General features: G+C 38.3%; 3 protein-coding genes across 7 annotated transcripts in view; 1 reads left to right on the top strand and 2 right to left on the bottom strand.

Annotated features, from left to right (window-relative positions):
* The window catches only part of LOC117435250 (protein MAL2-like), a 7,649-nt gene extending 5,437 nt beyond the window's left edge, over positions 1 to 2,212 (bottom strand). The window contains exons 1-4 of one of the 4 annotated variants that reach the window (XM_059012720.1): positions 1,841 to 2,212; positions 1,315 to 1,364; positions 917 to 1,087; positions 1 to 46 (exon numbers count right to left, since the gene is read on the bottom strand). The exon at positions 1 to 46 is cut by the window's left edge and continues 158 nt beyond it. In XM_059012720.1, the coding sequence (XP_058868703.1) occupies positions 1 to 46; positions 917 to 1,087; positions 1,315 to 1,364; positions 1,841 to 1,895 (322 nt within the window). In that variant the 5' untranslated portion in view covers positions 1,896 to 2,212. The other 3 variants (XM_059012718.1, XM_059012717.1, XM_059012719.1) reach the window with 3 other exon arrangements.
* Positions 2,213 to 10,307: 8,095 nt separating this feature from the next.
* On the bottom strand, positions 10,308 to 40,299 carry LOC117394908 (collectin-10-like). Of its 2 annotated transcripts, none has more exons than XM_033993626.2 (6): positions 40,159 to 40,299; positions 35,597 to 35,668; positions 27,196 to 27,267; positions 20,342 to 20,395; positions 20,087 to 20,182; positions 10,308 to 11,400 (listed from the first exon to the last, which is right to left on the bottom strand). In XM_033993626.2, exons 1-6 carry the CDS (start codon positions 40,283 to 40,285, stop codon positions 10,991 to 10,993), a joined length of 831 nt encoding a protein of 276 aa, XP_033849517.1. In that variant the 5' UTR covers positions 40,286 to 40,299; the 3' UTR covers positions 10,308 to 10,990. The 2 variants fall into 2 exon arrangements, with proteins under 2 accessions (XP_033849517.1, XP_033849518.1); XM_033993627.2 differs by having other exon boundaries at positions 40,168 to 40,299.
* Positions 40,300 to 50,177: 9,878 nt separating this feature from the next.
* On the top strand, positions 50,178 to 53,321 carry LOC131731080 (uncharacterized). Its single transcript, XM_059020766.1, has 2 exons — positions 50,178 to 51,428; positions 51,870 to 53,321. The coding sequence occupies exons 1-2, from the start codon at positions 50,178 to 50,180 to the stop codon at positions 53,319 to 53,321; spliced, it is 2,703 nt and encodes a 900-aa protein (XP_058876749.1).
* Positions 53,322 to 62,029: the final 8,708 nt, after the last annotated feature.

Genomic DNA, 62,029 nt, shown 5'->3' with positions numbered 1-62,029 from the left:
AGGCGCCAAAGTAGAACAACAAGGCAATGAAATGGTAACTAAAGTCCTAAAAAAAAATGTTTTAAAAAATTAAATTAAAAAGTAAATAGCTTACATTGGTTACCCTTTTCTTGCATTTTGTTTTATATCTGTAATATTGTTCAGAGTTCTATTAATCTATTCATGTTCTGAACTACAGTACTGTATTTTGATTGAATCTTTTACAAGAAAGGAAGCCACATAACTTCTAAAGTAATGTGCACAGATAATTATAAAGAAATTCTACAATGACATACATAATGTACAGAAACACTTGGCTGCTTCTTTTATTAGTTTAAATTTGATAAAACAAAAATGACCTGGGACACAAAAAATGATGTTTATAAATAGCAAATTAGACTAAATGACCATATAAGTTGTTTAGTTAATAATGGCTCCAAAATGACTCAAGCACCTTTTTGTATTAGTTAACACCATTCAGGGGCTGTGTCCAGGGTGCCACCAAACACAAGGCCTCTTTCAGGCAACTTTTCTTTTCTGGTTGCTTGTGAATCAACTAATTGTAGTAACATTTTCAAGAAAAAAAAAAAAAAAACATATAGAAAGTTCAATTTACAAAATCAGAACAGTGTAGATACAAGAATAATAAATAAAAAAGGTCATTATTTTCATACGTTTTTATTTCCGTCATGCTTTTCTGTATTTGCCACCCTTTTAAGATGCTTCCCATTTTTATTTGTCATACTTTTTTCTGTATTGGCCACCTCTAACACTGACTTGCACTTTTGGCCCACCGTAGTTTTGTGAATGTACAGCATAGGGTGAGGGCCCTACATACATACACACGTACCTTTAAAAACGAATGCAGCCGTTGACATGAGTGACAATTATTAAAACAAAGTCAAGATCAAACAACAAAACAGGTTGAACTACTTACCAGTAAATTCCAATCCGTGTTTATTCTATCAGCAAAGCCACACAGAAAACAAACTAGGTACACAGTTGAAAAGATAAACATAGTAACCGATACAAACATCACCCAACCCTGCATGAGGGGCACTGGGACATTTGAAGCGGCTACCAAAATCCATACTAGACCGCCAAAAAGCTGCAAAAGATAGACAAAAAAATGTGTTATTTTTTGTTGTTAGAGAAAATGTATAACATTTATTAAAGACACGATTCGATCTTTTTAACAGTAGCTACAGAGTAACAGAGTGACTTTGTAGCTTTTTAAGTGAACTAGGACCTAGGCTACATAGAGGTTAACCATGTCCATCACGGAGTACCTTTCTGATAATATATTATTATTATTATGAAGAAATCTCCACTTACTATCTCCAAGAATACGAACGCTCCGGAATACGTTCTCAAAACGTCGAATCCTGTAGGCAAAGATATCTTGGGGACTGAGAAGGCCAAAACAGGATGTGGCGGTGCAGACATTGTAGTGTGTCCCTGTCTTTTCAGTCGTGAGATGAAAATGTCAAGCAAATTTCTTGTGAATCACGTGAACCTAATGCCAGGGCAGGTGCACAACCACTCCCCTTTTCAAACGATTTGCGTTGGTTGCAGTTACAGGCAGACGGTTCAACTCAAGAACAATGTACTGTTAGTGACGTTATCAATTTGAGTTCAAGGTACAGTAATACAGTATTTTATATACGTGATTCATACATTTAAAAACAAAATATAGTAATATTCCGTTCAGTCGCTTTATTAGCACAAATCAGAAGATTTGCTTTCTGTTAACTTACAGGCATAAAGGAATCCGTGCAAGGAACAAATAATCACACTACCTCCAGTAGATAGCTGGACTTCACGCTGATGAGGGAGGCTAGTTGAAAAACTGGTTTCTTACCATGTGATAACTGATGAAATGTTTTTGGTTTCTTTTTAATCACTCGATCATTCATCCTTGACAATGACAGGCTTGAGTGACAATGACTGAAGCATTTAAACACCTAATCAGTGAGATGGTTTATTGACGCTGGATAAGGAGTGATTTCAGCTGTTGAATTGCAAGCTTGAATAAAAGAAATAAAGAAAATCACAGAAAAACATCAACATGGCAATTTCAAACCTGGCGAGACGGTATAACTAGACACTCTGTCAACGACAGGCCACGAACTGGGAGAGGTGTGGCTTTTAGGGCTCGGAGACAACTGAACAGGCAGATGACTTTCCAAGAAACCGGGTGCAAAGCATGCATCGCAGATGTACTTCTTGTATTGCTTCCAACGGTGGCCACACACGCTACTGACTTTCACAGTTGAATGTAAGAGTAGGCTACTAATGTAGCCTGACTACGTCAGTCCAGTGCGATAAGGCACCAAACAAATTAGAAAAGATCCTTTAGGTTCTTTTTATTCAGATAACAGATCTAAAAATGTAGGAACAAGGTCACCAAGAAAATCACACACATACACTTTAACAAGCGTTTGTTCAGTGTAAACTTCCAATAGCAACACATGGTTTAAAACGGTACTGGTATAATAAGACAATAATTCCATTCACCTATTAACAGGTAGCAAGATTTCAAGCAGTTAAACGAGGTTCACATTAATGACGTCATGTATTAAAGTGCAAATGCAACAACGCTGCTATCCAGCAATAAAGTGGAGATACATATTCAAAGACACGATAAAACGGTCACAATTAAAACAATACCACAGTACAAAAGTACAAATACACACACCACACACACACAATGTCCGTGCAGGGGAGGGAACACAGAGAGAGAGAGAGAGAGAGAGAGAGAGAGAGAGAGAGAGAGAGAGAGAGAGAGAGAGAGAGAGAGAGAGAGAGAGAGAGAGAGAGAGAGAGAGAGAGAGAGAGAGAGAGAGAGAGAGAGAGAGAGAGAGAGAAGAGAGAGAGAGAGAGAGAGAGAGAGAGAGAGAGAGAAACCAGCATCGCAAAATAGCCGCTGTGCACTTCTTAAACTCCAATCGACTACCAAATAGGCTAAAAACACTCGGGCCGTTCGCACTCATTATTCAACACCGGCATGCCATACCACCTGGAAATTGGTTACTTATGGATGGGGTAAGAATATATGAGGAGAATATTATTTTAACAATCAGAACCGATTAATAACGCGCTGTCATTAACCCGTTCAGGACCAGAACCCTCTTTTTATCACCAAAAAGCTCCCGGAACACTGGGTTCCGAAGGTGCAAAGACGACGGAAATTATACACATAATACAATTAAGTGGGAGCAACATAACACTATTGTAAAAATCCACCGAACCGACCTTTAACTGCCCATTCTGTGCAATAAACAGCTATATAGACAAAACCGGCCGGAACACGGCGTTCCGAAGCTGCACAGAGTATGAAAATAATACACACAATACAACTAAGTGAGAACAACATAACACTATTGAAAAAACACACCGGACCGACCTTTAACTGCCCATTCCCGTGCATTAAACAGCTTTATAGACAAACCGGGAGGAACACGGGGTTCCGAAGGAGCACAGAGCATGAAAATGATACACACAATACAACTTTCCCTCCTAACCCCCCCTCCTCCTCCTCCCTCCTCCTCCTCTATCTCCCCTGATGACTTTGCCTCCTTCTCTTCTCTTCTAAAATCTCAGATATCCGCAAACTCTTTAACACCTCTCCCTCCCCCGCACCCCCTCCTGCTCCAACCCCTACACCCACTACATCCCCTACTAACTCGTCCTCCTTCTCCACCTTCTTGCCCCTCTCAGACTCTGACCTCTCCTCCCTGCTCCAGGGTCACAAACCCACCACGTGTGCCTTGGACCCCCTCCCCACTCACCTCTTTCAAGCTGCTGCTCCTGCTCTACTCCCCTTCATCTCCTCCCTCCTCAACACCTCTCTACTTTCTGGTATCTTTCCCTCTGCCTTCAAAAAAGCCTCTATCACTCCACTCCTCAAAAAACCTACCCTTGACCCCACCTCCCTCCAGAGCTACCGTCTTGTCTCCCTCCTACCCTTCCTCTCCAAAACCCTCGAGCGGACTGTACACCGCCAGCTCTCTGCTTTCCTGTCCAACCACTCTCTGCTTGACCCTCTCCAATCTGGCTTCCGCTCTGCTCACTCCACTGAAACCGCCCTCCTGTCTGTCACCAACTCACTTAAGTGTGCCCGAGCTGCCTCTCTCTCCTCTGTCCTAATTCTCCTCGACCTCTCTGCTGCCTTTGACACTGTTGATCACTCTATTCTACTATCATCTCTTGCTGACCTGGGGATCTCTGGCACTGCTCTGGCCTGGTTCTCCTCCTACCTCTCCAACCGCACTTACCAGGCAACCTGGCGTGGAGCAACCTCCACACCTCACCCTCTCTTAACTGGAGTCCCCCAAGGGTCAGTCTTGGGTCCTCTCCTGTTCTCTCTCTACACCCGCTCCCTGGGCCCCCTCATCGCATCCTATGGTTTCTCATACCATTTCTATGCTGATGATGCTCAGATTTTCCTCTCCTTCCCCATCTCTGACTCCACCATCTCCTCCCGTATCTCTACCTGTCTGTCTGCTATTTCCTCCTGGATGCACTCGCATCAACCTCTCTAAATCTGACCTCCTTTTCTTTCCCTCCACCTCCCCCTCCTCTGATCTCTCTATCTCTGTTCCTCTGGAATCTACCACACTCTCTCCCTCTTCCTCCGCTAAGAACCTTGGAGTCACCCTGGACCCCTGCCTCTCTTATTCCCAGCACATCTCCACTCTGGCACGCACTTGCCGATTCTTCCTGAGCAACATCCGAAGAATCCGACCCTTCCTCACCAACTATGCTACCCAGCTCCTGGTCCAGGCCCTGGTACTCTCCTGCCTAGACTACTGCAACTCCCTCCTGGCTGGCCTCCCTGCGTCCGCCACCCGTCCGCTCCAGCTCATCCAGAACTCTGCTGCCCGCCTGGTGTTCTCTCTGCCTCGCTTTGCCCACGCTACTCCACTACTCCGCTCGCTCCACTGGCTCCCGATCACCGCTCGCATCCAGTTCAAGACTCTTGTACTAGCCTACAGATGCCTTGACCAGACTGCACCCAGCTACCTCCAGACCCTCATCTCTCCCTACACCCCCACTCGACCTCTCCGCTCCGCCTGCAATAGAAGACTGGCTCTACCTCCTCTACGCTCCCCTGCCTCCAGAGCCCGCTCCTTCTCCACCCTCGCCCTGCAGTGGTGGAATGACCTTCCTACAGATGTCAGAACTGCCCAATCCCTGACCACATTCCGGCGCCTCCTTAAGACTCACCTCTTCAAACAGCACCTGTAGAACTCCTCTGTTTGTATCCTGGGACACTATCACCCTTCATTTAAATGTGCTTTATTTTGCTCTTATCTACCCCCTATTTTACTGCATTTAATCCTGTACTTCAGATTACTGTAATCTGCCAAGTGTTTAACCTGATGTACTTTGTATTTAATCATATCCTGATGTAACTATCACTATTTAATCATATCCTGATGTAACTATCACTATTATCTGCTGTATTATTGAATTGTGGTTTGTCACACTTGAACAAAAGTTATTGTATTTCTTGCTCTTATTGTATTACTTGTATTGTAACACTTGAAATGTATTTGCTTACGATTGTAAGTCGCCCTGGATAAGGGCGTCTGCTAAGAAATAAATAATAATAATAATAATAATAATAACTAAGTGAGAACAACATAACACTATTGAAAAAACCCACCAAACCCATCTTTCATTTCCCATTGCGTGCAATAAACAGCTTGATTAATAAAGCTGCCCAGAAGCTGCACAGGAGACGAAAAAAAGAAACACATAATACAGTGAGTAACATACTTACAAAAACTGTCCGAAGTGTTAACCGACCTTTAATTGCTCATTCCCTGCATGAAATGGGTTAATATAAATTGATCTACTGCAAATTCAAGAATGGGTATTCAGTCGAGGGGATGTTCGTTAATTTTTACTGTCTATACAAACTACACTTTTCAGCCTTGATAGAAACACCTGCAAAGAGCCACTGATTAGTACTTTAGTACTACTGGATCGGAACACTACATTTGCCTGCAAATTCAGTAATGACAGAGAATATCATGTTATTGACCAGATCTTGTTTTTAGTGATTAAGCACTAGAAGCAAATTTCAGCTATGTGTTACACTCTCAAGAAAGCAAAATTGAGCAAAAACGGTTCTATGTCTTAGATGCGGAACCGTTTATGTGGTGCTGTTTGAAACCACGTGTAAGATTCTGTATTTGTACTTTATAATAATCAGTTTAATAGTCCATGCAGTATGCTGAGAACTCTGTACTCATTTCTTCTGTAAACTGCTGAATGTGCTTAGCATTGACAGCCATTCAAGCTTGTGTTGGTAAGTTTGTGGTACACTGGATGTTGTAGACTGAATGATGAGAATATAGGTGTTGGAGAACATCAGCTTGCTCCTGGGTTCCCATGCGCTTCTTCTTGGTCCATGCATCACTAATAGAGAGAGAATTCGTCCATATTACTAGATGTACATATTTTAAGAGTCATAATATAAGAAAAATGTGTGTGCACTTTTAAGACGTTGACTGTGTAACCACACAGAAATTGTTGATTGTTCACTTTAACAAGCTAGTGTTGTTGATGAGACTGAGTGAGATGCAAAAGCGGCAGTAGTAAATGTGTGATATTAAGATTGCAATGTAAAACGAGTGAGATGTAGGTTGGATTGTTAAACTGTATCTCATTTTTAACGAGGTATCTGTTGGGCATGATGAGATTGGGGTTTCATTAGCCTTTAATGTAAGATACAACCGCTGTCCGTACAAATGAGGCGGAGCATGTCAGATTTGTTTTTATAACACATCTCAAGCCAGTGTTTATTAAATTAATAATAAAAAGGTAATGGGAACTCGGAGCAAATAGAAGACTAAAGTTATTTGTAAACCACGGTGGCCACTACAAAGCCCAATAATAAACCCCCCAGATAACCCCACAATCACACTCCACACCCATGCTCACAATATCCAGCCATTCAGTAATTGCTCCCTCCCTCGCCGAACAATCAACAATAGCCCCCAACACACCCCTGCCCAAAAGACCTCCTCCTCCCTCCTCCTGTTACATTAGTAAATGTGCTCCCTCTGTGCACAGAATATGCTACAGTGTAATTATTAGACGGATTGTCATGCACTCGGCTAAGAATGACATAAGAAAACAGCGAGCGCCGAGAGTTAAAAATGTGAATTACCTAAGGTATTCGATGAAGCTTGGGTAAGGTGGCCCAGTTGTTAAAGACAAAGGCTTCATCTCAGGTGGTTCCTGGTTCAAATCCCAACTCACACTGTGTGTGACCCAGAGCAAATCATTTAATCTCCTTGTGCTCCGTCCTTGAGACGTAAAACCGAGGTCCTATGAAACCCAGTGTTCCGGGAGCTTTTGGGTGATAAAAAGAGGGTTCTGGGCCGGAACGGGTTAATGACAGCGGTTTACTAATTGGGTCTGGTTTCTAAAATAGTCTCCTCACGTGTGTTTAACTTTCTATGCTGTTTTTTTAAAGCAATTGAATTAATTAAAGTACCGTTCAAGGCCGTTCCGTCTGGTTCTGGCTTTTACCCTGTCCCAGTTATTTATTCCCGGTTCCTTATTCGCGGTGTAGTTGACAAAGCAGCGTGTCCTTTTTCTGTGTGTGTTTAACTCACTTACACATCTTGCTCAATTAATATATTACTATTTAAAAAATAATCGCTCCTTCTTTAAAAAAAAACACAAAAAAAATTGCAATTTTTATTTAACTTGCGTACTAGTTAATACCGAGCTGCGTACTAACCACGGGTACCCTGCTTTCAGTTTGTTGCAATTGACCCTTAGAGGCCTGTCTTTTTTTCCTCCAGGCACTTGGCTGTAACGAGACAATGAGATTACTAGAGGGATCAGGGCACACACAGTGACCTGCATCAGAGGTGAAGAAACACCATTGAACATTCTAAACCTGGTGGGAAAAATAAATAAATAAATAAATAAATTAAATAAATAATAAAATTAAAAGATTATTGGACAGCAATAAGCCTAAACTAGCACTAGAGGGAACCAAAGACAAGGGAAAGTGTGTACAATACCCTGATATCCAGAGTAACTGAAAAATAAATACGTTTCACTAACCATTCTAACATTAAAACATAGAATTTATTGAATGATATTATGAAATATAGTGCTTTAAAATTAACAGATGCACAGAAGTAAGCATTATAATACAATAGCGGTATTACAAATGTTTTAGACATGTTTTCCACATTTTTTGACAGAATTTGAATCATACCAGCTGTAAAGAGTTGTCAACAGATTATATATGAAAGATATGTTAATTCCAACAATTACATACAAAGAATAAGGTTAAATTCTAAACGTTGATGGATAAATTCCGGTCCAACTCATTTGCTTTTTTAAGTAGCAGGGTTCCAAAAAAATATAGCATTACACATCCCCACGTGTTGCTACAACTGTTTAAATAACCTGTGATTTTTCTTTTCATTGTTAAAATTCTGGCACCTTTTCATTCTATGAACATTTTGTACTTGATAGGGAACTGCCCTATTGCTTGTGATTACTTGGAAAAGTGGGCCTGGAATTATTTCTGAATCTGAATAGGAAAATATTCCCACAGATAATATAGGGTCTATTTTGATTATTCAAACAGCAGGGGATTTAAATTGTATTTACAGTTTTTGTGGATTTGTGGAACTACTTTACTCCAAGAAAGAAAAAAAGGCAAACCAGCACAGCCTGGGAACTGAACTGAACAATGATCTTAATCTGAGTACTAACATTCTTAGAATGAAGGAAGACAACACAACATTACAATGTTAAGTAAACAAAAAAAAATATTTTGCAGTGTAATTATTGGCCACCCCTGAAACTAGGAAAATGATTCAATGCTAATTAGTTTAATATAAATAATGGGCTTTTACCTGTATAGTTAAGTCATCTAAACTGACTTTTTAATTGGTAAAATTGTATGTAAAACTTACCTTTTTCAATATTGGTCAAATGCTTTTTAGAATGTGGTTTGTAACTTAGGAACTTGTGGTTTGTAACAGGAACTTTGCATTTTACATAATTATGCTAAAGTTGTAATATACAGAATTATGAACTTTGAAACTTTATTCTAAATAATCTTTGGTGCCTTATTCTATTAAATTACCACATATCCTATATGTATTTATTATTAATATTCCTTCCTATTGAAGTAGGCTGTTTTCAAGGGCTAGAATACTGGTATATGCTACCCTAAATGAATGACTATAGGTGACTGTGACGGAAATATGAGTTCTGGTTGTAAATCTCCCTCCCGACCTGTGAGGGCGCTAAGTAGCGAAAGGAAAAGGCTTTGGACGGGTTGGCCTGACAGTTCATTTCCTGGGTCGGAAAGTCAGTCAGCCTGGAAAAAGGCAAGGCTCCTTTGCAGGAACGTATTGACCCGGAAGGTAAACGAGGGAGCAGCTGCAGGCAATAGAGTCAGCTGTAATCGTTTACGAAGGGTTCATGCATGATTGCATAAAGGGGGCCGGAGAATTGTAAATCTCATCCTTCGCTTGGGTTCAGAGATGCACAGAACTGGATGGACCGGGAGAGTTCCCAAAAAGAAACAAAAAGTATTTGTGAGTGTTTTGTTGTTTGTAGCACTGTTAGTATCTTTTGTTTGTAAATTCACTAGACGGCTAACACGTCTCCGGAGCCTTGGGCCAGCACTAGCCGAAACAACAACACCACAGTCACTGTTATTTGTTATCACCCACCTTGAGCACTACTGCACGCACCCGGACCGGTGATTTGTGTCAGTAGTATTGTGGGAGCGGATAACGTGTTATTATTTGTTTTGTTTACAAATCATTGTTGTTATTTTCCTGCCGAGCTTTACACCAGGAGTGTATTGCCGGAGGATTATTGTTTGGTCGCCAGACCAGGATTTGTGTAATAATAAAAATAACATATCCAAATTGGATTACAGTTTTCACTTGTGATTATTTCTGCACTGCATCACCTCTGCATCTGTTCTTAATCAGCAGCCACTTTGCCACAGTGACCCACAATATGAAAAGCTTAGCAACATCACTGGAAATACTGCAGATATTTGGAATGCAAGAACATGTGAAATTAAGAGAATAACAAGAAGATTTAGTGCCAAAACCCCTGACTTCACATTTTCTTTAGACTTTGATACTGTCTTTATGGTTCACTTATTTACAATGTGTTATTTTTCCTTTCCTGGTTTGAGGTGTGTGTGTGTGTGTGTGTGTGTGTGTGTGTGTGTGTGTGTGTATGGCACATTGCGTTGTACAGTCTTCTCCAATATAGCGCCTGTTAAATCCATTTAATGTCATCATGTTTTCCCATACTTTAACTGATAAATATTTTATTGAATCTGAGTATACACATACATATAGCTTACATTATGCAAAAATAGCACAGCACATGTTAATGGGACAAAATTACCAAATGTAATTGGCTCCTTTTATTTCTGGGTTGTAAATTAACACGTTTGTTGCCAGTATCAAAGGATTTTATAGCTAATAATAACTAATCTAATCATGTACAGGAGACACAGTCTTGCTGGTATCTCATACTCTTTAGAAGTAATCAGTATAAATCAAATAAAGTATAACCCTTCAAAGTTTATTGTGAGATAACATGGTAAATGCAGAGCAAAGTGTAGTAAAGTATGCTATCACAACGTCACAGGCAAGAGACAAAAAGTAAATTAAGATAAATATGGTACAGCAAGCCCTGTAAAATGTATGAGTAACAGTGGTAAAGCATGGTTAATGGCAAGCTTTTTGGGGAGCTATTTGTTATATTAGGGATTCTGCATGGTACTTTAACCAACACATTTCTGGTACGTTGTGCTTTTTATTCTGTTCAGTTGCCCTTGCACTACAGATTACATTAGTAACTGTATATTAGCAACTCTACAGTAAGGTTGCTATTTTGTGATGAATACGGAATGTATCTATTTTGTGGCTTTCTGGCATTTATTTACAGCCCGGGCTAAATACAGATGAACTCTCAATACAGGAAAGTCTCACAGGATTGTGAGAGTATTCCTCTTTTTTTTTAAGAACTCACACACAAAATATATGGTGAGGTCACATTCCACATCATTCCAACCTCCAGTGCTGACCATTTCTACACAGTCCTCATTAATGACCCCATTGTTTGGCTCCCCTGGCCTCCAGCTGCTGTAGTTTTGCAGCGGGGTGTTGTCTGTGTACATGAACTGGCCCTCCTTATCAGTGTCATGTAACCCAATGAATACACGGGTGAGCCCAGCCTGTGTGATGTAGTCAGCAATCATAGAGTTGGTTTCCATATCCTTGGGTAGGGCCAGTGTTCCTCCTCTGACCTTACAGTGCGTCAGGGCTTCATTATACTTCTTCCCTTCCTTGACAATTAGGTAGAACTTCTCATCAGTTTCCTTGATACCTGCAATAACTTTAAAAAATAAAGAGGGTTGTTATAGTAACACCATTTCTGTATGTTGTTTTGTTGTTCATCTATCAGACAGCTGTGAGGGCAAGGCTCCCTGCAAAAAGGCCCCCCATTTTAATACTTTTAAAAGTATTTCCTTTTCCGAAGGCATAGAATATTGTTATTTTTTACCATTTCACAAGTAAAATAATTATTATTAACATACCTATATGACTATATTAATAAACGCATGTGCTCTAGAACACCAGGTACAAGGAATTTTATCTGTTTATCACTGTAATACTGGAAAATAAATTAATTAACTAAAAACTAAAAACCTGCATTCCATATGAACAGTTTGATTAAAAATATATATATAAAAAATCGGCTATCATGTCAGGAAGCATTTCCCAAATTCCATTGACATTAACTAGCAATCACCCATATGTTCATAATTAAAAGTAAGAGTATTTACTTATGTTTATGTCACCCTCTTAGTTCCCAGACAGTAGGTCATCATAAGACTGGAAGTGTGTGTCACAGTGGAAATGAGGAACCTAATTAAAGAATTAGGTTAGGAACTTTCTGTTTTCCATATAAACTAATTCCTTAAAATCGTTGTGAAGAAGAAAGATCCTCAGGTTACGTTTGAAGATATTGTGGTTTTTCGTTTGCATTTTATACTTGGAATATACATTGGAACCAATTTGGAATACGCAGGTATAATAAATAGAAGAAAGGTTTCTGCTCCAACTTGGTACATAGTCACTTAGGGGCTGATGTAAGGATAGGCACAGTGCAAACAATTGTGGCTGCAAAATTCTAATTGCCTTGCGGCCTGGCAATTATTTTGCACTGCAGCCTATGTAAGCTTAAGAGCAATGCAAATTACTCAACACACACAAATAATGATCCGCAATCATGATAATGAGGGTCACAATGAGCAGCGCCTGTGCATCGGGCTATTTAGCGGTCGCACTTTCAGCCCAGAGGTGAGGATTACAGAGAGCAGTAGGCACTGTATGAGATTTGTGGAGCACGAAAATACAAACCAAACAAAAGAACTGTCAGAGTCAGGGCAGCAAAGTCCTCTTGGCACACAGAAAACAAATACAAGTTTCCTGAGGAATAGTTCTTACGGCTGAGGTCACTAAGCGTGAAATTGAGTTATCTGGAAAAGCCTCAGCCAACATCAGTTACGGCGATCAAAAGATGAAAGTAAAGAGAACCTCTCTGGCCTCATTCAAAATTACATGAAGCAATAAAATCAACATTTAATCCCAGACCGCCCTGAGCATGGCTTGAGGGAGGTGAGGGGTATGGATGGGGTTAAAAACCTGACCCTCATCATCCTGACCCTCATCATCCAGAATGGCTCCAATGGGGGCAAGAGCATGAAGAATAGTATTGACCCAGCAAACCACAAAAGGATAAGGTCAGAGACCACATAGAAACTGACTGCGGTTAACAAATGGAATAAAACCACCAGCACACAGGTCTAACTCAGTAGGACAGGACAGAAAGAAACCCTATACGATTTCAATATTTGATGCAGAGAAATCTATGGCAATCAAATTGCCAGCCAAGGTAAATAATAAGGAAAATGGCAATGAATGCAGGAGAAATATGTAGTTGCTGAATGAATGATGGAGCTGTTGTGTGCAGGGTTTTTAATTATGAATATAACTATTAGTTTTGGGTGATGTTTTGATTTAGTACCAGTAACTCTGCAGGGTGATCTTCAAATAAATCATACAGTGTTATCTGTCATGCCATGTTAGTTAAAAATAGCTGTGGTCAATAGAAAATTAGGACATAAGCCTCCTTCAGGGTAGTCTGAGAGTTAAGACCATACTTAAGACCAAAAATTCCATTTAGACTTGTTTGCGAATAAGACTTAAGTCCAAATTGATGACTTATGACCAGTCTTAGACTTAAGTCAACTTTGTGAATATGACCCCTGGAGTTTTTGGTCAGTTGTTTGGTCATATTGCTTTAATATGTTTGGTAATCAACAATATAGTGTATAACCGTATGGAACAAACAGTTTTTCTTTGTTTTTTTTTGTTTTTTTAATTTAGTCGTTGCCAATTAGTTTTTATTATTTTCTCCCCAATTTGAAATGCCCAATTATTTTTAGGCGCAACTTTCACTTTATTACCTCATTACAGCTGTGGCAATACCTTATATTTACTCTCAAGTTCAGTCCTGTAAAGATAGTCACAGTAGTTTTCCTCCATCCTTTAATCTAACTTGGCTGGAATGACAACTTTGACTGACAATCACACTTATCTCTATTGCAGTTGTTTATCAAATATTTCCCTAACTTAGATATACCTTGTGACTGGTTGCAAATGTAACTGCTAACAAAATAGAAACAAAAAATATGTTTGTACTACAATGACTAAAAATACATATTTCTGTCATTTCATTATACCTATTTTCATAGTTCCCTCTCTGGAACTGTGTAGCCCTTGTGGATAACTGAAAGCACTTTTTTTTAATTATGCAAAAAAACAAGAGGAAATGATGTCCCGACCTGGTTTAATTTCCTGTGTTGGCAAATGGGTTCACGACACTTTGTCCCCGACAATTCAACCCCCAAACTCTTAATTTCTAGTTTAAATTTTGATGAGAGATTGCAAGGGTAAAGCTCATGCAATCCCAGATTTCCTTTTAGTTGGTTCTGTAATCCCACTAACATAATCTCTGCTTTATCTAAATTCAACATTAGAAAATTCTGTGACATCCAATGCTTAATGTCTCTAAGGCAAGTAGCTAATAACACCCAGGTAGAAGAAATTACTGGCTTTAGGGACAAATATAGCTGGGTATCATCAGCATAGCAATGGAAGTTCACTCTGTGTCGAGAATCGAGCCCTATGGAACACCACAGACAACTTCCAATAATTGTAATTTTACCTCCCCAATAGAGACAAACTGAAACCTATCAGAAAGATAAGATTTGAACCAGGATAGGACACAATCAGACAGTCCTGCTGTGCTTTCAAGATGATTCAGTAGGATGGAATGGTCTACAGTATCAAAGGCAGCACTTAGATCAAGAAGAATTAATACTGATGGAAAGCCTGAGTCAGAGCTTATCAGCAGATCGTTCACAACTCTAACAAGGGCTGTCTCGGTGCTATGTGCAGTACGAAAACCAGACCGAAACTTCTCGAATATACCATTAAGAGTTGGAAATTTCTGTAAATGAATTGCAACAACTAGAACCTTATCAAAGAATGGTAGGTTGGAGATTGGCCTATAGCTATTGAGGACTTTAGGGTCTAAATTGTGTTAAGCATAGGCTTACCACAGCTACCTTAAGTGTTGCGGGAACTATACTGGAGGAAAGCGAAACATTTATAATTTTTCAAATGTGGTTATTAATAATACCAATAACATCTTTTAATAATTTTGTAGGAATAGGATCAAAAGAGCATGTAGTAGCATGTTGAACTAGCTCTGTCAGTTCCTGAAGGGTAATCAAAGAAAAAGCCCCCATAGTAGCCTTAATAGGTGTAGTTGGTAAAATTCTGTCATCTAGTATTCTATTTTTAAGGAAATGTAAGAAGTCATTGCAGCTGTGAGAAGAGCCAATGTCAAGGGTATGACTATTAGGAGAAGGATTAATTAATTTATCTAGGGTAGCATAAAGAAATCTAGGATTATTTGTATTTGTTTAAATTAAATTAGAATAATATGATGATCTAGCCAACGTCAGAGCCTTCCTATATTAACCAGGTGGCTCTTCCATGCGATGTAAAGAACATGCAATTTAGATTCTTGCTATCTCCGTTCTATTTTACGACCCTCATATTTCATCTTACGAGTTGTATCATTGAACCACGTGAGCTTTTTTTAAAAGACACTCTCCGAGTGACTGGCGCTACAGTATCTAAGATACCAGTCAAGGTGGTGTTGTAGGTATTAACCAGCTCATCTATTGATGAGGACTCAGAGAGTGGTAATGAGCTCAAGACATCTGAAAGCTTAATAGCAGTTGAATAATTAATTACCCGGGATTGAAATGTACGGTCCACAGTCTTTGTAGATACTGGCAGATTCACCTCAAAAAGAATGGCAAGATGATCAGAAATAGTAAGATCTAGGGTTATGAAGTTCTTAACAGCTAAACCACGAGAAATTACCAGATCTAAAGTTTGGCCACGTTTATGCGTAGGACCTTTGACAGTAGCCTCAAAAAAAGGAGTTAGAATCAGAATCAATGTCAACATGAAGGTTAAAATCACCCAATAAAAGAATCCTATCATAGCTGTTAATATAGAAAGCGGATCCCCAAATTCTGTCAGAAATAGCAGGTTTGACTTAAGTGATTGATAAATAATTACAACATGAACAGGTAATTGACTGTTTAATGTCAAGGTTAAAACTTCAAAAGATGAATAACCTTCAACAATTTCTTGTTTGATTCTAAGTTCACTATGGAAAACAATAGCAAGTCCACCTCCCCGCCCAGTAGAGTGAGCTTTCTGGAAAAAAGAATCCTGGAGAAGCCAGAAGATTGTCCAAGCCATGTTTCAGTTAGAGAGAATATCAATGTTGTAATCCTGAATAAAATCACTAATTAACAGATCCTTATTAGAACTGACATTAAAATAAATTAAATAGGCATAAATTGGTCCAATCAAGAGCATGTGATTGAGCAGGGGTAATAGGAATTTGACGAAGGTTACTGTAGCACACACCTCTATGTTTACTCAGCGGGTAGCAGGAATGGCAGGATACTTTAACCTGAATTTCAAATGCCCCTTTAGATTCCCTCCTCTCCCCGTTTAAATGCCTTGCTAGATGGTGTTCAATGTTATCAGCTAGCCTGCTTGCCCCTGACCTAATGTTGTTGATGAGACTGTTTTTTAGTGGTTCACCTGGAGCAGTGGAGGAGGGGAGGGGGGGGGGGGGGTCTTTATGAATGTTACAATTCAGTTATTGATAATAGACTGCGAGAGCAACTCATGTCATGTTTTTTTGTTTTGTGAAGATAACCAGAGTGAGATGCAGAAGCGACAGTTGTGGATGTGTGAGATTGAGATTGAAATGTAAAACGGAGTGAGGTCGGATTGTTAAACTGTATCATATACTGGCAGGGTGGCGTGTACCCGCATTTTGTAGTAGGCTAACTACATTTCAGATTGTTCTGCCACTGTTGCATTTTTAACATGGCATCTGTTGGGCATGATGAGATTGGGGTTTCATTAGCCTGTAGAATAAAGTAACAATACAACCCTGTGGGCACAATATCATAAGTAGTCTACAGTGTAATTATTGGACACTACAAAATACAGTGAAAATAGAGATCATTGCAATTTTAATCAAATTAAATGAAAAGATACAATGACATAGAACAACGTATCTTTACCAAAAATGCAGTATTTGCTAAAGTATAAGTTATATAATTTCCAATCGATACTTTTTACAAATGCTGAGAGCTACTTGTGATTTCATCTACTGACATTCACTGAACAAAACATTGGAATAGTAATACAGGTATAAACACGTCTTAAAACAGTGTTTTTATATTTTCTTATTGTTTTGTTGCAATATAGACACGTTAAGAAAACCAAAAAACTTTAAAAATGAAACACACACAATGTATTTTTGTTTACGACTGTAAGTCGCCCTGGATAAGGGTGTCTGCTAAGAAATAAATAATAATAATAATAATAATAATAAGTCAGAACGTTTCAGACTGACAGCTGTTACAGTGAATGGTGCAGTTTTCCATCTACCCCAGAAACAGTCTACGCCAGTGGCAGCTCGTCATAAGAGGCTACGGAGGCTAAGCCTATGTGTAATTTTGTAAAAGTAAAAAAAGCTTACTTACGTCATGCTTTCCAAGGTCTTCTGTATTGCTATTGGCTAACATGTAGCCTCAAAATGGGTGGGATTATGTGTGTATTCCACCTGAAATCACCCTGTCTGTCAAGTTTTACTGTATTTGTATTGGCTACACGATGCAAACTTGCGGCTAGCCTCTACCAATCATAATTAGATTTAATCTTGACGTGTCTGTTGCCAGGCAGGGTATGGGTCACTCCTTTAATTTTCGATTTCCGTATACAGTAGGTAGTATATTTTTTATAATGTAGATTTTTTAAAATTCATATGCCATTTTCCTCGCTTTCAATTGAGGAAAAAATAAGACTAAAAAATAACAATAAAGTTCGCCCAAAGCCTAAATTGGACCTTTTTCAACAGGGAGGATCAAAACAAAATTGCCTTTTTAATTGCTCATGGTACAAAAGAACGAAATGGTATACAGATTTGTTTTTCAAACCGGCTCTTCATCTTCCATGTGGATTTCTGTGGGATACAGTGATTTAAAAAATCTTCCACGGGCTGTAAAAATATTTTTTCTACAAGTTACTCAGGATTCATCAATCAAGTAAGTTGTTATAAAGGGTTCCCGAGTGGCGCATCCAGTAAAAGCACTCTCTAGAGTCCAGGATGCGCTCTATAGCCTGGACGTCGCCGGTTCGAGTCCAGGCTATTCCACAGCCGACCATGGAAGGGAGCTCCCAGGGGGTGGCGCTCAATTGGCCGAGCGTCGTCAGGGGGGAGGGAGGGTTAGGTCGGCCAAGGTGTCCTCGGCTCACCGCGCACCAGCGACCCCTGTAGTCTGGCCGGGCGCCTGCGGGCTTGCCTGTAAGCTGCCCAGAGCTGCGTTGTCCTCCGACGCTGTAGCTCTGAGGCGGCTGCATGGTGAGTCTGCAGAGTGTAAAAGAAGTGGGTGGCTAACGGCACACGCTTCGGAGGACAGCGTGTATTCATCTTCGCCCCTCCCGAGTCAGCGCAGGGGTGGTAGCGGTGAGCTGAGCCTAAAAATAATTGGGCATTTCAAATTGGGGAGAAAATAATAAAAACTAATTGGCAACGACTAAATTAAAAAAAAAAAAAAAAAAAAAAGTACGTTGTTATATTCACTTGCTTGCCTTATATTATATATGCGTATATTATATTATTATACCGTATATTATATAACATTTCTTATTAAATTACAAAGTACCTTTTGAAACATGCAACGTTGTATTGCATATAATAAAAAGTACACACACATATAGGGCTGTGTGGCAATGTGCCCCGCCCTTGTGTGTATTTTTGTGTTTTATGTTGTATGTTGCGTGTGTTAATATTGGTGTATTGTAGTTGGTACACAGGATATAATGTGGGTAATGAGCACGAGTGTTTAAAATGTATCATTATATTTAGGCATGGGGATTGCACTTCACATGCATTTAAAGTATTTAATATGTGAGCACGGGATTGCACAGAATTAGTTCATGTGCTGGGATTCAAGTGAATAATTAATTAGTAATTGAATCCCGGGCCAACAGTATATATAGATGCACAAAGCACTCACACAGGGTTGTGTGTTCGGTGAGTGGAGAACGGGTGTGGAGAGGAGGGAATTTAAAAACTAAGGAAAGAGGGAATATAAGTTTATTTTTTACTCACCGTGTTTGTCTGTTCGTCCACTGTTTAAGTGTTAGTCCATTTTGTTTGTCTATTTATTTTGGCCTCAAGTGCCGTGTCCTGTGTTTTGTTCAATCGTTTATTTTTGTTTGTTTAATAAACATACTGAGCGCCGCAGCGACTCAGTTTCAACCCCAGTACTGCCTGTCTGTGTGATTCTTTCTGGCCTGACGTCATCCCTGCAGCTAGCCTGTCACAGGCTGTCACTCGATTAAAATTTTGGATCGGTTAATTTTTGGGCATTAGTTGATTCATCGGTAGATTCATCCCCGCACGTTTTTAATAAAGGTAATGATCTTATAGTGGCTGTCCTGCATAGTAATACATAGAACAATCAATAGAATCTAAAACAACATAAGCCCAATGGGAACTTAGCCATTTTAAAAGTGTTTTTTATTTTTTATTATTATTATTTATTTCTTAGCAGACGCCCTTATCCAGTTAATTGTAACACATTTTCACAGAACAACATCAATCCACGAAAGAGTTTAATATCAAATATAATGCACAAGAACTGAGAATGGATTTTTTATTTGTCTTTGATGCAAACATACCAAAAAAAAAAAAAACAACAAAAAAAAACCTGCCCGATTAAATTGTAAAAAAAATTAATCTGCGATCAACTATTTAGTTGATTAATCGGTCCAATTAATCTGTTAAATCGGAGCAGCCGGTTGAACTGCAGTGTACAAAAATGAAGGTTGATAAGAAGAAAAAAATAAAATAAAAATAAAATTGATGTACGCAAAGAGTTTAAATGCTTAAAAAACCATCTACACAGCTGAAGAAGAGCTTTTGCTAGAAATGTCCTGCAATAAATGTTATATATATATATATATATATATATATATATATATATATATATATATATATATATATATAAAAGCAGGTTTTGTTGTTTGGCCTCCCCACTTTTTAAAGTTAGGAGCCGCTACTGGTCTGTGCCATTCTTATTTTGATGATCTAATAATTGAATCCGCTCTGGTTAACTTCACAAAACAAGAAAACTATTTAAAAAAAATAAAAATAAATAATAAAAAAAATGTTGCTCTTGCTGTCTATTAATAACTTTAGTGTAACATTCATATAGTTACAGTACATGTGAATTGTGTAAAAATAAAGCTTTCAGTTTGATGTTTCACTGGCTTGCACTCTGAATGAAAGATATTTAAATCATACAATTTTGTGCTAGTGAAGCACAGAATAAACTTACCATTTTTTACAAACTTCACTGAGCTCTTTAGTCTGCCAATGTTGACATCCAGTTGTCCTACAACTTTACGGTATCTTCCACAGTCACAGGTAGAGCCTGGCATTTAATCAAAAGATATAATCACATATTTAGTATATTGAGCTATTATTAGATAATCAACTAAACAATGCTTTATCCCGTCTGGAGAAAGGGAATTCAGGTGAGAAAATAAGGTGAAAAAAAAGCATTTTTTATATTTCAACAAAAAATCAGTACCAGGTTTTCCTTTGAATCCAGACGGTCCAGTTAATCCATTATTTCCCTTTTCACCTGAAAACAAATATATATTTTAGTTATTTTAATTATAATTATTGGTTTAGAGATGTGCCAAGTAACAAGTATAAACTAAAATCTGTAATATATACTTTTTTTTTTTCGAATATGACTTTTCTGAGTACTGATAGTAATATGCCTGTTCAAAACGTATAACTTGTCTCAATGTTGGTGTTTTACAAATAGCAAACCTATTCATTGTATTAATAGTAATACAAAGTAACACTTGTAAACAGTCAGAAAACACCAACACATTGTAAATAAATGATCTGAATGAATTAAATACACTTATACCAGCTCCAGACTTGTGTAATCAATGTTTTTAGGGTTAATCTTGCACTGTCATACATTGTCAGAATAAACCTACTTACACATTCTCCTTCTGTATAGAATCCAATGGAAAGAACAGGCAAACAATTCATATAATTGGTTACATGTAGTGGAATCAGCAGGCCCTGTTTCTGACTTCAGGGTGAGAACCACTGGCTTAGATTATTGTGCTAGGGGCACTGGTTGACTGGCACTGGTAGTATTACCCATACACACACACACACACACACACACACACACATATATATATATATATATATATATATATATATATATATATATATATATATATCTAGGAAATTAAACCTTGAACTAATTGACCTCTGTTTTGCAAATGTTTAAAACCAGAGCCAAAATTCTGTTTGATTTGCATTACTTTTTCTATTTCGTTCATAGGATAATACTACCAACATATTACCAACATATGTTACTTTTAAGAAGTCAAAGATATACTGCAGGGATCAATATCTACCTGCTAATCTAAATATATTACATATATCAACTAGTAATGCTGATATTGCCACTTTTGCCACAGAAATACACTTGCAAACTTATCTTTGTATCATATTCTCTGGTCTATGTTTTAATGTACTTTATGAAACTAAAGAGATCATCATTGTTTACTGATTTAATACCTGGCTTTCTATGAATGGTACTGCCTTGGAATGGTTTACATTTTATCTTACAAACAGACAACTGTTTGTGGCCCTTGATAAATGTGCTTCTTATACCAGAGAAATAACACCTGGGCTCCATCAGGACTGCTGCTCTGTCCTCTGCTGTGTATATGGGTAAAATCTACAGAGATGATGGAATCAGTTCTTATGCTGATGATACACATATTTATTTGGCCATGAAATCTTCTGGTCCTTCTTCAGTTACTCAGCTGTCAGCCTGTACTTAATGTTGATCATAGTCCTGGGGTCTCGACATGAATTAGGTAATGCATCCAGTCTAATCTATCATGTTGGATGGTATATCTGCTGTATTGAACTTAGCTCAAAGGTCTGCACTTTGGGAGTCATTCTAGACCCAGAGCTTACTTTTACTGGTTATATTCATAGTATTATTTGAACGTTGTTCTTTTATCTAAGAAATATAGCCAAACAGATCATGCATGACCCTGACCCTGTTCATACTTTTGTCGTGACCAGGATTGATTACTGCAATGCTCTTTTCACTGGCCTGTCTAGTGGGGTATGATTAGGCTGCAGCTTGTTCAGAACTCTGCATCTCATATGTTTACAAAAACTAGGGCTGGAAAGCACATTACTCCTTTGAAATTACTTAATTGGCTTCCGGGGCAATACAGGATTGATTTTAGGGTTTTATGACTGACATTAGGCCTTACTTGCTCTTGATCCTGCTTATATTGCAAATATGCTTGTTCCATATGTCCCTTGGAATGTCTTGGATTACTGGTGGAGCATAGAGTTCTATCCAGACTCTCTACCCAGGGAGTATGTGCCTTCTCAAACTATGGGCCAAATATTAAAACACCTTGCGTGTGTTGCAAGGGGAGTTGTACAGATTTTTTTCCGCAAGTCGCGAAAAAAGTTGTGCTTTTGAGTGAGATTCAAAATAGATGCTACGGAAGGTGTCATGAATAATCTCGCAAGTTCACCACCACAAGCTAAATTCAAAAGTTAATTTGCTCGCAAATCACTATGTTGCATGGAAATCACTTAAGACTGGTTACACTCCTCTTAATTATTTCACAGGAAGTATTTCAGGACAATCTGTTTTTGATTTTATTCTCTATTAATTAAATTCTATTCATTGAAAAAAGGAAAGAGAGAACCAGACCGTTATTATTGTTTTTATATTTTTTTTGAATAGGGGAAGTTAGCAGGCTATGTTCCTGTGTGGGGGTAGGGGTACAGGTAGACATGAACGCGTTTAAGTTCAACACCAACCCTAAATAAAATGTTGTTCCTGTTTGTGAGGGAGGAGACCCTCAGCTGCACTCTCCAACACTGTTATTAAGCAGTAGTATAATCAGAGGCAGTGGTATTTAAAAATAACAGAAGCCAGTTTTCACTTTAGTGAAGTAGGCTACAATATTTGTTTTCATTAAAAACTTACTGGAATTAGTGTTCAGCTTTCTTATTGAAGCTTGTTGTGTACTACTCATTCAATCAAACCAAGCTGTGTAAGAATTTGCTTGTATCGTTCAAGACGTTTTTCAAATCAAGTAAGCTTATTTCATTTGTGTATAAAAAAACGACAATAGAGTCGCAGTCCTTCTTTCACAGCCAGTGTCATCTTTATGGCACGCAAATGGTAAAGTAATTAAATGTCCCTGGCAGTGGACTGTCTCCGTTTAGCGGACGCAAGAACTTGCAGAATGGATAAAACTGTGCTGAGAATTGTAAGAAAACACATTTGAGAGCAAAACATTTAATGACATTTTTAACTTTCATAGTTGAAGAGGTGCTGGGGCTATGCCTCATCAAGCCCAAATAACGTGTCTTCATTTTGCAAAAAGTTGCGATGGTTATGTACCTCGAGAGAGTTGCGGTTGATTTCCTGTGTTAATTCATGTTAATTTATTCATTTCCGCAGCGCTGCGATAATTGCAGTTTCTCAGCAACTCTTTCAGATATCACTCACTTGTGATTTTACGCAAAACATTCGCAAAGCAAGCAGAGTTACGAGAAAGATGAGAACATTCGCAAGACCTTTGAATATTTGCCCCTATGTGCCTAAGCTCTGGAACTCAATTCCAAAAAGTATAAGTGACTCTATTCAATCCTTCAAAACTAACTTGAAGATGAATTTATATCATTCGGTCTTTGCAACTGCCTAGCCCTTTACAGACTGAAAATTATATCCTTTTTAGGTCCGACTGAAATGACTTGACTTTGACTTGGGCTTGTATCAGGGCCGATATCCACGAAAGTATGCAGTATTAAAACTTTTCTAAACAGCTGAGGGTCTAAAGATTATTAAGAAAATAATGTTTTCACTCTATATTATACCCTATGTTACCTAGTTTGAATGTAAAAAAAAAAGTTTTAAAATGCACTCAAATTAATTTCTTTAAAAATGTCCTCAGAAGTGTAATTTAGTGTCCTCTGACCTAAAAATGGTACAATTACCAGCGGTAACCACAAGGTGCGCAAGCTCTACTTCAGATTCTTTACTGGAATGAGTGTGAAGACGTTGGTCAACCGAGAAACCATAAACAGCTTCTGTAAAAAACAAAAAAGTTTTATTTCGAGTCGGTAACCATTCTTGGTTAAGTAAAGCAATTTAGTATGCTCTCTGGCAAGGCTAAAATTATGAGAAATAAAGTAGGAGGCCCTAAAATGTGTGCCCAAAGTGACTTTTAGTACAGCCAATCAATTTTTTCCTCTCGGACTTCATAAGCATACACAAACTCCAGTATGTAAATCACAGTATTTCAGGCCATCACACAAGAAGGCTAATAGAAAATCTACATATTTGTCATGTTTGATTTATTTATGCTTTTTTTTTTTTTTTGTTTAATTATATATTATGATTGACTCAGGAAGGGACAAAATTACAGACATTATTAACATTAGGTATCTAAATTACGTTTACAATTAGGTATGCTTAAAATTCAAGCACAGCACACAGCCCTGCTAAAGAATCAAGAAGTCCAGTGGACATATTTATGGACTGGTGAAATACAATTCAAAGTTGCTGCAGTATGTCAACCGTTGTGTTATTTCAAATATTTTCACAAAACAAACATTAAGCTTTAAAGCTACAGTGTGCAGTGCAAAAGCACATCATGAAAAACCACGTTAGTAGGCGAAAAACTCTAGAATAAAAGTCGCTACATTTAAAAAATATATAAAAACATGACATTTTCAGTCCCCTAAAATAAATACTCTGTATTGGAGTGTCCAGTGTGAAAGCACAACAAAAATAATACATTGACGGAGTATCAAAAGTAGCACCACAGCATTAAAATGTTCAATACAAAATAAAATGCCTGAGTTACAAGCTCTTGCAGTGTCTTAAAAAAAAAAAAAAATGGATTGTAGCGTAACAGGAAAGCGCAATCAATCAATCAGACTGCGGAGTCTGTATCATCTGATCTGAAACTGCCGAACTCCACGTCTTCGTCATCTGAACCTTCCATCATTGATGATGCAGGCAATTGTCTAAGGCCCTGTCCACACTACATAACCGTACTCGAAACCGCTCTAATTAATCCAGCTCAAAGCATCCACACTGAAGTAGACTGGAGTAGACAGGCTTAATGCATCCACACACCATTAGAATAGTTCAGTTACAATTCCCAGCAGCGCAACGAACCGTGGAAATTAATGCGACAGTATCCCACCATGCACTGTATTTTATTTTAAAATAACGTGTTATGCCCCATATTAAAAGAGGTCCATATTGCATAAATGAAATATAACAAGTATTGTGGGAAAAGTAAATCCGAACACACACACAAGTAGGGCTTGAAGTTTTCAGGTTTTATTTTTAATCAGGTGAAGTCCCTTTAAACAAATTGAGCTGATTCTGTTTTTGTTATTTTCCCCACTAGTTTAACAGAGATGTCCTGACAGATTTTTTGAAGCATAAAAATGAATACCTAGTGCGGAGTGTACACTGATAGCAAGTCCTTCAGACGCCTGCTCTGAGTATTTCGCCAAACATACCACAAAGCATTTTGGGATATTGGAGGATACACAAAAAAATGTAGTTTTGTATTACAGCGTCCACACTTCTGATAAACCGCACTACCTGATGCGATCTAATTAGAACCGGACTCGAGACTACCTCCTGAGGTGGTCTCGAGTACGGTTCTCGAGTACGGTATTAAATGCTGCGTAGTGTGGACGCAAACCGTATTTAGCACTTTTAAGCCGGCTTAAATGCAACTAATACGGTTTAAAGGCATAGTGTGGACAGGGCCTAAGTCATTATAATATAAGCACAGAGCAACTGCTTGTTCTAGGCAGTTTGTTCTATTTGCGTGAGCCGCGATATTTCCTCTCAGGCATTATTTGTGCATGGTTATTAAAAAACAGAAATTAATGGTAAAAAAAAAAAAATACTAATTTCAGCAAAAAATAGGGGGTGGGGGGTGATCATTCAAACCAGGACGTTGACTCCAGTAATAATTTTGCTTCATAAAGTCGAATGAAACCTGCTGACGTTAACATATTTAATTACATACCGCTTTGTAGTTTTCCATATACTTAAGTTATGAATTAATATTATTATGTATTAATAAACACATAATCAGAATTATTAAACAAATAATCCATACGTTAACTTGCTGAGCACACTGCTACAGTTTTGTACTCATAAAAAATAAAATATGAATACAGTAGGAAAACCGAGACGATTTAACAGCAGTTTTACCGTTTCCAACTGGGACAAAAAATTAAAGGTTGAGAACTGGGCCAATCCCAGCTGTCTCTGGTCATCTGGTAAACCTTTGTGTGATACTGTGAATTTTAACACAAGTTTCACACGAAAGTTAATGATAAAAACAAGCACTGGTTTGTGTAATATTGATGGTCACTGTAATGGTTAATTATATAAGAGCACGCATTCTACATCCACACTGCACACGGACGAAAAAGCTGTTTGATTGGTAGCATTGAGTGGCTGAAACAGACTTTCCCCACAAAATATAAAAACAAGAAATATCCGACAAGACAGAAAATCCTCCCGCAGTCAATAGATTTCTAGCATCTGACCTGAGATGTAAGGGGGCCAAAACACGAATATACAAAATTGAGGGGGCCCTTAAAAGAAGTAAGGGGGCCTTCCCTGGCCTCCCCCCACCCCCATAATTCGAGCACTGCTCTCTGGTAATGCATGCGATTTAAAGCCATGGTATACAATGAAGAAAACCATTGATACCCAAGTGCTGCACAGCATTAAAAAAGTAACTTTATTGGCTTGGGGCTTCAGTGAAATGTGTTTTGATTCTTGTGTCATCACTGAAGTTTCTCATATGAATATTTCACTGCAGTTAATATTTTGTTAATTTCCAAATCTCCCAAAAGAAACTAAAACTTTGCTAAAAAAAAAAAAAAAAAAAAGAAAAATAAATATCGATCTTATAGACATGACTGCGTTTTGGTTGATTGTCTGACAAATACAAATTTTGCTAATTTGAAGAAAAAAAAACCCCAACCCACTTGTTACTGTGTTGTATGCAGTTACATCATCGGTTTAATTCAATCGTCTGCAAAGGTCTAGGCCTGTATCTCCTAATTGTATTAGTGTATTTTTAAACTCAATATTTACGACACTCTGAGGTGTGTGTCACACGAAAAGCACTTTAGAAGTTTGTTGTTGTTGTACTCTCTTTAATGTGTTATAGTGTGGCCCATGCGGCAGCAGAAAATACAATACAGGCTACATACATGATTCATTTCATGTTGATGACATGACAAAAGGGAAAACAAAGCCCTGTGAGGGGTTACAGGACCTTTTAAAGGATCTGCCTTAAAATAAATAATTACCTTTTGCTCCAATTGGGCCAGTCTTGCCCATCATTCCAATATCTCCTGGGCTTCCTTGTTCACCAGCCAGTCCTTGAAGTACAAAGTAAGAGAGATTACTTTATTTAACTACGCCGTTTCAAATCACTGGATACACACAAACACAGTCATAGATCTCACATTTTCCTTTATGGAAGAGTCACATTTTGTTGAACGTAAATTAGATTTTTAATGGTATTTGTTTCATAGCATTAGGAAACAATAAAACTGGTTATTTTCCATGCTGTACTTCCTGCTGAAGGACTGCATCCGACACATATGCGTTACATCTGGTTATCTGAGTCTTTGTAGAAAAAAACATTTTTTTAGACAATGACTCTTCCTGAGCACATTTTATTATATATGCATTTCTCCTGGAAAAACAAACAAAAAAATTCTCATATTCTATTTATTTTCATTAAGAGTCCCGTGATGCTAGATACATTGGCTTGCATTTGAGTACCAATTACTGCATTTTCTATGATGTGTTTTCAATGTCAACTTAATTCCTTCATGCAGCTTTATGAAGCTGACTGGAAATACAGCATTGAAGTATCTGCAAGGAGCGTCCAATAAATATTCTTCTCTTACAACTTCAAATAAATTACCATTAAAATAATCTAATTCTCTTTTACCATAATGTGTGCATTTTTCATACAGGATAAACTGAGACCTATGAAATTATAGCAATCTATTGTAGGTAAGATTTACTGGAATAATTTTGTTAACACCATGTACAGGGTGTCCACAGTGTCCTGTTACCCCCATGTTGTTTTCCTACAATTCATTTTCATTTTCTGCTGCAGGTGAGTTGAGCTTAAACAAGCTGTCAGGGATGTATTTTGCCTCGTCACTCCATCCATGTTACAGAAGATGTCGCACTTGGCGACAGATCAGTATCTGCCATGAAAAGGATGGTGCTCCACTTAAATACAGTTAAATAATTGTACTGAATACAATTAAGTACTAAATACAATTATCATCATTCTTCTAGATGTTTCAGTTGCTGGTCAGTGCACTCTACAAACAAACACGGGGATAACAGGACTTAAAGGGTTAATATCATGGATTAGGAGTGTGACTTATTTCACTATTTACACAACTCTGACAGGGTAGCTAACCTTCTTTGTCTAGTGTTTTAGTAACACCAGAAGCACACATTATGGTAATTAACTTAAATTAACATTCAGCATATATACTGTATCAGTATTATAACTTGATTAACAAGGATACCTAAGTGCTTCCAGTATTTGAAGCTCTGTTGTGTTTATATATTTTTTAAAATACACAAGGCAAATATTTAAATGATGTAAGACTGCAAAAAGAGATTTAAAAAGATATGTGAATAATCTAAAAAAAATAAAATAAAAAAAAACTGTAATATCCGGTGCTATGAGAAAAATCAAGATAGTAACCTGAATCCTTGATGGAGGCATCATCTGCACAATGGTAATTTAAAAAATGGAAATTGGCAGATGGAAATCTTTTTCTCTTTCAGGACAGAAAAATCAAAAGATTGATGAAATAGCTCTTGGGGATCTTTGTGGCAAAATGTGTTTTGTTTATATTTATGAAATTATTCTATATTCCCACATTATCAATGAACATATGGAGGAACTCAAGACTGTGATAAATAAATTGTAGTCTGTCGGAATTTCAAATTAAATGTAAATTTTTCCAAACTACCCCCTCCAAAACTTAATCAGTTATTCAGTCAAGAGATATTGTGTAAGATAGATGGTGCCAGCACTTTCTGCAATTTTTATTAAAACAAATGACAACCTGGGAGATTATTAAGGACTCAGAAGTTGTTTGGTGCCAGCAGCCCTATGCATGTTACACACTGCGTGTACCTTTGGTTTGCAAAATTTCAGCTTCATAAGTGTGGACTCGCATGTATCTGGTGTGTTCTGTTGAAGCGAAACAGACATTTTAAGCTTATAGAATCGTACTGTTTATTTAGTGGTAGTGATGAGCAAAAGGAAGCAGATACGTCTGGTTGAAGCCTTCAAAAAGAGCAAAAATCTCTCTTCTGATGATCCAGAATGTAAAAAATCAGTAAAAGCACCAAATTGTCCTTTTCTGACTAATACCTTGCCGGCATTGAATGTTAATACGGTAAGTGCACATTTAAAGTTTAATTTGTATTTTAATTTTATCAGTGTCTGATATTAAAATTAATACTACATTTTCCTAATCATTAACAGATAATTGCCAAGTTGTGTTGTTATTATTATTATTATTATTATTATTATTAGTCGTAGTCGTAGTAGCCATTTACACCCTATAGATTATATTAGAGCTCCTAGAGTTTTCAGTCTTATTATGTACAGCTATAAGATTCTAAGGTTTATTATGTACAGATCGCGTGGGCATCTTAACTCACACAAACTGGCATGTTAAAGAAAATGATGACCAGATTTCAAAATGTTACTGATGAAAACAAGAAAATGCTGCCACATGAAAAAATATATAAATTTACTAAAAACATAACTGGGAGAAAATGGAGAAAACAGGAAAATTAATCAATTACCAGTATAGCAACTCAACAACATTAAGGTATACTAGGAAGCAAAGAGGTATTAAACGAGACACAAATATGAAAGTTCAATTTCCACCTTTGGTCTTGTCCTTTATCTTGCCACGAGAGTTTGTTCCTTATATTATTATTATTGATGTTTTATTTTTTTAACTACCTCCTTTGTCACGTGTAACATAAAGCTTATGGGATGAGTAATGATTACGATTTCTGGGAGCACTGCTGCATCTGGACCGATGACTTTTGACACCATAACCCAGATGCTGTGCATGAATTCAATAGACTACATCCATGTTCCAAGGAGAGAAAAAACAAACAAACAAACAAAAAAACCTTGGAATTCAATTTTGATACTCGAAATTAAGACTTGAAACTCGTAATCTCGCCATTCTACACCTAGACCTACACAACGAGCTGGATCTGGGGAAAAACCAGGCACAGGCAGAACTCGAACTTTTGCTGACAGCACTATTGTCTGAAGCCTCAAATTCACTACTGTCACATAAAAGTCTAAAAACTGTCTTTTCTAGTATACATTCCCTTTCACACATATATTATAGAGTCATATATGTTTGAAAAAGCAGCTGAAGTTTGGAGTAAGCATGTTTTACATGGGATTGGTTAATAATTAATCTAGATTTCCCTTTAGGCAATATACAACTTTGATTCTACAATATATGTGGGAAAATAAATTTATACTAGATTAAAACGACAGTAGTGAATTTGAGGCTTCAGACAGCAGTGCTGTCTCGGGTTCTGCCTGAGTTTTTAAAATCAAAATTTTTAGTTTCTCACATGGCCCTAGGGATCTTCCATAGAAGGATGACTAAGCTCAGGGACTTTGTTATTCTTGTTTTTTGTTATTTTCAATCTTTTTTTTCTTTTTCTTTTAAGATGACCAGTCAACTGTGAAGAACGCTCACCACAAATATTTCTATAACAAATGTAGGAGACACAATTAAACCAAGTTAATAAAAATGATTAATTCCTTGTTCTTGGAAAGTAACAAATTAATTCTGGGAAATGTTTTTGACACTGTAAACATGCACTGTGTTTTTGCAGTGTGATTAGTATGAGTATCTTTAGTGGGTTTCGGAAAGATTTGGAATTCTCGTTTGGAGTAATACGATTATAAACTATAACATTATTCCTGGTATAATCATGAATATTGTGACAGGTTCATTCATTTTGTGTCTTGTGCACATAGTTATGCACATGTTTAATCAGCACAGTGAGACCATTTGAGATGCACTTTGGGTGAAATTCAATGGCACACTTAAGTATGACTTGTGACCTAATATGTCTGACATTGAGGGTATGTGACTTTTTACATTTTTGGGGTATTGAGAACTTATCAAGTTTTTTACTTAATATTTGGTGCACAGCTGTATACTATGTTTTTTTTTCTCAGTTAAGTTCCATTTTATTTTATTTCATGTATAAAAGAACTGTTTCACTGCCACGTTGATGTAATTTGGCCATATCAATAATACAGATCACAAAACATTCCTCTATATGGCCCCTGGTATGTTTTCTTTGTATTTTTTTTTATTTCATAAAAAAGATTTCTATTTTTTTTCCATCAATTAATCATACCATCTACCTGGTGACAAATATAGGATGTGGTTTTACTGTGCCAGTCTAAACAAGTTCCTACCATTTCAGATTACAATTTGATTAATCAAAGAGTTGATCTTCAAAATCTTTCTGAATTGCTTTTTATTGTGCACATCCTGTGTTGTATTAGATGTATGCCACATTTAATAAAGTTAATATAATAAACTTACACAGCGACTGGGAATCATTTTTAATCTGTGTTGCTAGTTCGTTCCAATCTATGGTCAACTCAGCAATTAGCCCTTCATAGTCAAAGTACTTTTAGTGTCCATTTTAATAGCCTGTACTTGTTATTTAAGTCGTTTGAAATTATTTATAATGATTGAAATTGAACCAGTATTTTTTTACTAGGTAATGTTTGCTCAATTCTCTAATAATAATGCATGAAAAACATGTGTTGAAACCACATGATTGTAATTCACTTCATGTGAGGATCACAAAATATTTTAGTACCATATGTATTAATGGGACCATAACAAGATGTTCACTCTTTACCATCTGTTTGTGGAACTACGCTGAACCCAGTGGTAGAATAATTTAATCATTGAAGACTTTGAGAAACACTTCTAGTCAAAACATTTTCAGAATAAAATTTATTTTAGTATTACAAAATTACTACTTATTTAATTGATCTACAAAGTGGTGGATCCAAATACTGCCACTGTTTAAATATAAAAAATGAACAAGACAGGAATTTTACCCACTTTAAAAGCAAAAACACACTGTGACCCTGTAATAAAACTGTCACTTTGGTAAATATGTTTTTGAATACATTGAAGAAAGTAATTAACATGGCATATGTAAATGGTTTATATTTGATTTAAACACTAATATTTAAAGAATTACTGGAAAATAAGATTAGTCATCACCACTGTACATTAACTGTAACCATAGTTACACATGGCTTTAATTTGGGTTAAAGTAAAAATGTTCTGTTGAAAATAATGAGACACATTGGCTATGTTTACAACAACAACAAAAAATGAGGCAGTATGCTTTAATATTAGTACTATAATTTGGCCCTATCCTTTTTTACCACAACACTGGTTTAGAACAAACTTCAAAGTGGGTGTCATTGTATGGTAATTAAGGAGGGACTATGCCAATATTTTTGATGTCACAGATCTTAAGAACCGCACTATAAATAAAACATGCATTGCTTTAAAAAGGTGTTTACAATGACTGTCCGATTTTAGAATGATATTACAGAAACATTCCCATTTTACCTACCTGATTCTGGGTTTTCAGCAGATGTAACTGGAGTGTTCAACTTGTCAGCCTTGCTTTTTATTAAATGCTATTATTTGTAAAATGTTTCCCTTAAGTTCCCTCATAGCACAGAAAAGATGTGTTAATTTTCTGTGGAAAAGCTGTGTCAATCCATTGTATTGCTTTGAAAGGACTATTGATATGTGTTTTGTTTTATGACTATCCCTCCTCCCTCAGCCAATGCGACCATCAGCATTATTGATTCAGGAAATTTTTCTGGTAAAATATTTATGATTCTTAATGACAAACTACAAATACACAACTTTGTGTCTGATAAATACATTGAAATCTCATCAGAAAGCATAACATATAACGTGTATACATATAACATATATAAATATATTACAACTTTTCCGAAAGCTTTCAGATTTACCAAGATCATTTTATTTTCCAATCAGTATAATTCTCTTATTAGCTTAAGATGTGTTATTTGGCAACTCAGCAAATACATCAATCTGAACCAAAAACACCCATTTATCTCATGCTCAGAATTCTGTGAATCATTTTTAAAATTAATAACATTTCCCAGAAATTCTAACATACATTTTGTGAATGAAGAGCTTGTTGACAATAAAATCTTAGGTTGAATTAATTCCTCTTTTTAATGGTAACGGGTGGAGTTTCTAGTTTCTTTAAACACATGCCAGGCACCTTGTTTACTTACTAACATACAGCTGAATCAAATTTATGTGGCTTATCCAAAATGTTGAAATGCAGGACTTCCCCTTGTCACTGCAATTTTGCTAAATAAACTTGAGTTCCTTGTGCAGTGGATTGCATATGATTTTCCTGAATTTATGTTGTCTGTACAAAAGCTTGTAGCACTGACCTAATGCCTTTACACACTAGCTATTGAGATGCTCCCTTTTTTAGACCAGGTATACATTCAAATGAAACTTGAGTTTGGGAGGATAGTCACAATACATCACTCTTCTAGTTAACAGCATCCAAATCTATAACCCTGCAGCCTTGCTTTCCAGTTATATTGCAACCCATCACCCTTGTTGCTTCCCTGGGAGGGTTACAAAACACCTTGTAATGTTAACAAAAATAGCATAGCTTAGTTAAACAATTGTTATGGATGAAGATTGCAAAATTTTTTTTAATTAACTTCAGTGGTGCAGCTTGAAGGCCCAAAAGTCAGGAAATGTCATGCTACCCATTACTCAGCTGCATTCAGGTTAGGCTTTTAGCAGAGAGCCGATATCCCCCTGCCAAGTAGGCAGGATTCTGGACGCTTGTCTTTCTGAGTGAACCTGATAGAAAATCACCACCTCTCAAAAACTCACAAAAAACGACGTTTAAAATAATTTTAAAACTGCAAATACAATCAAATTCTAACCAGCATAGGAAATTAAGTCAGCAGAGATCACTATTATAGCTATCACAGATTTTTATTTTCTCCAGGTCTACTAAAAAAAAATCACATTATAATTAATATTGTACACAGGAAATTGTAATGTTTTGACCCCCCAATCCTTTTATCTTTTATAATCCTATTGAAAGAGGTATTAATTGTTGAAAATCAGAGTTTAACATATAAAGAAGATCAAACCATAACTATAGCCAATAATATATTTGTATTCAAGGTTCATAAATAAGCAGGGGAATAAAACCTAAAACATTCCTCATCTTCATACAGGATTTGCCTAATGAGCATCATAGTGCATCTAGCTCATGCTCCCTCCTTGTTTTCTCTTCCAACAATGGCAATTCATTTCAGAGAACAATCGTTAGCCAGATGGACATGTAGAAATCATAGGTCTCCCACGATATTCTATTAAAGACCGGAAACTCATTCTTTCTAAGGTGTCTTTCACCATCTAGATTAAACTGGAATTAATATGCTTCCTGGAAAAAAGAAAATAGAGATACACATTTCACTAGACTGGATCTCATTACTGAAGAGTCCACTGTGCTTAGGACAGCTGCACTATGATGAATTACATAGGTTACAGATGTAGCTCATACAGCCTTATTTAGCAGAAGTATATTTAAAATCTCTAAATGCCTTTTAACTAACAGAGAATGTCCTTATTTACAGCTCAAAATGTGATTTATTATTCTAATAATAATCTGAACTCTGAAATACCACCGTTTTAAAACAATACCTTTATGGTCTCACCAATAATACTTGCACAGATATTCCCATGGCCAAAAAGTATAGGATGCTCATCGAGCACAAAGTCTTTATTTAAATCTGGAGTCACAGCCATGGCTCAATCGGTTATTGTTGCACACCCGGAGGCAGTCATCCCAGCACCCTTATCAGCAGCACCCGACCGATGTGTGTTGATATGAATTAAGTGGCGTGTTAACAGAAGCTAGTCTCTCAGAATAGTAGTCATTATTGATTACTTTTAAATAATGAAAGCAAAGCTGTCGCATGTATTAAAACATTTCTAAATATAAATATCAATATGTAATACATATATTTCCAAGGAATATTTATTATTATTTTAATGTGAGAAGTATTTTATCGTCGACGGTGGGTGCTGAGTGACATGATGCTGCTGAGAAGGGTGCTGAGATGACAACCTCCAGTACTGCATATAGCCCTCTCCCATGGCCTGGACTAATGATACAGATACTAGCATTGACTGAGTTACAGTATAGTGAGGCACACTGGTAAACAGACCGATAAAAAGCTTACTAATTAATGTTAGGTGCTACAGTTGCATCTTGAGTCATTTTGAATGTGTATTAGCTTGTTTTGAATGAGTTTTAATGATACATTCCCTACATATTATATTTAAAACACAGATTTTGCATTTTAAAATACGGTCAATTGTATCAGCCCATTTTACCAAAACATGAATGATTTTTACTTGAATTATTTTTACTTGAATGCTTGTAAAAATAAGCATATTCATGCTGCTCAAGGAAAAATGGTATAGCATTAAAAGTAAAGCACTGTAGCAAAGTGATTGAGACTGGGTGTGTATGTAGGGGGAATACCTTTTGGTCCTGGAGGGCCCACTTTTCCTTGCTTTCCTCCTTCTCCCTCATCTCCCTTTTGTCCTTCATCACCTGTTAAAAGAAGAAGTGTGATCCAAGAGTCACATTATTATACAAGAAACTATTTAATTTAACACTATTTAAAGTTAAAGGAAGTAAAGTGCCAACACTTGTATTTTCCGGTTCATTCCCTGTAAGAAGTTGTTAGGTAATATTTAAACAGAATACAATTACTCAACGCAAATCAAATTGTTCCCTCCGTTGCCCTTGCTTAGACAATATGACAGTGTGATTTAATATAGAACCGTTGTGATCAAATTAACTAAAACCACTCATATTTTATGTGTAGTGTTTCTTACTTTTCTTTTATTATTATTTATTTCTTAGCAGACGCCCTTATCCAGGGCGACTTACAATCGCAAGCAAATATATAAGATCATTTTGATTTTACTTTGCTTGTTTCCGTAAAAATACATCCTTTTTTGCAGTGGATTGTGGGATTGTAGTCCTGGGCAAGATGTCATTTGTGATTAAACTCGACAAATAAAATACATTTCCCAGTTTGCACAGTGGTAGCTCTTAAGTTAGGACTAAGGAAGGGTTACATGTACGTGACAAATTACTGCATTTGCGAGTTTCACAACATATTTTCATCGTCCGTTTATTATTATTATTATTTGTTTATTTAGCAGACGCCTTTATCCAAGGCGACTTACAGAGACTAGGGTGTGTGAACTATGCATCAGCTGCATAGTCACTTACAATTACGTCTCACCCGAAAGACGGAGCACAAGGAGGTTAAGTGACTTGCTCAGGGTCACACAATGTGTCAGTGGCTGAGGTGGGATTTGAACCAGGGACCTCCTGGTTACAAGACCTTTTCTTTAACCACTGGACCACACTGCCTCCTATATTTATGGCATCGGTACAGCAGTAAAATGTCAGTGCCCCAGGTGAAAGATAAATGTGCTTCCTGTTAGCTTCTGAAGCACTCAGAGTTACTTGCCATTGGTTGGTACTCAATTGTAATCGTGAGGGAAAGGCAGCATTTCATGTTCTGAAACTAGCACATTAATTAATAGGTTTATTTAGGTCCATTTTAATACCTGCCGACAAAAACATTTTAAAGGGAATTCCTTTTTGTGCAGTCTATGAGAAGTACTAGTCCTTTTTTTCTTTTTGCATGGATCAGCTCTCTATCCCTACTTGAATTTTGACTAGTTTGTTTTTTACATAGAAAAACAATGTACTACTAGTAATAGGCTTTTTCATTGTTTATTATTAGTACTGTGACAAATAGCAAATGCTAAAGAAAAAAAATCATAACAGACACTGTTATGACTTGAGTACTCAGCACACACATTGTGACAATCGCATATTGTACAAAGTTAAAAACTTGTTAAACTTAGCATTCAAAAAAGCACATGATCTTGTCATGATCGTGTGTTCTATGCTGTCTCTGTCTGCGTTCTGAGCAATATAATGGCTTTTATTACTTTTTGAAAGACGAACGAATATTCACACGAATATTTAAATTATGAGCGAATATTCGAACATGAAAATCCTGTGTTCATCCCAGCACTGATTAAAATATGGGTGGGTATATTTTAAAATTTCTGTCAGGGTTCCAATTTGCACGACATGATACTGCACGATACTGATATCAAACAGCTTTCTAAAACAGTATTTACAAGAAGTTTTTATGTTGTGTTAAAGAACCTTGCGGTGGAGCCGGCTTCATTTGTCCACCAAAAAAGTTAAATAAAAAAGCAAAGGCAAACAAAACAAAAATCCAGACATGGCATTATACAAACATTACATAAGACAGCACTTTGTACTATCCATGTAGTATTTGCTAAACATTGTTTGACTGCATATATATTTCTATACATAGTATGCATGTACATATACTGTATAATATATACAAGGTTTCCTACAGAAGGGTAGTTTCAGAATTCTGATCCTTATGGTCGTCTACAAACTACGAACAGGGACAGTGCAAGGCTTTCACCAGTAATAATAATAATAATATCTTTCATAGTGGACCACCATCACAAAGCACTTTACAGAGGTAGGCTGTGAAATGTGCACTATATGCAGAGTCACTTATAATAGGACATTGATTTAACATCTCATCAGCAGGATGGAGCACAAGGAGGTTAAGTGACTTGCTCAGGGATACACACAGTGAGGTAGTCAGTGGCAGAGGTGGGATTTGAACCAGTGACCTTCTGGTTACAAGCCCTGGACTTTAACCACTGGACCACACTCGAATGTTGTTATTGGGGACAACAAATTCCTAGATGGTAATCTATCCAGCCATTTTTATCTTGTTCTGTAAGTTTGCAGCAAGCTGATATTAAGCCCCATATTTGTCTTTTTAAACAAAACCGTTTTTTGGGTTTTTTTAATGTTAATGTTGTTTTTTATGTTTTCATTCTTGTGAAACAAATCTTGCCCTATGGATTAGGTTCAAGAGATTTTTGTATTTATTATTTAGGCAAAGATGTTTTCTGTGTGTTTTTATGGGCAACTCATTGCATTTTACTCAGCCCTTTTTTTTCAACAGACACACAGAGTATTATTTTCCAAAATATGTGTTTCTGTGCATTTTTAATGTTGCAGATTTCCATTTCTGGAGCTATAATTGAGCTTTTCAATAACCAGCCCTTAGCCTAATACTGAATTTGAAAAATAATCTTTTCTTTTTCTCTTCAACTGTTGTTTATGAGACAACACCTCAATAAAACCAGGAATGCCCAAATAATTAATAAACAATAAGTCATGCATATTTATTTACTTATTTGATTGATCTCATTATGCTGTACTGTGTACTGTACACAATCACCTCTCCTTTACAATAAAAACCTGCAATCTCTAAGTAACTAGAAAATAATTAACAATAAACTAATCTTGCAGACTTTCAATCTATTCCATTCAAAGTTGTCTTATCACATGTATACTGTGTACTAGCACCTCCCGCAACACAACAAATGAAAACTAATCTTGCAGATTTTGTGTCTGCAGCTCTGAGTGGGGCTGTGCTGAGCACTTTAAATCACAATTAAAAAAATAATATATTCCCCACACTGATGAAAAGTTACAATTACTACATTAAACCTAGTTTGTGTGTGCCTGTATATACTGCCTTACAAGTAGATTTTGTTTTCTCTGATTAAATTTCATCATATCTTTCTTGACCAACAGTCACTACCAATGTTAATTTGTATTTATATGTGAAGCTTCCAGTGCTTCAGGTAGCAGATATGTGTCTATCACAGAAAAATTTCACAATAAACAATTTAAATGACACATTAGGACTTTAAAATATTTGTTACGTTTTTACTGCTCTCCCAGGGACGTACTAGTGAGTTCTCTGCACACCTATAGTCATTGGATATGGGTATGTCTCTTTTACCATAGCAACTCCACATAAACTGTGAATGAAGGAAACAAAAATGGTAGGCCTTATTCTCTAATCTCTCCACAGAAGAAAAATATATATTTAACTTTTGACACAACAAATTAAGCCACAAATACTACTACTGATAAATACGTATAACTTTCTACCATCCAAAATCATTGTGCAAGTAAAAGGGTTAAAGGCCTGACTAGTCATTTTTTTCTTTTATATCAATCCAATAATGTTTCCTGTTCCAAATACTTTCCAGAAGGCCAAATACAATGTGTTTGCTTACAAAATACTCATTGGTCACTGCTCACTGCTTAGTTAACTTATCAGATAAAAAAAGGATCATTCTTAGCACTCTTTGAGTCATGACTATAGGTCTATCCCTCTGTATATGTGTAATCAAATGTACAAACCATTTAACCAAATATATCTTTTAAAAGTAGTACTGTGGGTTGTTTTAAGTTGTCATTACTTCACCACAGCTGTTATACACATGTTCAGTTGTTTTAGTTTACTAACTTGACAGGGTCTGAATCATTGTCAGAAATGAGGTCATGCATGCAGTATCTGTTTTATTTTTAAGGAAATGTTAAAATAGTAAGACAAACAGTAAGAAACTAACACAGACTGGATGGAGCGGATCTCTTTTCAGGCTACTGGAATAGTATGTTTGGAAATCTATGTACACACATGTTTTAAGCCCAGGGACAAGGATATAGTGGAGTTGTTTTTTTTTTTTTTTTTTTTTTTTTTTTTAATTCTGAGATTGTAATCCAGCCAAAACATTATATCAATATATGACCCAAATCCAAATCATATAATATTGCATTGTTTAAATTAAAGTATAGACAGCAAACAAAATAATTCCAATAAATCTTGTATTACAATGACTTTGTAGATCTCGCATTTTCCTGTATGAAAGAGGCATGCATCATGTTTTATGTGTATTTGATTTTGGATGCGTTTTTTTTTTTAATAGCATATTTGTAAACAATATATATATATATATATATATATATATATATATATATATATATATATATATATATATATATATATATAATGTCAGTGAAATCAGGCTAGCAACAAAACAAACAAACAAAAAAACTATCAACAAAGCAAAATAGAATAGCAACTGTCAATGACTCACTGTTGTTACCTTTCGGTCCTGGCAGTATCATATGATTTGAGCAAACCTCTGCACTGAGAAAGATGTTTTGCATCTGAAGAAGAAGCAGAAGCAGCAGGAGGCATCTCTTAAGCTGTTGCTTGTCCATGGCTCCTTGTTGGAATGCCCTACAGACGACATCCTGTGTGGAGTATTACACAATTCTGAAATGTGTTTACTATACTTAATCTCTTAACTGTCATAATAGCCAATTACAGTGACCAGAACAAGTGGGTCCCCTAAACAGAGCTGCTTCTGGAGCTTTGCATCTGCCTTGTCTAATTTTAAATGCTCTGGGAACCTTCATACTGGCAAACTTTTGTTTTATGCATCTGCAAGAAAACAAATTATATTCCTGCACATACTGTATGACAAAAAATAAGTCCAACTGAGGCCTACATTTATAGGTATAACTATGTACAGTATTACTACTACGACTACAAAAAAAAGTTTAAAAAATGGCAGTGGCCTGCATCAGTCTTTTGTTGTCGCTGGTTGAGTGTTTACAGTTATAAACAATATTTTATTGTCATGATTTGCAAATTTCTGCATAACACAACTGAGGACACAGTTTGATTAAGGTAATGTGCCCTTTATATTTTTCTATGTTGGCCTAAAATTCCAAATTCAATTACAACTGAAGCAATTCTACCAACTTGAACAGATACATTTTGTACTGTGTGGTTTACAACTCTCCTAATCCCTTTCCTATTTCAGGAGCATCTTAAATCGTTCTTAATATAGACCAAACTGTATGCAAAACAAGGTCAACAAGAATGATGATGGAATAAAGTTCATCAGTGATTGGCTGCTTCATTCAAGTTGTATGAAACAGACGTGTTCTCTTTCAAGCAATGTCAAATTCTACAACTGACTTTTCAAAATACACAATCCTATGGAAAGCTTTTTATGCTGGCCTTTAGGTATAGTTATGTTTTGAGCCAAAATCTTCCTTGCTCTTTATCTGGAAAATTGTCCTTATGAAAGAGAATTCCTGTTTTATCAGCTAACCATGCTTTCTAAATATTTATATAACCATGTTCTGGGAAACTGGAGTCCCTTCTGATTTTAACATAAATACTGTCAGACATGACCTACTATGAATCTTTTCTTAATAGCTAACAGTTTTCAAGTGGTTTAATGAATAACCTTAAAATGTACAAAAGAAATGTCATGGTACACAGAGATGAAACTGATTAGATGTTGGTAAACCAGATGCCACAGTAAAAATACAGTGTTTACAAAGCAAATGTTGTTGGTCATCACAGTGGCTTAGCAAACCACTTTCCATAATTCTGAGGTAATGATAACATGAAATGAATCATGCAGACCTCATGTTTTTCAACTAATGCAGTTATCGGTGTGTGTATAGGTTTTACTACAGATTTTATGATTGCATATTTGAAGCTGTGGATGATATATAATAAACTGATTTAAGAGTACCACTCTATTAATATTTAGTTCGCATCTAGATTTACCACAAAAAAATATTAAAATAAAAGCCCCCTATAACTCACAGAGGATTTAGCATTTGACTAAACTCTTCAGAAAAATGGTTCTGTACAGACCAAGTATTCAAAGCAGAAGGATGTCAGTGACCATTATATACTGTATATTCTGTCAGCATCTTAACCAATCAGAGTGCAGGAATTATCCTCATTGTGCTGCTATTCCTGAGTTATTGATTGAGGCAGTACTGACATTTTCGGTTTGTTATTATGAAAATAATACAAAATGTGTATACTACAACCAGTAGATGGAGCAATTTGCTCAATACTGCCGTATTTACTATTACATATTTTCAATACATAACTGGCAACCTATTTTCGATTTGTATGTTAAATAGATTTCTGGACCATTTCTATTTAAACAGTTTCTCTGAATATTTTACCCTTTAAATGGCTTATCCCTCAACCAAATGGCAAACAGATCATGACGGACCAAGCCTGCAGAAGTGTGCATTATATTGTGACAAGAAACAGGAGTTTTACTGTATCCCAAATCTCATAAACTTTCAGCACTGGACATGGTGTAATCAAGTGGCATCTCAACCCATTGAATTGCATGGAAAGACAAGGGCTGGACGAATGTCTTACCATTTAACTAAAAACCAAGCTCTGTAGTCGAGAGATAAGTGCGTGTCTTATGGTGATGCCATTATTATTCAACCGTGACTACTCGCCGTCCTCTAGGATCTGGAGCGACTTTAGTGTCTCAAGCCAGCATACATGCTATAGCTTATAATAAAACAACAAACGTGGACATTATTACCTGTTTCAACCACAGGGATCAGGATTCTTTCCAGCTGTAATTAATTCACATAAGGAATGGGAAGGCAAGGGCTGGGCGCAAACTACAGACCATTAGGTTCAAAGAAGAACATCTTACTGTTCAAATACTGTATTTCACACTTAATAGATTTTAGAAATGTCTCCCTATATCTTGTAACCGCTTATATGTTTGTCAGTACATCTGTCCATTGGTATGTCACACTTACTTTTGTAATATATTTAGAGAATTAATTGTAAGTAAACTTGGTATTAGCATTACTTATTTTAAGTTATAAAGAGTATATCTGTGGATATAGAGGGTGTCCATTCATCCATCTGTCTAGGCCATTCACTTTTTTGCATATGTCTGGATAATCGCTTATCAAATTGTCATGAAACTTGGTCATTCTTGTTTTTCGTACATACAGTACTGTTGATATATGTCATGGTTGTCAACTTTTTCATTTTACGGATAACTCTTTTTTTTATTTACAGCCGTGGTGGGTGATGTATGTTACTGACCTACTTGTTTATAAAATAGTTATTTTATAAAGTACGACAGCCTGACATGCACAGTGTAAGAGAGAACAGAGGGCTAGATCAATTCAAAAACATATTCAGTGAAAAAAGGCACTTTACAGAGCGTTTAAAAGGGACCAAGAACAAAGTACACAGAAAGAGTACTTGAAACTGCAAGCCCAAGTCAAAAAGGAAACTGTTAGAAAGGCCAAGAGAGAAATGAACATTGCCAAGGGGGCTAAAACCAAGTCCAAAAGGTTTTCAAATATTATAACAGCAAAACATTCAAGGGGAGGTAAAATGTCTAAGAGATACAAATGGCAATATCAAAGATGAAGACAAGTTTTTACAAAGGAGGACACGGACAACATGCCCCATATGTCAACCTGTTCCTATCCAGTTTTAATAAGCCTTACTTCTATTATATGTAAACTTTTGGAAACTATAATAAGATCCAAAATGGAAAATTACCTATATGATAACAGTATCCTGGGAGACAGTCAGCATGGTTTTAGGAAAGGGAGATTGTGTTTAACTAACCTACTTGATTTTCTTGAGGATGCAACATCGACAAAGGATAATTGCAAAGCATATGACATGGTTTATTTAGATTTCCACAAAGCTTTTGATAAAGTCCCGCATAAAAGATTAATTCTCAAGCTGAACGCAGTAGGGATTCAAGGAAATGCATGCACATGGATTAGGGAGTGGTTAACATGTAGAAAACATAAAGTTCTGATTAGAGAAACCTCAAACTGCAGCGAGGTAACCAGTGGAGTAACACAGGGATCAGTATTAGGTCCTCTGCTATCCCTAATCTACATTAATGATGTAGATTCTGGTATAGTAAGCAAACTTGTTAAATTTGCAGATGACACAAAAATAGGAGGAGTGGCAAACACCGTTGCAGCAGCAAAGGTCATTCAAAATTATCTAGATAGCATTCAGAACTGGGCAGACACATAGCAAATGACATTTAATATAGAAAAGTGTAAGGTACTGCACACAGGAAATACAAATGTCCATTATAAATACCATATGGGTATTCTATGAAAAAGATCTAGGAGTCTATGTTGACTCAGAAATGTCTTCATCTAGACAATGTGGGGAAGCTATAGAAAAGCCAACAAAATGCTTGGATATATAGTGAATCAACAGAAGTAATGTTAAAACTTTACAATGCATTGATAAGACCTCATCTAGAATATTGTGCTCCGTTTTGGTCACTTCGCTACAAAAAGAATATTGCTGCTCTAGAAAGAGTGTAAAGAAGAGCGACCAGGTATTGACAATGTCGACCCAGGGGACTTTTTTTACCTGAAAAAAGAAACAAGGACCAGGGGTCACAATTGGAGATTAGATAAAGGGGCATTCAGAACAGAAAATAGAGGGCACTTTTTTACACAGAGAACTATGGGAGTCTGGAACCAAGTCCCCAATAATGTTGTTGAAGCTGACACTTGATCATTCAAGAAGCTGCTTGATGAGATTCTGGGATCAATAAGCTAGTAACAACCAAAGAGCAAGATGGGCTGAATGGTCTCCTCTCATTTGTAACCTTTCTTATGTTCTTATGAAGAGGTCCAGGTTTTAAAATTCCTAACAAAGCTACAGTGTGCTACTGGGGCAAGTCACTTCCGATTCAGTTCCAGTGCATAATTAAGTAATCGGAAATCAGTACTTAAACATAGAGTGAATCAATTCATATGTTGTTCATATGCTGCCCAGTTCCATCTTGAACACATCTTGAATTACCATACTACTGAGCTCATAACAAACCAGCATTGATTAAAAAAAGCAATGGCTTTCTTTTTGTTCTGCCAGTAGCATTACTATTCTAATAACTTTTTGGCTTGTCTTGAAAGGTGTGGTTTTATATTAGAACAAGGCCTGGCCTGTTGCCAGGCCTTAATTATAATTTGTCATATACACTAAAGTAAATACAATTAGAATCAAATTTAACCTTCAGCAACTTATTTTCATGTGTTGCTGGCTGTGAGGATCAACCTGGCCTCTCCAGCGCATTAGTATACATAATTAGAGTCTTTATTTTTATTTCATTTTATTACACATACACATTAATAATACAACTCAAATAGATGTCTGTCAATAATAGTATAGTATACATAATGTTTTAACTACATACATATTTTTTATTCAACATCCTATTTTTTAAAAACATTTTGACATAAACAGTCCCCCACTCTTTTTAATGAACTGCCTATTTACAGTAAATACTGCCCATGCCCTCTATAAAAATACAATAAGATAAAATAAATAATATATATTTACACTGCCGTATTGTGGGGCTGTCATAATAATTGCACATACAGCAAACTACCCATTAAAATAAACAATAGGAATTGTATTTTAATCCCATTGCACTGAAACAGGGCTCCAGTATACAAAACAAGCTTGGGGTTTCTCAGTATTTAAACACTAAGCAAAGCAGATTCATTCATTCAAAACCAAAACAGCATTTGCTCCAGTGCAAAGTTTACACCACTTGAAATAAAACAAAGAATTGGCATACTAATACAAAATAGAAGCAAACAAGACATATTTTCCCCAAAAGGAATAAACAGCTAATGCTTAATGATGGTCTCTTTCGACTCCTATTCCAGCTGCAAAATCTGCGCATCATTATTTTGTCAACGTTGGCTGCATACATCCCCTTTGCAGTGCTGTTTAATTGTTATGTGTGCTTTAGGCATTTTAGAAACAAACGCCTCTTCTCTTCCATCACAATTTAAATTCCCAAACGACTCGCTCTAAATTATACCTCTGCGCACGTGCTAGTCAGACCTTCCGTTTCCCTTCAGACCGTGTCTATGGTAATGGCTGAGCCTTGACAACTACAACTGCAAGTATTTATTTAAAGTATTTTTTGTATAAACCTCCCAATTTAAAAATGTCATATGTCTATGTTTGTTTTATAATGATTTTTCATTTTATTTTGTTTTATATTTGCATTTTGTTTTATTTTGTTTTATATGTTGCATTCCGTTTTATTTCGTGCTATTTCGTATTTGCGAAAAACATGGAGCTCTATACATCATTTAGAATGGACTATTTATTTATTTATCTCAAATGTATCAGTTTATTTGTATTTCTACATATATATCAAACTATTTGCAAGATATAGAGAATATTGACTGATCGTTCGTGGTCCCAGTAAACCAAATGACACATTTGTAATGTTCTTTTATATTAAATTAATTAATTCAGGGATTATTTTTTATAGTATCTTTGCAACTGTCTTTTTAGATAGAACCTTAAGCTCAGTCAATTTGCAGCCACGGTGCACATCTTGCTGGAAATCTGCTGGAATTTAAATAATGCACAGGCAGATCGCTAACTGGCATTTCTTGACTAAGCTCGTTCTCAAGGAAATCAGGAGTCCAAATCAAAACAACAATCGAATTTTGAAATTATTTCAAATATTTTAAAGTTATGAAAGATGTATCAGTGGCAGTATTGTTAGAACTACTGAAGCTTAGCTCCGGCCTCAATTTCAGCTGTAGTACACCACTGGATTGGAATGTAAACAAAGTCACATTCAAAACTAGTCCCGGTAAGCATGTGTGATGGACAGAGAAGGAATCCGAGCTGTAAGTCTGTCTCCCGACCAGGAAGGACGTTTGGTAAGGTTAGTGTTACGCTGTCTCCGAGATGGCCAAACTCTGTGTTGCGGCGAAACCGGAAGTCGGACATCTTGGGGAGGGTATGTGACTGCAGTGCTGCTAAACAAATCCATTCTGATCACCTGGGGGCAGCGCAGCGATTGGATAAGGTGGGGTGCTGGGTTGATTACGGGGTGGAGTTTGGCAGCACAAAAGGGGTGCAGCTGCGTGAGCATGGGCCTTACATTGCTGACTGATTGTTTTTTGTTTTTGTTGCAGAGGATTGACAGGGGAGCTGCAGCTATACAGCCAGCAAAAGGACTCAGGATACTATCCACTGCACAGCACAGCACAGCACAGCACAGGACCATAACCTGGTGTTGAGAGCACAGGTGGCACCGGATTAATTATTGTATTTTTGTTTGAAGACTGTTGTCTTTTTCTTTCCCCCTGATAACATTGTTGGTAGCAGGGGTGACTTTATTATTTTGACCGACGGCTTTGTAAAAGAAAAGTTTTTTTTTTGTCTGAACTTGGTGTGGACATTCCCTTTTTGTACTTTACCATGCACATCCTGACATGTGGTGTCTTCATGGGATGGGGAGGATGGACCCCAACATGGTGGTGGCACTCTTGGCGCAGGAGCAGTGCCAAGAGGAATACGAGAGGAGGAGAGAAGCCAGGGAGGTGGAACGGGAGGCCCAACGGCAGGCGGAGCAGCGAGAGACCTACGCCGACCTGATGGATCAGATGGGCGCCCTGCTTCCCTGGGAGGGAACTGGCGGCAGACCCGCGGTAGCCCTTCCAAACCGCGGGTGACCAAAATGACGCTGGACAACAAACCCGAGGCTTACCTTGTCGCTTTTGAGCGGCTAGCGATAACTTCCCACTGGGCCCATCCAACTGGGCCCTAACTTGAGCAGGGAAGCCCAGGCGGCCTACTGGGCGACGACACATCAGGCCGCCATGGACTACACCCTGGTCAAGCAGGCCATCCTCTAGCATATTAACATAACGGAGGACACCTACCGTCGCCGGTTCCGGGATTACCAGCGACCCCAGGGAACCAGACCCCATGTGTTAGCACAATATTTGAGGGACCAAGCAACCCGGTGGCTCTGCCCTGAAGCCTGCACCGCCGACGAAAGCCTGGGTCATCCAGCAACAGCCCACCACGCTGGAGGCTATAACATGAGCAGAGGCGCTTGAGGATTCACGGCTGGTGCAACTATCTTCTCTGTCTGCCACCCGTCCATCACCCGTCAGAGCCACAAAGCCATCCTCCCCAGCAACAAGGGCTTCCTTCCTGCCGGCCTTTCAAGCTCCATTCACCCCTGCCACCCCATTGTACAGAGCACCTCGACCACCCAGAGACCCAATGGGCGGCCTTCCTCCCTTCCTCCCTTTCTCCCAGTACCATTGCGGTCCACTAGTGCCGTTGCATCAGAGTTAGTAAAGATTATGACGAGAGTAGGAATTCCCAAAGAGATACAAACTGATCAAGGAACCAACTTCATGTCTGATTATTTAAAAGAAGTATATAAATTATTAAAAATAAGGCCCATCAAGACCTCCATTTACCACCTGTAGATGGACGGACTGGAATAAACTCCAAATTTACCATGTTAACTTAATGAAACCTTGGAAGGAAAGGGAAAGAAGGACAGTTCCATTCATTCCTGTGTGGATTTACGTAAGGTGAATGCTATCTCCAAGTTTGATGCATATCCCACGCCTCGGGTGGACGAGCTCCTAGACAGACTAGGAAAGGCACGGTTTATCTCAACTCTGGATCTGACAAAGGGATATTGGCAGATCCCACTGACTCAGTTCTCAAGAGAAAACTGCTTTCTCTACCCCCAGATGGTCTGTTCCATTTCCAGACCATGCCCTTCAGGCTGCATGGAGCCCCAGGACTGATGGACCAGGTGCTATATCCCCATCAGAAATATGCCGCAGCATATATTGATGATGTGGTGATTTTTAGCTCTACCTGAGGAGAGCATATTGTTAGATTATCAGACGTCCTACAGTCTCTGAGTTAAGTGGGTCTGACGGCTAATCTGGGGAAATGTGCATTTGGCAAACTTGAGACCAGGCCAGGTAAAGCTAGTCGCTTACAAAGTCTAAGCTTTGGTAGAGGCAGTGATCCCAAAGACCAAGTCTCAGGTGAGGTCACTACTGGGATTGACAGGCTATTACCGCCGTTTTATCCCAGAGTATTCCACCATAGTTAACCCCCTGGTTGACCTCACCAAGAAGAACGGACGAAATTTAGTTAAGTGGACAGGGGAATGTCAAGGGGCCTTTGACATGATTAAGAGGAAGCTTTGCCAGGCCCCAGCCCTATTAAACCGGACTTCAGCAAGGCGTTCATTTTTCAGACCGATCCCTCCGATATTGGTCTGGGAGCTGTCCTATCCCAGGAGACTGATGGAGTAGAACACCCCATTATTTATTTAAGCAAGAAAATGGCTCCCAGGGAAAGGAGCTACCCATCATTGGGATCATCATCACTATTATCTCTTGGGGCGTTCCTTCACTCTCATCACGGACCACGCCCCCCTTAAGTGGTTGGACATAATGAGGGACACGAACGGCCGGATAACTCGTGGTATCTGTAAGACTTTTTAGTGTATCTCAGGTTTTTTTTTGCATGGCATGTCCAGAAGCCGCACCTCAGCAGTGAAAGTCCCATTTCTGACGTAACCTTGCACATCTTTCTACTATAGTAAAGGCCGTACCAAGCAATCTTTCATTATCTGCTGGAAGTAGCCATGGCAAGGTTCTTTGACCAAATAGGGAAAAAAGCATACAATACAAGGGATTTAGAGACCTCTATTCCGTTTTTTATTTATTTTTATTTTTTTATGTGACACCATATATTCAGCATTTCAAATTATTGCCATTTGATAGTGCTGTATAGTTTGGTTGTTTTAAAAGCCAGGTTATACAAAAATACTGAAGTTACTACAAATAAAAGAAATGCAGCCCTTTGTAATACATACATAAATAAATAAATAAATAAATAAATAATGAAGCCCTTTGCAAAGCACAGATATTGTTTTACACTTTTGTTATCTAGCCGATTGCTTTAAGGTCTCCACACACCAGACGCAATGCAATGACAATACACACCAGAAGTGAAAGAGGTGATGCGACAGGTTTAAAAACTGCCAGATCTATAAAACTGTTCAAAATTGCTGTGTGTTCATTGCAGTGTCTTCTCTGACAGTATTTCAACATATATGGCAATAAATCATACACACCAGGCTTATCCAGTTCCTTCAAAATGGACTCCTATATATTATATTTCAAATCTGTATCTTTATGTTAGCTTGCGTGGTTCAGGGGGCGTGGAGCTGGGTGCTTCCAATCTTTCAATCTCCCAATTTTCTAATTTCCTGTTAATTAGCATCTATTTTCTATTTAAGCTCTGATCACCTGCACCTTTTCTGTCTAGTGTTTCGTTTTTGAATCCTGACCGGTAGTGTTACGCATTACTCGAAGAAAATATATATATATATATATATATTACGAAGACCATCGTTTCATCAAGATTTATACGCGCAGTCTTACCTGCTTCCAAATGGAGAAGCGTTCAGCCTACGCCTTTCCTTCCGACTCAGACGAGTTCCTGCCTCCGACCCCTCCACCGGTCCGTCTCTGTCAGGCATCCCATTCCTCGTCTCGGTCCATGACCGCACCAGCCCCGCCAGTCAACCTTGCTTCTACCCGTTCTTCAGCTAGGCAAGAGCGGGGCTCAAAGCGCGGTTCCGCTAGCCAGCCTCCACCGCAGCTCCACTATAAAGATTGGACGACACCCAAGCTGCTGAAAATACTCTTTGAAAAGTCCATTCCCATTCCCGTTGGTGGAGATCGCATGTCTCTATTTCTTACTTATTGTGAAGCTTTGTCAGCCGAGCCGATTTTTCCCCCCCGCTTGCAAGCTTCGGCCGTCAGGCCCTCCTCTCCTGCTACGTTCTCAGTTCCTGTTCATGCTGCGCATGCGCAAGATCCTGCTCTCGCAGCCCAGCTCCCCCTGCCAGCGCAGTCAACGCAGCCACAGCATCTGCCGCCGCAGTCACTCACCCCGCCCGTCCCCTCCTCCAGCAGCGCTCCTCAGGTCACGTTTAATCAACTGCAATCTCTGCTCCAGCCCATTATAGACTCTCAGCTAGCCCTCAGCGCCCGTCTTGACAAACTGGAGAACCCTTCTTCGGCTCCACCCGCCTTCAGTTCCAGCACTCCTGCTTATACTTTTGGTACGTCTTCTTCAGTACCCCCCGCTGCTCTTCCAGAGTTCAACCTCTCTTCAGCCACTGTAGCAAGTTCCTCTTCTCCCCGTGCTATCACCAGCCATTCTATTTCTCCAAAAATTAGGAAGCTAATAATTGAAGGCAAGGATGTTAATCTCGTTTCTATTCTCATTGCTTCTTCTGAGTTTTTAGATCACAGAGTGGTTGACTGCAGAGACGTTTCAGTCACTCTAAAGTCCCGCGACCCACGTCTTCAAAAAAGCCTTTCCGCGGGAGAATTCGTCCTTGCTTTCTCCGTCTATCGTGACATTCTTTGTTCTGTCTATCCACATAGATTACAGGAGCTAAATCAGTATCTTTTTCTGGTCGTCGAATTGTCTGTGCGCTACGGAGGCACCTTGTTCTATCAATACCACCGTGCCTTCTCAGCCAAAGCTGCCGCCACCCTCTCAGCCGACAACCGTATCGTGGATTGGTCCCGTTCCGACCCAGATCTTTTCACCCGCATTTTCAGCGGAATTCGTGCCAACGCCTGCAGTGCATGTGCCTCCACAGCGCACTCCTCTTACCTATGTCCTAAGGTAGCAGCTAGTGCTCCCCAACCCATTCCTAATCCTTTGCCTTCTCTTCTCAGTTCAAGACATCTTACCCCTGCTTCCATCCATGCTTCAGCTCCACCCACCAGATCTCAAGCTCAAGATGTCTATGGCCGTCCCATTAAGTTTTCAGGTGGCAGGCAAATATGCAATAACTTTAATTCTTCTGTCTGTTTCAACCGCGCCTGCAAGAACCTCCATGTCTGCAGCTTCTGCAATGATGCCCACTCCCGGTCCATATGTCCTCTTAAAGCTAAGTGACAATCAAAGTTACTTCAGGTTTTTACTCCTATCATCGTTCCGGCTCTAGCTAATGCGCTTCTAAATCATCCAGACAAGGCGTTCGTCTCCTATCTAATTAGTGGACTTACAAATGGCTTCTTCACTGGCATTTCTCACGTTCCTTCCGAGTCTCACATTTGTCAGAACCTCCGTTCTGCCATCACTGAGCCAGAAGTCGTCAGTTCCCTTCTCCAGGCCGAAGTCGACAAAGGCTTCATGGTCGGCCCCTTTGCAGCACCCCCCTTCACTACCTTTCGCATTAATCCCATAGGCATCGCTACCCGCAAATATTCTGGCAAGAAACGCCTTATCATTGATCTATCCGCTCCTCGGGGCGGCTACACACGCAGCATTAACTCCCTCATTTCAAGCGAGGAGTTCGCTCTTCACTACATTAAGCTCTCAGATGCCATTTATTTCATCAAAATTGCAGGTCATGGAGCCTGGCTTGCCAAAGCCGATATCTCTGATGCATTCAAGGTCATGCCTATTCATCCTTCCCTCCGTCACCTTTTCGGAGTCTGTTGGGCAGACAAGTTCTATTTCTCCACCCAGCTCACCTTTGGTTGTTGCAGTAGCCCAAAAATATTCGATTCTTTGTCAGAAGCCCTCTCTTGGATTTTGCTCAACTCCTATCATGTCCCCTTCCTTCTCCATCTAATGGATGACTTTTTGCTTATTTCACCCCCTTTGGATCCTCCAGCCCAAGCAATTAACCAGCTTAAGACCCTCTTCTCCCTAGTTGGTGTCCCTCTCTCTCAAGAGAAAACCATCGGCCCTGTTAACTCCCTGGAATTCCTCGGCATTACACTCAATACCGTGAAATTCGAAGCCAGCCTGCCTCCTGCCAAACTCCAACGCTTACTCTCACTCATTAACAGTTTTCAGATCTCCTCTTTCATTAAGAAGAGGGACCTCCTGTCTCTCCTCGGTCATTTTAATTTCGCCATCCGCATCATTCCTCAGGGCAGAACTTTTATTTCACGTCTCCTAGCCCTCTCATCAACTGTTAGGAATATGAATTCTCACGTGAAAATCTCAGCCGACGCCAGAAAAGACATAAAGATGTGGATCAATCTCCTTACTAACTGGAATGGCCTCTCTCTATTTTATGACGACTTCATTTCAGCCCCTCATGACCTTGCCCTCTTCACCGACGCCTCCTCCATCGGATTCGGCGGGTTCCTCGCTCCCGAATGGTTCTCCAGCACTTGGCCTCCTGAAATTCAGTTCCTTCCCCCTCAAGAGAAATCTACAGCTCTCCTAGAAATTTATCCAATCGTAGTGGGCGCTGTCCTTTGGGGTCACCAATGGTCAAGAAAATCAATCCTTTTCTTCAGCGATAACAAACCCACAGTGCACATCATCAACAAAGGACGTTCTTCATCCCCCCTCATTATGCGCCTGCTCCGTCGTCTCATATGGTCTTCCGTATCTCTCAACTTCCTAATACAGGCCCGCCATCTGCCTGGTATCCACAATAATGCTGCTGATGCTCTCTCTCGCCTACAGGTATCCAAGTTCCGTCAGCTGGTTCCTTCTGCCTCCCCAAGCCCTCTCCAGATCCCACAGTTTCATCAGCTGCTCCTAGACTGAACTCTACCCTTCGCAACCTCCTTCAATCTGCTCAAAACTACATGTCTACAGCCCTCGCCCCTTCTTCAAGAGCCTCTTATTCTACGGCCTGGTCAGCATTTTTAAGATTCTGTGCTCATAATCGTATCCACCCTATTCCCTTCAATCAAGACTGGATCCTAGCCTTCATCGTTCATGCTAAAGAATCTCTCCATCTTTCCCCAGCATCCATTAAATCTTATATTTCAGGAATCCAATATCACTACCGCATCATGTCCGTGCCTTCACCCATCATCCTCTCCATACCAGTCGTTCGTCTGACTCTCCGCGGAATTCTCAAAAGCTCCCCCCCTGCTGCATCTTCCCGCCTGCCTATATCAACAGACATCCTCCATTCTCTCATCTCTACTCTTCGGAAAGGTTGCTTCTCCCCCTACGAAGATCTCCTAATGGAGACCATCTGTCTCGCAGCCTTCTTCGGATTCCTCAGAAGCTCAGAATTCACGGTTCCTTCAGCTTCAAGCTTCCCCGCAGCGGGTATTCGTGTATGTGACCTCTCTTGCATTTCCAACTGCTATTTTATAATTCGGCTGCGTACCTCAAAGACAGATCAACTCCGGCATGGTCAGTTCATCCAACTTTCAAGGATTGAATCTTCTATCTGCCCTTTCTCGGCTATGTCAAAATATCTCTCCATCAGGAAATCCCCCCCCCCCCTGGACCCTCTATTCATCGATTCCTCCCACGCTATTATTACACGTCACTGGTTCTCAGCCCACCTCTCCACCCTCCTCTCCAGAGCAGGCCTCCCTCCTCAGCTTTATTCTCCCCATTCATTTCGTATAGGCGCAGCTACCTCCGCTGCAAGGGCCAGCATCAACCACAGCCTGATCAAGACCATGGGCCGCTGGTCTTCTTCCGCAGTAGATTCTTACATTCATTCATCTCCCTCCGATATAGTTGTAGCCCATTCTAAAATCGCTAGTATGCCCGGAGTGGGGGCTACCTGTCCGCCGGAGCCACCAGAGGTTTTTCCCCATTAGGTTCATGGGGTTTTTTTTCCTCTCCACTGAGCGGCAGGTATACACATAATCACAGCTACTAATAATCTAACCATCTCTCTGTTTGTCTCGTTCGTCTTTACGTACTTTTGTTTATGTTATGCGTTGGCATGTGCTGTCTCTCGTTTTCTTCACGGTGTGGGAATTTTCGTGAGGTGCCGGGGGTCCATCCTTTGGGGGGCAAGTGAGTCTCACTTCCCCGACCTCAGGGTTAGGCATCCGCCTCCCTTACCTTCAGGGGGGTTCTCACCATGTGAGTCAGAGCGGACCCCCGGCCAAAATCTGTTCTATCGCAGCTCCTGCGCCTATCTTACCTGTCGAGGCTCTGCTCTGTACTGCCTCTCTTTCGGGACGTGGCCTCTCGTGCTGAGTCCTATACTAACTTCAATGCTTTGTCCTTATTTCAGGTCCCAGGCAGCGTGACATCTCGGCCTATCAGGGGTTTTACGAGCGCCTCTTACAGAAGTCTCAGATGCTGGGTACCTCTCCAATCTCCTCTTGAGGGGCGGCTCTTCGAGTCTTCACCCTCATTAGTGTTTTCGGTTGCTGGGTCCTCTGCCCCTGGGATGTGTCGGCATCGTCGCCCTCAGTCAGCGACCTCTTGTCTATCCTGCCCTCGATTGCTGGGTCCTTCGCCCCTGAGATGTGTCGGCATCGTCGCCCTCAGTCAGCGATCACCTTGTCTATCTCATTTCGGTTGCTGGGTCCTCTACCCCTGGGATGTGTCGGCATCGTCGCCCTCAGTCAGTGACCACCTTCTGTCCTACTAACAGCCCCTTGCTGCTTCTTCTGCCTTACTCTTCAACCCAGCTCACGCCCCGTGAAATGTTAGCTTGCGTGGTTCAGGGGGCGTGGAGCTGGGTGCTTCCAATCTTTCAATCTCCCAATTTTCTAATTTCCTGTTAATTAGCATCTATTTTCTATTTAAGCTCTGATCACCTGCACCTTTTCTGTCTAGTGTTTCGTTTTCCTCCTCCTCCCCTCCTCCTCCTTCTTACATGCCTTCGCATCGGTCGTCTCTGGGGGGCAAGTGAGTCTCACTTCCCCGACCTCAGGGTTAGGCATCCGCCTCCCTTACCTTCAGGGGGGTTCTCACCATGTGAGTCAGAGCGGACCCCCGGCCAAAATCTGTTCTATCGCAGCTCCTGCGCCTATCTTACCTGTCGAGGCTCTGCTCTGTACTGCCTCTCTTTCGGGACGTGGCCTCTCGTGCTGAGTCCTATACTAACTTCAATGCTTTGTCCTTATTTCAGGTCCCAGGCAGCGTGACATCTCGGCCTATCAGGGGTTTTACGAGCGCCTCTTACAGAAGTCTCAGATGCTGGGTACCTCTCCAATCTCCTCTTGAGGGGCGGCTCTTCGAGTCTTCACCCTCATTAGTGTTTTCGGTTGCTGGGTCCTCTGCCCCTGGGATGTGTCGGCATCGTCGCCCTCAGTCAGCGACCTCTTGTCTATCCTGCCCTCGATTGCTGGGTCCTTCGCCCCTGAGATGTGTCGGCATCGTCGCCCTCAGTCAGCGATCACCTTGTCTATCTCATTTCGGTTGCTGGGTCCTCTACCCCTGGGATGTGTCGGCATCGTCGCCCTCAGTCAGTGACCACCTTCTGTCCTACTAACAGCCCCTTGCTGCTTCTTCTGCCTTACTCTTCAACCCAGCTCACGCCCCGTGAAATAATTGTGATGCCGTTTGTCATAAAGCTCTGGGTATTTTTTCAACGACAAGTATTATTGTTTTCTCTGTCATTTTGGATACTGCTTCACCCTGCTGGACCACGTGCATTGAAGCTGTTCTCTGATTGCTTAATTCTCTAGTTGACGCACGCCAAACTGCAAAAAATAGGATTCAATCCTATTTATTTCTCCTGTGGTGTGAAAGATACTTATCAAAAGTATAGGTTCTATTCATTTTGACGCATCGCTGCATAGTTCCGCCTGCCACATCACGTTTTTTGGGTAGCAACCTTTAAGCTTAGACTTTTCTGTCCCTTAGCTATAAGATGCAATACACTGTACACTAGCCTTAAGTATTATATATTAATTGCATGGGCAGCAGTGTGGAGTAGTGGTTAGGGCTCTGGACTCTTGACCGGAGGGTCATGGGTTCAATCTCAGGTGGGGAGCACTGCTGCTGTACCCTTGAGCAAGGTACTTTACCTAGATTGCTCAAAACCAACTGTATAAATGGGTAATTGTTTGTAAAAATAATGTGATATCTTGTAACAATTGTAAGTCGCCCTGGATAAGGGCGTCTGCTAAGAAATAAATAATAATAAGAAATAAATAATATATATCATGTCACATTTGCACCCATTTAAATGATGAAATAGCTCCATCAATCAAATACTAGCAAATTATTTTTTCAAACGATAATGAGCTCATACTGTATGTGTGTGACTAGACAAATGTGTAACCAATAAGCCATATGGTGAAAATGTGTAGATCCCCACCCTGTATTTTATCTAGGCCCCACTCTTTCCCAGTAAATGTGTCAGTGTGAAAGAAGTGGACATACATATTGTCTATTTTCCTGTTTTGGGAGTATCCTAGAATGAGTTTTATGTTTCCCACATAATTATGCAGTTTAGATTCCAGTAACATTGTTATGCAATTAAGTTCTGTAACCCAAACTTTAAAATAATCGCTGACAGAGGCTACCTTATTCATATAATCAAGGTCCCGTGCACCTGGTACTTACTAATGTGCTTCAGATATCAGAAGATTTCTTTGCTAATAGATATAATTTCAACATTTGAAGATTAAATGAAATCTAGCAAATAACAGACATGTTACCCTGGGATGCTGACTAATATCTTCACCTTGTCCTGTAATATCAGGCATGTGTGGGCTGAACAAATCCTTTAATTTGAATCATATTCCATGCACACACTCCGTTGAAATACAAATGAACACATCCTCAGTACATCTGTAATACTATAAAATGCATGATATATATTTTCTAGATTGCTCAACAAATGTTCACTTTAATACATAAAACAATCTTAGCATACTGTTTCATTCTGTATGTAGTAATTCAAATGTTTAAATTTAAATGGGACAAGGCAACAAAACCTGCATACTTTGATAGTAGTTTGTGCAAATTCCTAAATACACATTATCTTATGTACAGATTTCCAACGTAATTGCACTTGTGCCATCACCCGTCCACATTTTCCGTTTCCATTCATTTTTGGTCATGCTAAACTGTATGTTGCCCAAATTAATATATTTTCTTGAGCACATCATGACAGATGTTCAATGACAATGCTGTGGTCTGATCTTAAACCACTCTGGGTCAATCCCACCTTTCTCACTTTTCTGTTTACAGGTTTTATTTTTCACTGTTTTTAGGTTGAAAGTACAGGTTAAATGACATTTTTTTTAAATCAGATAGAATCTTTTTTTTCTATTCTGCACATTCAAACAGAATCTGGATAAATCAGGTGCAGTCAAGTACTCTTTTATTATACTCTTACCAAACAAAACCAAGCCAAGATAAGATTCCAAGTTCCAAGATAAAAATCATTGTAATAATAAAGGAATTGAGGATTCGATTTTAGTCATAAAGAGTAACACAGTTCCTCTTTTTGACTGGCTACAATCCGGTCTACGTCTTGACACGCCATATAAAAATAATTATCTAACCATGTGAATCCCCTGGTAGTTTATCAGCACTCATAATCATCCCACAACTATTCCCTATTTATTTCCTGTTACTTGTCTGGATAAAGTGTCTCCTGCCTATAAATAAAATGAACAAACTGTTTTCAGATTGCATTCCCTCCTGCTGTACATTCAGTTTTGGTTGGCTTGGGGTAAGGGGGAATCTTGTCAAAGTGTGTCCAGCCTTTCAATTCGTAAACATAAATATGGTGTACAAAGTGAAACAATGATCTCACTGTCAGAACTATTGAAGGATATTATTGTTCTTCAGGATATGCCTCCAATATTCAAGGTCTCGTAACAAATATTATTGTTCAGAGCCCAGAAAGGCGTCAAAGATATCAGAAGTATTTTGGTTAATTATGCTTAATGGCAAGTCGACTTTTATGTACTTCATAAACCAAATATATTCATCCACTCATATGCAAAACAAAGGGTTGTGTGCTATGAATAAATCATTGATTTATGAAACAGTCAAAGCAATATTGATCATTATTGGCTCAAATAAACATTGAGTTCTTAGGTTCAATCAAATGATTTTATGAGGATCAGCTGATTCAAGAAATGGATTTAAAGCACTAATTAGTTTCGTAACTCATACTAGTATTCAATGGTTTAACTGCATAGATTCTGTGGTTCCAGCTTGCTTGTAGCAAGGGATTGGTTGTAGCTGCTGGTGTTGGGTGCTTCCTCTGATCTTGCTTTGTCTGAAGAAAACACAAACGAAAGAAAGCAGGTGCAGGTCTAATTGCTGGCATTGATGTACAGGGGCCTCTTGTTGAGATGAAGGAGGTGAAGATGAAGAAGGCCTGCAGTCAAAAGCTTGTGGAACGAGACAGAGGCTAAGACTAAGTCTGGAAGAGAGAAAATGGCTGCGATGGAGAATAGAGAGACAATGTTCTCTTTGAACAGCACTTCTTAAACACCTTTGTAGAGGTGTGTTGTTGTTGGAATCATCCTTTTAAAGTGTACCCACCCAGGTGATGTAGATAAGTCATCACTCCTCCTTTCCATGTCTCATATGAAAATCAGCCAGTTATTAAATACAGATTACTATGAGGAAACATTATTTGGGTCTCAGGGTGTGCAGCAATTCATAGGTGACTCATATTTGTTACACATACTGTGATGAGTCTGAGGATGGTCATAAAACTCTCACTTTAGAGTGGCAAGTCAGCTTAAAAGGATTATTTTCTAAAGACAGATACTCCTCATGTTATACATAGTGAAATCGCTGTATGAATCATATGTTAAAATACAGCATTTTTGCTCCACATTACCTTCCTATCTTTCATGAAACTTTGAAACTTATTTTGTTTTTAATGTTTGTGCTCACATGGCTTATAGCAATATTTTCTCTACATGTGACAACCAAGCCTCTGCTTCTACAAGGAATATTTGCGGAATCAATGTGAGACGAAAGGTAACAGAGACTAATTTGATTGATAGTCTTACCTTCAACACCTGTGCGACCTTCCCTGTACTGAAAATAAATAAATAAATAAATAAATAAATAATCTTCAGGCACATTGCATCTCATTGGCAGCAGCAATTAACTAGCCTATCACAAAGCATTTTTCAGCAGGGAAGCTTGCACAGGTTTTGAAGTTGATACTATTATTATCACTTTTATTATGTACGGTATTTATTTGCAAGATGCCTTTATCCAAGGCTGTACAGTGTTACATGTAACTAATAATAGAATTACTCCCATTCCCTTAACTTTAGTCTCACATTGATTCTGTATTTAGTGACAGTACGAGTTTTCTTGCTGCCACTTTGAATGTCGTTATTGTCTGATCTCTAAAGTTAAGGAACAAACTAGAAGCAAAAGTGGTCTTAAGTATAGAAAATATAGATATGAACCATACTGAGCTCAATTTAAAAAACAAGCTTCAAGGATGCAATGAAAAATGGAAACAAAAGCAGAACAGAAAAACAAATACAATGAATAGTACATTTTGTACACCCTATTTGTTCTACCTTTAATATGCAGCAATTTTATCATTGTAAACATGTTGTTCTAATTTTGAGTAGAACACAACACATATCCCAATAACCATATATTATAAACTTGCTTTGTTATTTCCTTGGTAACTTGTATTCTTGTCATGACTACACCACAACACCCCTATTAAATCCCAGTCAAAATTGAAATGGATGGATTTTCAGTGTTTGGTAAAACTATAATTTTCTGTTGCGCACTTCAAACAGCTATTATCGAAGGCCAATTAAAAACCCCATATCACTACCAATGACAGGCAAAAACTTGCAAGGCATTTATTCAAATTCTGGGTTTGGATGAAGTCTACACACAATTCAACATTCGGCCTTGAGGTTTGAGAAGTTATCCAAAGCCCACGATTGTGTTATTGCTTTGTATCTGCATTGGGACTGGGTTGCATCTGCTTATCAGTCTGATCCACAAAAAACATTCACCTACTCTTTTTTATATGTTGAAATTTGCTAATTATATTAAGCCAGATATTTGAGCCATTACAACAGTAAAAATAGCCACAAAACAAAATATTTAGAAAATGTGCTAAAAGTTCTAACCTCTGTATTTGGCTTACTTCTTATGACTTCATGACTCATTCAAGAATAACACTACAAATTTCTGCCAAGTAAAAAAAAATAGTAAATCATGATACTAACTTGCAAAAACATTAAATACACTGTATCATGCAATGACATGAAATTAACTTCAGAAAACTTAACATAATAATATGATACCAACTCGTAAAACCATGATTTTAAATGTTTTTATGTTTAAAAACATGAAAAACATCAAGCAATCATGAGTTAGATGGTTAATTTAACTATGTTCCTGAACATCACACAGTTTAGCATATCTGGGCCAACGTACAAAAGCTAGCAAGACATTGGGACTGGCTTTCTAAATGTGTACATTTTTTCAAAAGAACCTTTCAGCTTACAAAATGAGAAATAAACGTACACCACCTTTGTTTAAATAATGTACCTGCTACAGGTTTTTCTTCTTATTGAAAAATGATTACCTTACTCTTGGAATAAAAAGGTTTCTCACATCAAGGAGGCATAAAGAAAGAAATAAAATACTGTTATAACCAGAAATGGATGACAGGTGGTGGTTTGGGCGCAGTTACATACGGTAACTTTTAGTTAATGCACAACTTCAACGTAATACAGTACATAACAGTAAATGCACAACTTTTAGGAACCTTGCATAGATCAAGTACACCCAGTCTGACTCTTCTATGTGTGGCTGATGTGAGTTTATCTCCGATCTTGTCCAGTGCTGTGTTGCAAAACAACACTGCAGCAAGTGGCTACCTCTTGCAAACCTTATTTCGTATATGCATGGCAACTGTGCATGCTACTGCTCTACCACAAGCTAAATAAACAGCAGGCATGATAAGTTGTGATAGTCAAGTCATATACTCAAATTTGTAAGGCAAATTAATAAATTAATTTAATGTTTTTACAAGTAAAATAAGAATTTGAATCTTATTTTTATAAACCATTATCACATAATTAAACATCATATTGTTATGGTTTTTAATTTAGTAACAATAACTTTTCTAACATACAATTGTAGGAAAGTTAAACAGATCATTAGCACAAGGATATGATGGTACAAATGTTTAATAGAAAACACGTGGAGAAAAAACATGACAGAAGACGCTTAACCAAAAAAACACTTTTTTTTTCTTATGTTGCTTTGTTCAAGCTTTAGTTGGAATAAAAAGGTTAAAACAGTGTTTTTTCCTGAAAGATAAACCAGTAAAGGCCAAATCCAGACTTCAAATGATATTGTCTAATGTAATTATGGTAACGCTTAATATTGCATGGCATAAATTCATATTAAATAGATATGCAATTGAATATTAATGTTAAATTAATATTTAATGGATATGCAATTGATATTAAATTAACGTTCAATTATTCCTTGTTACTTCCCATTAACATTTAAGGTGGATTAACTGTATTTTCAATTAAAAACATGTAAACAGTGGGAAATTATTACAT

The sequence above is a fragment of the Acipenser ruthenus genome, chromosome 3, assembly GCF_902713425.1.
Source record: "Acipenser ruthenus chromosome 3, fAciRut3.2 maternal haplotype, whole genome shotgun sequence".
NCBI lineage: Eukaryota > Metazoa > Chordata > Actinopteri > Acipenseriformes > Acipenseridae > Acipenser > Acipenser ruthenus.
Note: the sequence above shows the minus strand (reverse complement) of the source record. Positions and strands in the feature narration are given on the sequence as shown.

Excerpts from the sequence above, each read along its gene's own strand:
- LOC117394908 (XM_033993626.2), bottom strand. The coding sequence starts at position 40,285 with ATGGACAAGCAACAGCTTAAGAGATGCCTCCTGCTGCTTCTGCTTCTT. Across the intron at positions 27,268-35,596 it reads GGGCCCTCCAGGACCAAAAG|GACTGGCTGGTGAACAAGGA; the intron begins GTATTCCCCCTA and ends TTGTACTTCAAG. Across the intron at positions 11,401-20,086 it reads AGTGAAGTTTGTAAAAAATG|TTATTGCAGGTATCAAGGAA; the intron begins GTAAGTTTATTC and ends TATTTTTTAAAG.
- LOC131731080 (XM_059020766.1), top strand. The coding sequence starts at position 50,178 with ATGGAGAAGCGTTCAGCCTACGCCTTTCCTTCCGACTCAGACGAGTTC. Across the intron at positions 51,429-51,869 it reads CCTCTTACCTATGTCCTAAG|AACCTCCGTTCTGCCATCAC; the intron begins GTAGCAGCTAGT and ends CACATTTGTCAG.